This window comes from Chanodichthys erythropterus, chromosome 7 (genome assembly GCF_024489055.1).
Source record: "Chanodichthys erythropterus isolate Z2021 chromosome 7, ASM2448905v1, whole genome shotgun sequence".
Lineage (NCBI taxonomy): Eukaryota > Metazoa > Chordata > Actinopteri > Cypriniformes > Xenocyprididae > Chanodichthys > Chanodichthys erythropterus.
In genome coordinates, this window is record NC_090227.1 from 20,465,907 (window position 1) to 20,526,854 (window position 60,948).

The 60,948-nt window shown below is 37.6% G+C and overlaps 7 protein-coding genes across 7 annotated transcripts in view; 6 read left to right on the forward strand and 1 right to left on the reverse strand.

Annotated features, from left to right (window-relative positions):
• Positions 1-3,307, forward strand: part of LOC137022659 (extracellular calcium-sensing receptor-like) — a 3,362-nt gene extending 55 nt beyond the window's left edge. Inside the window, exons 1-6 of the mRNA XM_067389091.1 lie at positions 1-166; positions 320-611; positions 899-1,687; positions 1,772-1,999; positions 2,171-2,294; positions 2,394-3,307. The exon at positions 1-166 is cut by the window's left edge and continues 55 nt beyond it. Coding sequence (XP_067245192.1) covers positions 1-166; positions 320-611; positions 899-1,687; positions 1,772-1,999; positions 2,171-2,294; positions 2,394-3,307 — 2,513 coding nt within the window. The remainder of the gene's footprint in view (positions 167-319; positions 612-898; positions 1,688-1,771; positions 2,000-2,170; positions 2,295-2,393) is intronic.
• Positions 3,308-4,392: 1,085 nt separating this feature from the next.
• LOC137022660 (extracellular calcium-sensing receptor) lies at positions 4,393-8,323 on the forward strand. Its single transcript, XM_067389092.1, has 6 exons — positions 4,393-4,607; positions 4,797-5,088; positions 5,801-6,592; positions 6,776-7,003; positions 7,127-7,250; positions 7,416-8,323. The coding sequence occupies exons 1-6, from the start codon at positions 4,393-4,395 to the stop codon at positions 8,321-8,323; spliced, it is 2,559 nt and encodes an 852-aa protein (XP_067245193.1).
• Positions 8,324-15,026: 6,703 nt separating this feature from the next.
• Positions 15,027-18,443, forward strand: LOC137022661 (extracellular calcium-sensing receptor-like). The gene is made up of 6 exons (XM_067389093.1): positions 15,027-15,226; positions 15,383-15,665; positions 15,853-16,659; positions 16,756-16,983; positions 17,151-17,274; positions 17,530-18,443. The coding sequence occupies exons 1-6, from the start codon at positions 15,027-15,029 to the stop codon at positions 18,441-18,443; spliced, it is 2,556 nt and encodes an 851-aa protein (XP_067245194.1).
• An 8,835-nt stretch (positions 18,444-27,278) lies between these two features.
• Positions 27,279-30,423, forward strand: LOC137022662 (extracellular calcium-sensing receptor-like). The gene is made up of 6 exons (XM_067389094.1): positions 27,279-27,478; positions 27,622-27,907; positions 28,099-28,899; positions 28,993-29,220; positions 29,319-29,442; positions 29,525-30,423. Exons 1-6 carry the CDS (start codon positions 27,279-27,281, stop codon positions 30,421-30,423), a joined length of 2,538 nt encoding a protein of 845 aa, XP_067245195.1.
• Positions 30,424-31,251: 828 nt separating this feature from the next.
• LOC137023527 (extracellular calcium-sensing receptor-like) lies at positions 31,252-35,920 on the forward strand. The gene is made up of 6 exons (XM_067390727.1): positions 31,252-31,454; positions 31,611-31,899; positions 32,085-32,891; positions 34,262-34,489; positions 34,654-34,777; positions 35,010-35,920. The coding sequence occupies exons 1-6, from the start codon at positions 31,252-31,254 to the stop codon at positions 35,918-35,920; spliced, it is 2,562 nt and encodes an 853-aa protein (XP_067246828.1).
• Positions 35,921-48,427: 12,507 nt separating this feature from the next.
• Positions 48,428-52,409, forward strand: olfcn1 (olfactory receptor C family, n1). Its single transcript, XM_067389096.1, has 6 exons — positions 48,428-48,570; positions 48,651-48,936; positions 49,044-49,874; positions 49,973-50,194; positions 51,282-51,405; positions 51,496-52,409. The coding sequence occupies exons 1-6, from the start codon at positions 48,452-48,454 to the stop codon at positions 52,407-52,409; spliced, it is 2,496 nt and encodes an 831-aa protein (XP_067245197.1). The 5' UTR covers positions 48,428-48,451.
• Positions 52,410-57,132: 4,723 nt separating this feature from the next.
• Positions 57,133-60,588, reverse strand: LOC137022664 (extracellular calcium-sensing receptor-like). The gene is made up of 6 exons (XM_067389097.1): positions 60,362-60,588; positions 59,909-60,206; positions 58,945-59,778; positions 58,559-58,780; positions 58,120-58,243; positions 57,133-58,025 (listed from the first exon to the last, which is right to left on the reverse strand). The coding sequence occupies exons 1-6, from the start codon at positions 60,586-60,588 to the stop codon at positions 57,133-57,135; spliced, it is 2,598 nt and encodes an 865-aa protein (XP_067245198.1).
• Positions 60,589-60,948: the final 360 nt, after the last annotated feature.

Genomic DNA, 60,948 nt, shown 5'->3' on the forward strand with positions numbered 1-60,948 from the left:
GTTTGCCAGCTTCAGCACAAGTCTGCACACTGTTTAGTCAGCCTGCCATTCCTCTGCTTTCTGCAGAAAGAGACATCAACATTGGGGCAATATTCTCAATCCACATTAGTGCTCTGCTAAAGATGCATCCTTTTACTACCAAACCAGAGCCAACAACATGTGTCAGGTCTGTATGATGATATGAAACAATAGTTGAACATGACTCTTTGATGATTCTTTGCATAATGTAATGCTGACACTTTTTCTCTTTCTTTCTTTCTTTCTTTCTTTCTTTCTTTCTTTCTTTCTTTCTTTCTTTCTTTCTTTCTTTCTTTTACAGCTTGAGCTTGCGTGAGTTTAAATTTGTCCAGACGCTGATTTTTGCCATTGAGGAGATTAATAACAGCACACAGCTGTTGCCTGGCGTTTCTTTGGGCTATAAGATATATGATTCCTGTGGCTCAATAGCTCAGACTATCTTCTCAGGCATGGCTTTGATGAATGGCTATGAAGAGACTTTGAGTGATACATCCTGCTCTAGACCACCAGCTGTTCATGCCATTATTGGAGAGTCAAACTCATCTCCCACTATAGCCTTGGCATCTATAGCTGGTCCATTCAGTTTACCTGTTGTAAGAGCTCTTACTTATCTGCTGCTTGTTATCATGTTGAATCATGACCCACTGGAACAGGCACCAAAATATGTTTCAAGTCACACTTATCCCATTAAAACAACATATAGAAAACAATGTGTTCAATTATTTAGATATTTGCAGTCTCTTTCATAACAATTATGCTTTTTGTATAGTACAAAGTTATAGATTTGGATTAAAAATAGAAAAAAAATAGATCTGAACATTTTAAAAATCTGAAACACTGTAGTTAAAATACTCTGCCTTTTTTTTTTTTCTCCTTACAGATCAGTCATTTTGCCACATGTGCATGCCTGAGTAACAGAAAAAGGTATCGATCCTTCTTCAGAACAATACCCAGTGATTATTACCAAAGCAGAGCACTGGCTCAACTTGTCAAGCACTTTGGTTGGACCTGGGTTGGGACAGTCAGGAGTCGCAGTGATTATGGTAATAATGGCATTGCAGCATTTGAGGAGGCTGCAAAAAAAGAAGGGATTTGTATTGAATACTCAGAGACCATATTAAGAACTGATCCTCAGGAGCAGTTTCTAAAGACGCTGGAAGTGATAAAGAAAGGCACCGCCAGAGTGGTGCTGGCTTTCGTTGCATTAAGAGATTTTTTTCCCCTTGTGAATGTAATTGCGCAACACAACATCACAGGGCTGCAGTGGGTTGGCAGTGAATCCTGGATCACTTCCCGAACTGTTGCAGAAACAAAGGAATACAGTTTCCTATCTGGAGCTGTGGGTTTTGCCATAGCAAATGCCAAACTTTTGGGTCTGCGAGAGTTCCTAGTAAATGTGCACCCTGATCAAGAACCAAAAAATGAACTTTTAAAAGAATTTTGGGAAGCAGCTTTTCAGTGCTCTTTCAGGACAGTTGGCAGTGGAGGTTGTACAGGCACAGAGAGACTGGCTGAGCTGCAAAACGAATATACTGATGTGTCAGAGCTACGGATAGCAAATAAAGTTTACACTGCTGTGTATGCTGTCGCACATACCCTACATAATGTATTAAAAGATTTAAGATCTTCCACCAACAGCAGCAAAGGAGAACGGCCCACACCGCAAAAGGTAGGCCCATGTAAGAGCACAAAATAAATAAATGAATAAATAAATAACAATAGTAGCAATAATGTTCCTGATGTCTCATCTTAGGTGTTGGAGTATATGAGAAATGTGAGATTCACTGTCAAAACAGGTGAAGAAATCTTCTTTGATGCAAGTGGTGATCCAGTGGCAAGATATGACCTGGTGAACTGGCAACCTGCTGGGAATGGAGTCCTACAGTTTAAGCATGTGGGTGTCTATGACAGTTCACTGCATTCAGAGCAACGCCTTCAAGTCAGTCAGGAACATGTGTTATGGGCAGGAAACAGTGGACAGGTATATCAATAATATATAACAAATTATTGAGTTTATGTGGAATATTTGAATTGTGAAAAGGGCAGCCAGTCCAGAACAATCATATTAGTAAATCTATCTGAAAATATATCAAATCTAACAATTCAGATCATAATAATTTGGTGTTTTATATGGCTACCTATTTTCTCATAGTTGCCTGTGTCCGTGTGCAGTGAGAGCTGCCCCCCTGGCACTAGGAAGGCTATGAAAAAAGGACGACCTGTCTGCTGTTATGACTGTATTCCATGTGCAGAGGGAGAAATCAGTAATGACACAGGTAAAATAAAAATAGTACATAATGGATAACTCTTATTAAAGTATGTTAAAGTAAAATGAGCCATTCACTAAAATATATATATATTTTTTTTCTTTACAGATTCTAGTAACTGCTTTCCTTGTCATTTAGAGTACTGGTCGAATGAAAGCAAAGACAGATGTGTTTTAAAAGTGGTCGAATACCTTTCCTATACGGAAATCATGGGGATGTTGCTTTGTATTTTCTCCTTCATTGGGGTGTTATTAACAGCACTGGTATCTTTTCTGTTTTATCTCCATAAAGAAACACCTATTGTCAGAGCCAACAACTCAGAGTTGAGCTTCCTGCTGCTCTTCTCACTCTCACTGTGTTTCCTCTGTTCACTTACTTTCATTGGTCGGCCCACTGAGTGGTCCTGTATGTTGCGTCACACAGCATTTGGGGTCACTTTTGTCCTCTGTATCTCCTGTGTTCTGGGCAAAACAATAGTGGTGTTAATGGCCTTCAGGGCTACACTTCCAGGAAGTAATGTTATGAAATGGTTTGGGCCTACACAACAACGACTTAGTGTTGTTTCCTTAACATTAATACAGGTGATTATATGTGTGATTTGGTTAACAATATCCCCTCCTTTCCCATATATGAATTTGAGCTACTACAGAGAAAAGATAATCCTCGAATGTAACTTAGGTTCAGCTCTTGGTTTCTGGGCTGTTCTTGGTTATACTGGTCTTCTATCAATCTTGTGTTTTGTTTTAGCTTTTCTGGCTCGGAAGCTCCCTGATAACTTCAATGAAGCCAAATTCATCACATTCAGTATGCTCATATTCTGTGCTGTCTGGCTCACATTTATCCCAGCTTATATCAGTTCTCCTGGGAAATTCACAGTAGCTGTGGAGATATTTGCTATTTTAGCTTCAAGTTTTGGTTTACTATTTTGCATATTTGCTCCAAAATGTTACATAATTTTGCTAAAACCAGAGAAAAACACCAAGAAACAAATGATGGGGAAATCTTCAGCTAAAGCACTTTAAAACCCATGAATTACTGAACAAAATAGTATAAAGCAACAGATATGTAAATGAATAAATTCATAAATAGTCAGTAAAAAGTAAACCTTCAATTAAAAGCATAGTAGGTTGGTTTTCATAATTATTGTGAAAAGTTCATTATTACTGCCTGAACTGACAGACTGACAAAAATACACTTCTGTCTAAAAAACTGGTGGATTCACATGTCATATCATGAGTAATGGTAGCTACACAATAGCAGAGCATTTTCAGGGCTGTCTGACAAATTAGTGCTCCTCACAGGCTGCACTATGCACAGCAGATGCTCAGTTACAAATCTCCAATGATGTCCAATTAAATTAGATTTTTTGATTAACAAGAAACAGAAAAGAAATGTATTTTTCCAGCTTTCTGCATTCCTCAGTAAACTATGCAGCCATTTCTTTGGTTTAGAATTATAATTCATGGGATGGGCATAAGTGCATGCTATGTATTAAGCATCATACACATTCTATATTAAATGTGAAAAATACTTTTTTTTTTTTTGGTGAACTTTATCAGTTGAAAAATAAAACACTTCTGTCTGGGTAGAGGTTTTTCACCTCTCTTTTCATACAAGAAACTGACTTAACTAAAATGTTTATAATAAAGTGAAAATCCACACGTTTACATGCAAATTATATGCATGAAGTTTAGACGAGCCATAAAAAATGATTGAAAAAAGTATTAACAAAAGGCAGTTATTTCGTCATCTTCGTCATCAGTTATTTCAATTCTTTCATTTAATTTAATTTACCTTTTGTTTGTTTGTTTGTTTTGTTTTGTCTGTTTTCTAGCAAATATATGTGTATAGTACAATCATGAAAGGATTTCAACAAAGATAATTATGCTTTCTTGGTTATGTTCACCAAACTAAGAATAGGATAAATAAATAAATAAATAAAGTTTCTTTGTCAGGATAGAGCACCTCCTTCATGCCATCGGTCCAACCATTTTCCCAATGAGGGTTAGTATCTTTCATCGCTATAAATATCAAAAAATCCTTCTTGTTCAACCTATTGCAATATCATACTTGCCACGTCTCTGAGTTGCATATATTCAGTGGGTGGATGGAGCCATTCTTTGCACTCATGCAAGTAGTAATGACCATCATTACTTTCACCAGAGCTAATGAAACTACCTGTACTCTGCAAGGACAGCCTGTATACCCTCAGTTATGGAAAGATGGAGACATCATAATTGGAGGTGTTTTCTCTTTTCATAGCAGCTGGGAGATCAAACAACTAACATATTCTGTTACACCACCTCCGCTGAGGTGTGTCAGGTAGGCAACACCTAAACCAGTGTATCTCAAAATCTTTGATTAATTTTGAACATAAATGTTCACACCTAAGCAACAAAATTTAGACATGACTAAAAGGTTCACTATTGCTGTAGAATATTGAAATATAATATTAAGATTCAGTCAAATGTAATGAGTGTCTTTTTTTTTCTTCTTTTTTTTTCAACCAAGTCTTAATTATAGAGACTTCCAGTATGTGCAATCCATGCTTTTCGCTGTGGAGGAAATCAATAACAGTTCCACTTTGCTACCTGGGGTCTCATTAGGCTACAAGATCTATGACACATGCGGTTCGATGGCAATGGCTGTTAGAGTAACTATGGCTCTTGCGAATGGACATGAGAACACAACCTCAGATGGACCCTGCACAAAGCAAGCATATGTACAAACCATACTAGGAGACACAACCTCATCAGCATGCATGGCGATGGCAAAAAGTATTGGACCATTCAATCTTCCAATGGTATTAATTCCTCTTTTATATAGTAGTTCCTATATGGCAGTCAAGTTATTTTATTAAGGAAAAGCAAGGCAAGTTTATTTATATAGCACATTTAATCCACAATGGTAATTCAAAGTGCTTTACATGAAAAGGAAACAAATACATAAGAATAAAAATGGAATGCATAGGAAATAAATGTAACAAAAAAGCAGTCAGAATATTTGTTCTATGTAATTTTTAATTTGTCTCTACCCCATATTGGCTGTCTTTTTCTGTGGTTTTCTCTTGGTGCCTAAATAATATGTTGGACGTCTCCAATAGATCTGATTTTTTTCCACCTAAAATCAGCCACGAAGAGCTCAGTCCACACTCAGTTAATTTGGTCATCGACCTCGGGTTCACTCAGATCCACTGCTCTCACCACGCGGTTTCAATTTTGTTTTTATCAAAGAAATCTCTTAACCACACTGGTTTACCACAAAGCTGTCTCAAAGCTGTCTCCCACTATGGATTATCCATTTTTCCAAAATCATTACTGAAGTATTAAAGTATTGTTGATTTATATAACAACAGCCACCACCAATAATAATAATAATAATAATAATAATAATAATAATAATAATAATAATAATAATAGCAGGTACAATAATAAAAAAAGAAATATTTTCATTCAGAATATGTAAGCCACTCATGATTGCCTTAAATAATGTCACACTATTTAATTGTTTCTTAGATCAGTCACTACGCCACCTGTGAGTGTCTCAGTGACAAAACCAAATATCCTTCATTTCTTCGAACTATTACAAGCGATTACTACCAGAGCAGAGCACTAGCAGAACTGGTTAAACACTTTGGCTGGACCTGGGTGGGAGCCATAAGAACGGATGATGATTATGGTAATACTGGTATGGCCACTTTCACAAAGGTGGCCGAAAAGATGGGTATCTGTTTGGAATATTCTCTCCCATTTTTTAGAACCTACCCTGAAGATAAAGTAATAAGGATTATTGAGCAGATTAAAAGCTCTACTTCACGAGTTATTTTGGGATTTCTTGTGCACTGGGACTTAGAAGTCCTGCTGCATAAATTTGTTGAATACAATATTACTGGATACCAGTGGGTAGGTACAGAGGGCTGGATCTCTGATTCTGTCATTGCCAGTATGGATAAGCATCATGTTCTACAAGGGGCCGTTGGTCTGGCAATACCCAAAACACAGGTGACAGGTCTAAAAGAATTCATTCTAGACATTAAGCCACTGCAGTCTTCAGGAAGTGCCATTTTTACTGAGCTCTGGGAATCCCTGTTTCAGTGTAAATACTCCACTAAGAATGATTCAGTGTTCACAACTGCATGTACAGGCAAGGAGGAACTGTCACAGATGCAAAACTCTTTCACAGACATGTCACTCATGCCCATCTTTAGCAATGTGTACAAAGGAGTATATGCTGTTGCTCATACACTTCATGACCTTCTGGGCTGCAAGGAAAAATGTGCCTCAAAGAAACAGCTTGATCCTTTAACAGTGGGTTAACACTAAGTTAATATATAAAATATTTTGTGAAGAACTTTATAAAATCTGATGGATTGTTATATAATTTTAATGAATATACTAAGAAGGAGCTCAAATGATTTCTTGAATTAAACATTTCAGCCAACAACTGTTTAAAATTTGTTGAATGCTTTCTTTTTTTTTTTTTTTTTTTAGTTTCTCAAGCACCTACGGAAGGTGCGTTTCAAAACCAAAGATGGTGAAGAAATTTACTTTGATGAGAATGGTGAGGCAGTGGCAAAATATGAGGTAATAAATTGGCAACCAAGTAAAAAAAAACATGATGAATTTGTCACTGTTGGCCTTTATGATGCCTCTCTTCCCATGAAAGATCGTTTGGCAGTAAATATGGCTTCAATAGTATGGGCAAATAATGTAACAAAGGTGAGGTTAAAATGTGAAATTTAAAATTAAAATTAAGTCTTTGTGGTGGTGATGATGAATCTTATATTTCTCTGCATACAGTAATATGTGCAAAAGTGTGTAAAGTTGAAATCCCTGTTACAGGTCCCTGAGTCTGTGTGCAGTCAGAGTTGTCCCCCTGGCACTAGGAAAGCTGTGAAGAAAGGAAAACCTATATGTTGTTATGATTGCATACCATGCACAGAGGGAGAAATCAGTAACACTACAGGTAAAATATAAATGAATAAAAAAAGTCTCAAAGTAAATATAAATTCAATTAAGCATAGCTATCTATATGTTTAATGTAATCATTTCAGAAGTTTGCTTAATCTATCTAATATTTATTTACAGTACATTTATTTTAAATATTATTTATTTATCACACCTAAAATAGATTCTATAACATGTTTGCGGTGCCATCAAGACTCCTGGTCAAATCTGCAAAAGGATGGATGTATTGAAAAGGAGACAGAATTTCTGTCTTTTGAGGAGATCATGGGAATCTTGCTTACAATAATTTCTATTGCTGGTGCATTTATAACAATGATAATTGCGTTCATATTCTTCAGATATAAAAATACCCCAATTGTGAAAGCCAACAACTCAGAATTGAGCTTCCTGCTCCTTTTTGCACTGATGCTGTGTTTTCTCTGTTCACTTACTTTCATCGGTCGGCCCACTGAGTGGTCCTGTATGTTGCGTCACACAGCATTTGGGATCACTTTTGTCCTCTGTATCTCTTGTGTTCTGGGGAAAACAATAGTGGTGCTAATGGCTTTCAGGGCTACACTTCCAGGAAGTAATGTCATGAAATGGTTTGGGCCTCCTCAACAGAGGCTCAGTGTTCTTGGTTTCACACTCATACAAGTACTTGTTTGTGTGCTTTGGTTAACAATATCTCCACCCTTTCCCTTTAAAAATCTAAATTATTTTAAGGAAAAGATCATTTTAGAATGTGATGTAGGTTCATCTATAGGTTTCTGGGCTGTTCTAGGTTATATAGGATTTCTTGCTCTTTTGTGTTTCATTTTGGCTTTTTTGGCCCGTAAATTGCCTGATAAGTTCAATGAAGCCAAATTCATCACATTCAGTATGCTCATATTCTGTGCTGTATGGATTGCTTTTATTCCAGCTTATGTAAGCTCCCCTGGAAAATTTACGGTAGCAGTAGAGATATTTGCTATTTTAGCTTCAAGTTTTGCTTTACTGTTCTGCATTTTTCTACCAAAATGCTATCTGATTTTATTCAAACCAGAGAAGAATTCCAAAAAGCATATGATGGGCAAAATGGCATCAAACTGACTGACTGACATGATCTGAACTGATTTAATAAAAGCACCCTTTAATGCAACTTTGTATTTTGTAGCATATAAGTAAACAAAATGCAACATGAAATGTCTAATATATAACAAAAAGAAATGTTAATATTAGTAATGTTAATATTATAATAATATTGATAATATCAGTAACTATGGAAACAAACTAGCAAAGGAAACCAAGGGAACAAAGGAAACATAAACTAAACATGGAATACAGAGTCAAAAGGCTGGATACCAAGGTGGAGACAGAGGGATGGAGAACCAGGGTGACACCGCAGGCTTGGAGGACCAAGGTGGAGCTGGAAGAATGGAGGACTGACATTGTAAATATTGTAAGATATAAGTAAAAAAAAAAAAAATAATAAAAAGGAAAAAAAAAAAAAGCTGGGATGAAGAAGATGGGCTCCTCCTTCCTTGAGCTTTTTATTTTGCATATATTTATTATAAATAAATGAATGAATGGATGGATGAAATAGGCGTAAATATTCTATGATTATTTAATGTTGAGCAAATTGGATAAAAAATTACTTACACATTGTCACGGTGGGGTCAGGCATGGAAAGGAGTTGTGGATCTATATGCAGGTTATGGAGCCAGGGGCTCAGAAGACCGAGACAGAGCAAGTGGTAGTGATGACCAAAGTGGAGCTGGAGGGATAGTAGTGGTAGAAAGCCACGGTGCAGCTAAAGATCCCAAAGCCAGGGGGTTAATAGACCAAGGCATAGCCAGAAAGATGATGGACCACAGTGGAGCTATGGACACAGAAGACAACAGTGGAGCCTTTTGGTCATGAGGTCTGAGCTGTGGTTCTCCAAGAAAAAAAAAAAAAAAAAAAAAAAAAAATATATATATATATATATATATATACACACACAAAAATGAATTTGAAATACATTTATTTTGGGCTCAGTACACTACAAATACATTTCCATATGTATGTGCAAATACCTGTATGTGCAACTGTACTTTACTAAACTGGAATACTTAATAATGATTGCATGATCTTTGTATAATATCTATTTAAATGCCTTTAAATGCAAGATATTTAAAGTGTACTGAAAGTATACATGCAATATATCCATTTTAGCACAATCAAATATACTTAAGTATATCATTAGTTACACTACTTCCACACAATTAAAGTGCATTAAAACCCCTTCAGCTCCACAGCATTTTTTTTTTTTTTTTTTTTTTTTTTAGAGGATTAGGCATATCTGAATTTATAAGAGCACCCTAGCCACATACATTGCAGTAAATTGATTAAAATGGTCTCATTTTACAGAAAACCCTCTATGTTTTAACACAGTAGTGGAATATTGTATATATTATATTGTATTTATTCATAATTTTATGATAAACCCAGATAAAAAGTCAAATTTTTATATATTTTTTTATTATTATTATTATTAAAAATGTGTAATTTAGGATAGGTTTAGTCTACGAACCTGCAGAAAGTTTCTTTTTATTCCACTAGGTGGCAGTAAACAGGGGAAAAAAGAATCTTCTTGATATCTCTTTCTAAACAAAAGTTGAGATTTTACTGAAAGGCAGTATTGGTACCTCGAAGTGTTCCTTTACTGTCTCTATTTTTGAATTCTGAAAGAATTGGACATACCCGAATTAAAAAGAGTGCCTTACCCACATAAATTGGAGTACAAGGATAAAAATGGTCTCATTTTACACCCTCTATATTTTAAAACAGTAGTGGAATATTACTTAAATCGTTTAGTATCTATTCACAATTTTATGATAAATACAAATAAAAAAATCTGATTTTTATTTATTTTTCAATAAAGTTTTTATTTGAGAGTCTGTGACTCAGGATCGTCTATAAACCTGCAGAAAGTTTATTTTGATTCCACTAGGTGGCAGAAAATAGGGGAAAAAATAATCTTCTTGATATCTCCTTCTGAACATTATTGAGATTAAACTGAAAGGAGGTGTTGGCGGCTCTATGTGAACTTATACGGTCTCCAATTTCTGAAATAATTGGGCATACCTGAATTAAAAAGAGTGCCCTGCTCATATACATTGGACTAAGAGGATAAAAATTGTCTCATTTTAAAGAAATCTCTCATAGTTTTAACACAGTGGTAGAATATTGCATTTATTTTGTTGAATTTATTCACAATTTTATGATACACAAATGAAAAAAAATATATTTTTAATTTATTTTTCAAATCAAGATTTGATTTAAGAGTCTGTAATTTATGATCTGTTTGGTCTATGTCCCTTCAGAATATTCATTTTTATTCCACTGGGTAGCAGTAAACAGGGGAAAAAAGAATCTACTCGATATCTCCTTCTGAACAAAAATGATTGAGATTTAACTGAAAGATGGCACTGGCGCCTCCATGTGTACTTGTACTGAAAAAAAATGGGCATCCCTGAATTAAAAAGAGTGCCCTACTCATATATGTTAGAGTAAATGGATAAAAATGATCTCATTTGACAGAAAACCACCTACATGTTAACACATCAGTGGAATACTTTGTGTTTTTTATTGTATTTGTTCACAATTTTATGATAGAGATGGAGGTGGGAGGTGTGCTGGTGGCCAAACCACTTCCTTGTATTTGCCTGGCTGACTTGTTAGCTACTATCCATCCTTCAACACTCAGTCTAGTCTGAAAAACAAAACAAATTTGCAAATTCACATTGAAATCCTGAAACTCATGCTAAAATAATGATACATACGCACAAATGCATGCTAAAATAATTAAACATATGCACAAAGGTAATTCATATATACACATAACATATACACAAATGCAATTCACATATGCACATAACATACACAAAGGCAATTAGCATAACCACAAAACGGATACACAAATACATGTGCATGCAAAAACTAAATAAATAAATGAGCACAACCAATGCATAAATGCAAGCAATTATTAAAACATGCACGAAACAGAAACAGATATGTAAACTGCAATTAGCGTGCACATGAAACGTATAGCCTACATGAAATGTATAAAATGCACAAGGCAATGCACTTCTAAATGCAACTGATGCACAAATGTGTGAAACAATACAAATATGCATGCAAAAAAATACAAACATACATGCAACAATACAAATATACATGCAACACACGATATGGAATGCACAAAGACGATGCTTATGTGTAACGTTACTTACTGAAGATGAGGTCTTCTCCCACGCAGCTTTTCTGACCGCATCAAAGCTAGTGTTGCTGAAAGATTCAGTCACTCAGACGATCAAGCTCCTCCAAAACCGAATTCACACCAAAAAACACCTTTTGTGAAGCCATTGTGCAAAGACAAAGTGCTCTAACCAGTTTTTAATGCCGTAATAGAGGGGAAAACACTGTCAGTACTCTCCAACTAGCTTTCTAGCTGAACTGGACGTCCTCAGGAAGACACGCTCAGTGGTCCCGCCTCCTCAACTTTACAAGCGCATATCTCAGCCTATGAATGAGCTAGAAAAGTGATTGACATGTCTATGGAGAGCTACGAGAGCTAGCTTTAAGCAATACGCGATGACGTCATCAACAATCGCCGCTAACAAAGATCATTGATACTAAGGGTAATAAACGTTTTTGGCTGCATCGCATGTTTAGATCTACACATATGAGACATATTGCAGTGTCGTTTGGCCATATATGCTCAAAGACAAGTGAAAATAGTATCATTTGGAAGAAAACAACCTAAAGAACAAGCTGATATAGCGTTTGAGGCAAGTAGCTACACGAGGAAGTGTGATATAAATATAAATTTGAATATTATGAATATGATTTTTTCAAGGGGGGGTCGTTGCGGGATTGAATTTAGACCTTATTATGTTCTTTTGTGTAATACAAATGCAAAAGTGACGGGATTGGCAAATAAGCTGAGGTTCTAAGCTTTTAAAATATACCCTATATGTCTAGTTTTGTACTCCACAATTTATAGATTTTTGTAAATAATTATGATGATGCAATATTGGACCCACATGTGGGTCCAAGGTAGGCGGCAGAGTTGAAGTGGTTTTAAGTACAAAATTAGTTGTTCCAGTTCACCAAACTTTAATAGTGATAGTAAAACACTTTTTAAGTATAATATTAAAGACCCCCTGTGGTGAAAATCAAGTTTTTAATGTTTTTTATACTGTATGTCTATGCTGTGTTTTAATATGTTTTAAGACAAACCATGTGCAAATTCATATGTCAACACCATTACTGAGTATTTTCTCCTCAAATCTGCAGTGAAAAAAAAAGAAAAAAAAAAAAGCATCAATGTTTGTGAGGTCACAAACTAACTTGTAACCAATCACGTCAACATGCCAGCGGGCATATCATTAACAGCGAACTAGGGGGAGTCTCGAGAGAAGCCAAGTTATTCTGGTATATTTTTCTGTTGATATGAAAAATCATGTAGATTTAGCAATAGGGCGGGTGTATGATATTACGATGTTATGATGAACAATATGGCTTTTTCCACCGATGTTCTGAGTTGTTCAATGCGTTTGATTGTTAGAAGGCAGCTGTCTGACTCTGATATGGTGAACAGGAAAATGTTTTTTGTAACATTAGCAGAACATTATTAGCTGTTTGATAACATAGTCAAGCAAAAGGCTAATCATATTAATTACCGTTATGTGTCCGACAGAACTGTCGCAAGGGCTGTGCCAAAGTAAAGTGACAGCTGACTTGAAGTAAAGCCAATAGTTAAAGTTCATGTTTTTGTCCTTCAAAAAACTTCAAATACTATAAAACATAGCTAAAAAAGAGAGTACATGTGTATCGTGATGCTGTATTATTCTGCTTGTTAAAAATGTATTATGCAGTAACTTACAATATTGCTCTGATTGTGTGCGTTAAAAGTTAAATAAGCAAATATTGCCCATGTATTATGCACCTTTCAGACCATCAGTGAGAGCAACGATACTGCAGAATGAGTGTAGACTACTCTATCTTTAGATGTTTTAAACATTTTTTTAAATCTGAAAACTCCAAAAAACAACGAAATTATCAGACACCCATTTAGCGCATATTCACAGAGGAAAACAACTAAAAACAGTGCTGGTTGTTCTCTCGATACACTGTATGTGTTTAATTGACTGAGAAATCACTTCAGGTGATTCAATGAGAGGGCAGTCCAAATTAATTCGAGTGGATTCAGACCGTTTTGCGAATGCGTTTTACCAATTCATAATTTAGAACACAATTTAAACGTCAACAAAATATGTGAGCAGTTCAGTTACACAGCAGTTAAACTGAATATACAAAGCAAAGCAAACTTTTTTCTTAAATATCCACAAAACAAACAACAAATTGTTCATCACTACAGCAACAGTAGACCCCCATTACTAGTACCGAACCCCCGACATGACATGCAGGAAAAGAAAAAATAGTAGGCTAAATCGTATGCACAATTTATTAATTCATTCCCTCGATTTACTAAAACGTGCGCACAATTTACTATTTCATTCCCTCAATTTACTAAAATGTGCGCACAATTTACTATTACAAAATAGTAATGGTTGAAGCCTGGTCATGTGAGCAGCACAACGCATGCGTGTGATGCTGACGCAGGAGCTGGCCAATAATGAGTCGGAGTTTGGACGTAGAACCTGGAAGCACTGGACGTAAACAATGTATGAGAATGACACAGAATAGAGGATATTGTTGAATAAAGTGGTTATTTTTGTTTTGTTTTTGCACACAAAAAGTATTCACATCACTTCATAACATTAAGGTTGAGCCACTGTAGTCACGTCAACTGTTTTAACGATGATTTTGGTACCTTTCTGGTCCTTGAAAGTGGTATTTATATTGCTGTCATGGACGAGTCAGATATCTCTCGGATTTCATCAGAAATATCTTAATTTTTATTCTGAAGATGAACAAAGGTCTTACGAGTTTGGAACAACATGAGGGTGTGCAATTAATGACAGAATTTTCATTTTTTTTTGTGAACTAACCCTTTAAGGACTGTTCCATAGGTGCATGAATTGTTTATGATTTATTGAAAAAGCATTAAAACATTGTTTAAACCCTTTCCAATAAAGATCTGTAAAGCTTATTTGGATTTTACAAAATTATATTTAAAACAGTATCCTGAAAAAGGGACTTTTTGTAAGTTTATCAATGGAAACCAAGGGAACAAAGGAAATAGGAACTAAATAAATAAAACTTAAATCAAATGTGACACACATCAGCAACCCAGGAACATTTCCTCAAGGATCTTATCTTAGATTACATTGCGGTACTCATTCTGATATTTGATTGCAGTTTAATTCCTAATATTAGGAACTCAGTTAATCAACAACTTCTCACGGTTTTATATGCGTTACAAACATCACACAGGTAGATCTTTCCTGCTAAGGCCTGACGCACCTGCCTACAAATTACCTGCCTACAACTTAGCTACAACCCCAATCCCAGAAAACTTGAGACATGTAAACTTTGGGGTTGTAGTTCTATCACTGCAATGCAAATTTGGTGATCATAAAGTGAGCAATTGCAAATAATCAGATAATAGAAAACAACTTATTATTTAAATTTTTATAAGGAAATACAAGTGTCTGCAAAAGCAAAATGCAATCTTGCTTAGAGGGGGATAAACTATGATTGGCACTATCAGTCCTCTGAGAGAAATTATGCTATGATGGTGTTGTTTGGGCTTCACACACTGTATAAATGCTGAGGTAGACAGCAGGCAGGAATCAGAACTGCCATGCTGATACTTAAACTGCTTTTGATGGTCCTGTTAACCCAGGCAGAAAAGCCTGACTGCACACGACAGGGTCACAGGGTGCTGCCGGAACTGGAGAAAGCTGGAGACCTGATAATTGGGGGTATATTCTCCTTCCGCACTGGACAAGATGGCTACACAGATTATTTTACAAAAATACCGGAAATACGTCCATGCAAAGAGTATGTTTGTGTTTGTACCATGGTTTAATTTTTTATAAGATTTATTGTGATAAATTTGTGTATGCCTAAACCCTCTAAACAAAACATGTTATTTGTTATTATGCAAAAACCTTCTTCAGTAAAAATACAGCATTACTGACTGAAAATGCCCTTAAGTTTCAGTTTCAGGGAATTCAAGTTTGCTCACACAATGATGTTTGCAATAGATGAGATAAACAGAGACATGGAAATTCTCCCTGGAATTAAACTGGGATACAAAATCTACAATGACTGTGGATCCACAGACATACTAAGAGCTGCGATGACATTAGTAAATGGTCTAGAGCAGTCAAAAACAGGATCAAACTGCAATAAAACAGTCCAGGCAATTATTGGACATTCTGGATCAACACCAACTATGAGCTTTGCAAAGATTGTTGGAAGATTTCATATACCAGTGGTAAGCTATATTTTCTCTTTATTAGTTTTAATGTATAGTCAATTATAAGTTTCCATGTTACAATTTTAAATACAGGCACTATTGTAACACATTTTTATGTATTTTCATCTGTCTTTCAACAAATATTTGAGCAGATGTATATCAAAAGTTAAATAAATTGCTTTTTTCACTCTCTTTGTCTTTACAGATCAGTCATTTTGCTACATGTGCTTGCTTGAGCAACAGAAAGGAGTATCCCTCCTTTTTCAGAACTATCCCCAGCGATTACTATCAAAGCAGAGCACTGGCCCAGCTGGTCAGACATTTTGGCTGGATGTGGGTGGGGGTGTTAAGCAATAAAAATGATTATGGAATAAACGGGATAACCACCTTTATTAGCGCTGCTAGTGAGGAAGGAGTGTGCATTGAATACTCAGAAGCCTTTGAAAGTACCAGCCCATACCACGAAATATTAAGAATCGTGAATATTATCAGAATCTCCACATCTAAGGTAATTATGGCCTTCATGTCACACAGAGAGATAAAGATTCTGGTGGATGAGCTATACAGACAGAACATCACAGGACTGCAGTGGATCGGAAGTGATGCCTGGATCACAGATGACTCTCTAGCAGATATCCTTGGTCATACTTTGCTGATTGGATCTATAGGATTCGCTGTCCGCAATGCTCAGATACCTGGACTAGGTCCTTTTCTACAGGATGTCAACCCCTCTCAATTTCCTAACAGCATATTTTTTAAAGACTTTTGGGAACATGTTTTTGACTGTTCTTTGTCTCCAAGTGAAATAAAAAAGAGGTGTAATGGCTCTGAGAACTTGAGAGATGTGCAAAACTCTTTCACTGACTTGACTGATTTGAGGTTCTCAAACAATATATATAAAGCTGTTTATGCAGTAGCCCATGCAGTTAATAACATTCTCTCATGTGAGCAAAACAAAAGCTTCATTCTTAATTCCACTTGTCTAAAACTTACTGAAATAAAGCCTTGGCAGGTAAGACCAGATAATTCTTTCAGATTTTATATATATATATATGTGTGTGTGTGTGTGCGTGTACACAGTCAGTAATGTTTTCCTTTTCATTTCAAGGTCTTAAACTCTTTGCAATCCATAAATTTCACCACACCTGGGGGTGAAAATGTCTTTTTTGATAAAAACGGAGATTCACCAGCGAGATATGAGCTAATCAATCTACAAAGTGTTAATAAAGGCAAAATAGAGGTGGAAACTATTGGTTACTATGATGCCTCTTTGCCTAAAAGTCAACAGTTCTCCATGAATAATGTTCAGGTTGTCTGGAGAGAAGGAAAAAATCAGGTAGAGCTTTTAACATAAATTTCTAAACACACACACACACACACACACACACACACACACACACACACACACACACACACACACACACACACACACACACACACAAAAGATTGCAGCTGAGAAAGTAAATATTATAATGTTTGTGTCCTTGTATTGGTGTTTTGCAGGTGCCTGTGTCTGTGTGTAGTGAGAGCTGTCCCCCAGGCACTAGAAAAGCAGTGCAGAAAGGAAGACCTGTCTGCTGTTATGACTGCATACTATGCCCACCAGGAGAGATTAGCAACACAACAGGTACATAAGAATGTAATTAAAGTATACATTCTAGTACTGAGTAATATTAATGAACTAAATGTTCTTATTATAAGGTTAGGGTTATGTTTAGGATTGGGTTTAGGGTTAGTTGCATGTACTTATGCATAATTTATAGTTACCAAAAAATCTTTCAAGATGTGTTTTTTTTTTTTTTTTTTCACAAAATTGGAGCCAATGTTTGATTAATGTTTAACATAGAATTATTGCATTTGATTTTTTTTTTTTTTTTTCTAGATTCAGTTGATTGCCTCAAATGCCCTATTGCACAGTGGTCAAATACAAGAGGAGATTCCTGCATCCCAAAAGAAATTGAATTCTTATCATATGCTGAAATAATGGGGATTTTTTTGGCATTTTTTTCTTTAGTTGGGGTCTTTTTCACTACAGCAATCATGCTTATTTTCTATATTTACAGAAGCACACCTATAGTAAGAGCCAACAACTCAGAGCTGAGCTTCCTGCTGCTCTTCTCATTGACTCTCTGTTTCCTCTGTTCACTTACTTTCATTGGTCGGCCCACTGAGTGGTCCTGTATGTTGCGTCACACAGCATTTGGCATCACTTTTGTACTCTGTATCTCCTGTGTTCTGGGGAAAACAATAGTGGTGTTAATGGCCTTCAAGGCTACACTTCCAGGAAGTAATTTTATGAAATGGTTTGGGCCCGTGCAGCAGAAACTCTGTGTAATTTTCTTTGCACTTATACAGGTGCTTATTTGTGCATTCTGGTTAATATTAGCTCCACCATTTCCATATATGAACATGAATCATTACCAAGAAAAGATCATTTTAGAATGTCATTTAGGTTCAGCTATTGGTTTCTGGACTGTATTGGGTTATATTGGTCTCCTGGCTGTCTTTTGCTTCATTTTAGCTTTTCTAGCACGGAAACTGCCTGACAACTTCAATGAAGCTAAATTCATCACATTCAGCATGCTCATATTTTGTGCTGTGTGGATCACATTTATCCCAGCTTATGTCAGTTCTCCTGGAAAATTCATTGTAGCTGTGGAAATATTTGCCATTTTGGTCTCTAGCTTTGGTTTACTGTTCTGTATTTTCTTGCCAAAGTGCTATATAATTTTACTAAAACCTGAAATGAACACTAAAAAGCATGTAATGGCAAAGATGTCCAATGATATCCATTAATAGTTATTGGAGTGCATAAAATTAACAGAGCATGAGAAAAAATCCCTGAAATATTCAGAATTAAGACTTTGTTGAAATGAAATAAATCTAAGCAAGGATCTTTAACTGGGGGTTGATCGTTTTTGTTAACAAATGAAATCATGGGTAAAAACATCACAAAGTCAAATTTAAATATAAGCACCCTCAGTTGATACTGTAATTATATCATACTGGAAAACTCTCCAGTGTGTTTTTGTGTTTACACTGTGGAGAACGTCAAATGTTTCTATTTACAGCATGTTTTCGCAGCGATGAGAAATGTAGCACAGTCATGTTTGTTGACAATAGTCAATAAGAGTTGTTTAATTTAGTCAGAATCAACTCACCACTCAAAACACCTAATATTTTGTTTAGTGCTGAGCAAATCCTCTCATTACAAACAAAGACACAATGCAAGTAAGAGATTCATTATGCAGTGTAGACAACTTTATTGACTTGTATTGATTTGTAAGATAACAAACTGAGTGAATGACAGCTTTTTAATGATTGTAAAGGATTTCTACGTACTTTCGAGGCTATAAATATAATCCATTGAACAAAAGTTTTTCATGCTATTAAGGGGACCAACAGCTAGTTGCACAGTGAAAATTTCTGAAGTGACATCTACATATAAATGTGGGATTCACTATCAAAATTGCAGTTGACAGTGATAACTATAGCACAGAAAAAAAAAAAAAAAAAAAAATTGACACGTGCAACGTAAATGCAGACTAATAGATTAAAGGCACAGTATGTAAGTTTCCCCACATGGAAAAAACCTATATAAACAAATATGTTTCAATGTAGGTTTTGATATAGGATTTTAATATATGTGACATATATAAAATTGGCCGTTTTCCTATATTATATGTACATATATGCACACACATATATGTATATATGTACACATATATGCACACATATATATGTGCATACATATACCTATATAGGTACATATATGCACGTATATGCACCTATATTTTCATCTATAAGAATTGACCTTGTAAATGTTTCTGGAAAACGTGTAGATATCATAGTTAATATATCATGTTAATATATTGCCATAGTTAAATTCCATAACATGCCAATTACATATGATACTAATTTCACGTGTTCGCACATACATAAGTTTTTGCATAATTTTTTTTCGTTAATTTACTTTTGTTTTTGCCTTGATAATAGAAAATATGAGCTAGGCATCATGTATGGCAGTCAAGAATGAGATATGAGCTACAAAATGACCAGATCCTGCCATTAGCTATACAGAAGACATATATTGTATGTATAGGGCTTATATGTGGATATGAAGAAGCAATACAGGAGACCTATATTTCCTGTATATGCACATATATGCACCTCAATTTTCCCTATATGTGGCATATATACGCATATATGCAGCATATATATTATCATATATGTGCATATATGCAGCATATATGTGCATATACACTGCATATAGGTTTCATATATGCGCATATATCCGCATATAGGTTCTTTCCATGTGGGTCACCACTAAAGGATGCTTATTCAAAACAATAACAAAGGGGTAGCTTGTTAATGCAAGGAATGAGCGTGGAATCATCGGAGTTGTCATCTTCACCTCCACAGCTGATGGAAAGCAATCCGACAGGACTCAGGCAGAAGTCATGTTCATGGATAAGCTAATGTTTTAAAGTTTTATTAATGTTACTGTTGTATGAAGCAGGGTGGGGACGAGAGCCATGCGAGATGAATGAGGCCAGTGAAGCAAATGCTAATGGGAGATACCTGTACAATACACCAGTCTCGAGTCCCATGGAATGATGACAGTGAAGGGTGAGAGATGATCAGGCCTTGAACTTTTTACTTTGCTGTTTGAATTAAGCTTATATGTTGCAGTTGTCCATTACGATTAAAGTTACATTTAACGTTTGCTGATTCCTGTCTCCTTCCTCCCTGAACTTTAACTTTGTTACAGTTATGTTTGATCACTGAAATTCACAATATTCAATTTCATTCTAATAAAACAGCTGTGAGTGCTGAATTGCTACTCATACAAGTCACTTTACCTGATGAATTAAGATTGTGGGGTAAATAAAATAAGATATTCCACAGATTAAAATGGTGTATAACTCTTAATTGTATGTGCAACATTGACGGAGTATTTTTTGTCTCTTTCACACTGGTAAGAAAAAAACCGAGGTGGTATCACCGGATTTACCTCAGATTCCAGAGTGTTAACAACCACCTCTGCTACTTAACTGATCTGGGCAGCGTTTCCCAAAAGAACCAATGGAGCTACGATTAACGTAGGCTTACGATGCTTTTGGGAAACGCTACCCTGGTCAGTTAAGTAGCAAAGGGGGTTGTTAACACTCTGGAATCTGAGGTAAATCCGGTGATACCACCTCGGTTTTTTTCTTACCAGTGTGAAAGAGACTAAAAATACTCTGTCAATGTTTCACAAACAATTAAGAGTTATACACCATTTTGATCTGTGGAATAAATCTTATTTTATTTACACTCAGAGTAAAAACAAAATGTTGTGCTTTTTGTAAAATAAAGAAAACATAATGTGTGATCTGTCATCTCCCTCTGAACGAAGTCCAATCTGATAGTTCTCAGAAAATGAACTGTAACTTAGTGAATACTAATCACAAAAAAATTAGACTGTTAGTGTGTTAGTTCGTTAGTTCCTGAATTTTCACATGGCCTGTTCTTCTTTAGGAGGCATTTGTGGACTAAAGGTGTACAGAGCGCACTCCGGCTGCAAGTATGAATTGAAAACACAGTATCCAGCGCTCAGGGATGGGCAGTATTTATGATACATGTATTTCAAATACATATTTCAAATACAAAATATTATTTTGTAATTTGCATTTGATAGTGTTGATAAAAATGGCTTTGTATTTTATATCAAAATACTTTAGTGTTTTGTATTTTTGTATTATTAAAATACTGTAAAATACTTTGTAAGAAGTCTACATGATGACATCATAAAATTGCGGCCTCTGATTGGTGCTTACTTTATAGTTTGCAGAGACTTGCGATCAGAACAGAAAATTGGTTCATATGGAAGAAGGTGGTTAAAAACGTGCAGGCTGCCAGCTTTCTATCAATTTTTAGCATGAATTGCTATAATTTTTAACAGTTCATGTTAAGTTTGGTGTTCGTTTTGGTAGCCTAGGCTAAATAGCATACCAATTTACATAATGTTCTTGTAAACATTACCGAGCAGCAGCACCCTATATTTATGATTAACAATCAAATTATTAATTGGTTAAAAACTAGTTGCTATGAACACAGGTGCCATCAGTTGTCTTCTTATGAATGACTTGTTTGAGTCAGTGTTGCTGATGCAAAGTAGGCCCTTCATTACCAAACACCAAGTAACTAAATTAGGATACAATTGAGTCATTTGCAAACATTATACTGTTGGTTACTTTAAAACTAACCTTCATCTGGGAGATCACAGGGATATGTGAATATTTGTTCTATTAAAGCCACAATATGTAATTTTTTGTCTCTAAAGATCGCTAATTCAAAACAAAGGCGAAGCTCGATGACACCTTGATTTCACGGAATCATGGGATGTGTTGTCTTCATGTCTACAGCCGGTGGAAAAGAATCATGTTTATGGAGATATTATTAACGTTACTGTAGTATGAAGCAGAGCAGGACCAAATGCTGTGAAGCAGTAACGAGCCTACTGGAGCCATTACTAATGAGTGACTGAGTGACGAGAGCGACACACAGCTCGACAGCAGCAGATCTTTTATTATGCCACAGTCGCTGCTCCCGCTTCTTCCGGTCATGTGCACGTAGGGTAAAGCAGCGCTGCTTATCATATTAGATACATTTGAGTGCTGAAAGTTGGTATAATGCTACTCTGTGCGTTCACTCAGCGGCTACTATAAGACACTTGATGCACACTGCAGTAAGCTAGATCGATATTAGTCATGGTAAAACATGGTACTCGTAAATCAAGAAAACGAGATTCAAACAAAAAGACTTAGGGCCAGATTTACTAACAGCTTGTGCCAGCGCAAACCCTCTTTTGGCGTTAAAAAACTACTGTCGGGATTTACTAAAGACACGCAGTATAAAATTAGCGCTGAAAACGCGTGGACTGAGTTGTGTTTGCAGCTGACCTTATTGCATATGCATTTTTAGGAGTTTCCCTTTCAGATGCAAAACTTTTGGGAGGAGAGTATTTAAATAAATCACAAATTGCGATTTACTAATGTTTGCGCTCGTCAATTTACTGGTATTTACACCATTATTTAACGCCCTAAAAAAGCATGTCTGAACCCATTTTGTGACATGGCTGCAATTGTTGCTGTTAGGAGGAGACACTGCAGAGAACAGAGATCATGTGGTAGAAGGATTATTAATTTCTCCAAAATGCCAGAGTAAAGGCCTGGACGGGACGAATATCATGTGCGATTTTCACCAACGTTTAACGCCTTGTGACTAAACAACGTGCGCCAATGTGAGTGTGCACACCGACGCGAAAAACGTGAGGCGTAAAAGCGTAATTTTTTAAAAAACGCCACGGGTTCTTTTTTTTGGTTTGATGTGCCGCGTTAAAAACTGGGCGACCAATGAGATTGGCGCATTTGTTCACGTGTCTGGAGCTGCTGAAGTTACAGTAAAACACGACTTGGTGGCGTTCAAGCACAAAACAGTCTTGCCGAGCACACATTGATACCAAGACGACGAAGAGGAAGTAAGTAGACAACGAAGACCCCTACAAACTATCCCTGCGTCTCAAACAGCTCCCCCGTCCCCTGCTCCTCCCCTTCATGGCAGACGGCAGCAGGCTCCGGCCCATGGCGGGCGGCGGTGACTCCTCCGCTCCCTCCTGGACGGCAGCCACCCCACCTCGTCCCAGGAGCATAGCATCCGGGTCTCCATCCCACCTTTCACTAGGCTCCAGCACCACAGCCTCGGGCAGCCTCTTGCGGTCTTCCCACTCCCGCGCTGCCCGAACTCCGCAGCACCGCGATCCCACTCAGCAGCGAGGGCTCTCCGACAGCATGTACCTCCTTCCTCCCGGGTTTCGGCACCAATGTAACACAGTTCATAAATGTGGGAAGAAGGAGGCGGGAACCGGCGAACGTTCAACAAAAGTTTAATTCAAAATAAACAAATAACAAAACGAAAGTAATGCCGGCAGACCCTCGCGGACGTCTGCCGGCCACACAAACATAATAAAACATAACATAAAGTCCAGGCCTGGTCCTCTCTTGCCCTTCACTGACATCGCTCCTCCGGAGCTCCTCCGTGAGAGACTCGAGGCCGTTCTCTCATGGCTCTCGCCCGCCCTGCTCGTCACAATATCGTTTGCCAAGCTATGTTGGCCTATATTTGCATGTCAGCAGATCACGTGCAAAACTTGCCACTCCCATCAACACATTTATGGAATTGCGCTCACACTGTAATTTGCCCCGTGTAGTAAATCTGAGTTTTCTTTCAAATGAATGTATCCAAACAGTTGCTTCCCTGTCTAATAAAACTCATAATATACAAACCCGATTCCAAAAAAAATTGGGACACTGTACAAATTGTGAATAAAAAAGGAATGCAATAATTTACAAATCTCATAAACTTATATTTTATTCACAATAGAATATAGATAACATATCAAATGTTGAAAGTGAGACATTTTGAAATGTCATGCCAGATATTGGCTCATTTTGGATTTCATGAGAGCTACACATTCCAAAAAAGTTGGGACAGGTAGCAATAAGAGGCCGGAAAAGTTAAATGTACATATAAGGAACAGCTGGAGGACCAATTTGCAACTTATTAGGTCAATTGGCAACATGATTGGGTATAATAAGAGCCTCTCAGAGTGCCAGTGTCTCTCAGAAGTCAAGATGGGCAGAGGATCACCAATTCCCCCAATGCTGCGGTGAAAAATAGTGGAGCAATATCAGAAAGGAGTTTCTCAGACAAAAATTGCAAAGAGTTTGAAGTTATCATCATCTACATTGCATAATATCATCCAAAGATACAGAGAATCTGGAACAATCTCTGTGCGTAAGGGTCAAGGCCGGAAAACCATACTGGATGCCTCTGATCTTCGGGCCCTTAGATGGCACTGCATCACATACATCACATACATGCTACTGTAATGGAAATCACAGCATGGGCTCAGCAATACTTCCATAAAACATTGTTGGTGAACACAACCCACCGTGCCATTCGCCGTTGCCGGCTAAAACTCTGTAGGTCAAAAAAGAAGCCATATCTAAACATGATCCAGAAGCACAGGCAATTTTTAAAAATTGCAATCTTATCTAGATCATGATGACAGTCTGACATATTGGGGAAGGGGAAAGTGACAAATGACAAGTGAAGTCCAAGTATGGTAACCTATAGTTGGAATTTGTCCTCTGTATTTAACCCATATAAGTTCAAGGGCACCTCAGTTATTTCCTGCCAGAAATCAAACCAGCAACCTTTGGGTTACCCATCAAACTCGTTAACCATTAGGCCATGACTGCCCCCATAGAAAACTGGTGAAAAGACTCCTTCTTGCTTTCAAGCAAGTATACTTCATCCTGGTTACACAAAGTGGCCATCTGATATCAGAAACAATCAAAAGTTTATCAGTGAACGAAACCTTCGCTAATATCACCAATCAGATATCAAGTATTTGTTGATAAAAAGCTGCATTCTTTGAGCATACCCTAAATTACAAATTATCTGCATGGAATTTTGCATACATTACTTACTTCTAGTGAAGAAACAAATGAGGAGGTGAGAGATGTTTTCTGTCGATGAAGGTATCCAAAGTTGCTCACCTGTCTAATAAAACTCAATATATTAAAGGATCTGTGGTGTCCATGGTTTCTATGTTAGTAAAACTGGAAATCATTGGTAATTCATATATCATGTCATTGACATGCAATGTTATGATGTTGCATAGGTTAAAATAGCTGATATCTCTGTATTTAAACATTGTTGGAAACATTTGGGATAATGTAAGTACACAGGTCAACAAAATATATAACACTGTGCTTTTTGGATATTTTGGAAAAATCTTACATTGTGTCTTTAATAGAAAAATATTTATATCAATGTTTCATATTTCATTCTAATTATTTGTAAAAGTAATGACTTGTAAATATTCTTATAAATCTCACTGGCCATTTTTGTTATGGTGGAGCTGTTGCTTATACATTACATCTGCACTTTACTAGAGAACCCTCACAAATTTCAGTTATTTGATACTTAATTGTCCATCACAAGAAAACGTTTTAGAAAACTTGAAGCTAAAGTTAAAGTAAATGTTTAATTTTCATCTGACTAGCAAAATTAAAATGTATGACTCTGAAAAGCCATTAAAACAAATTACAACAGCTGCGAACAACTACAATGAATTGCGATTTTTATTATATGCTTATTATGATGCATATATCTCAATTTTAACAATGAAAAAAAAAAAAAAAAAAAAAAAAAAAAAACAGAATGATGCATGTGCAACAACAATAACATGAATACTTCTAATCTACTTTATTAATGTAACATCATACTATGGTTGGTTTCTATTAATATTGAAATCTATAATGCTTCATTTGTAACTCTGTTTGACACATTTTGTATCAGGGGTCCCTGCTCCATGTCTTTATTACCTAAGTGACCCTTGCCATGAAGATCCCTGCATTTGAGAAACAAGCTTTTAATTTTACATAGAGCAGGTCGCCCCCTGATGGAGGCTGCCAATGTTGCACTCACATGGCCAGCCTTGTTGTGCAATTTGCCCAAATTACTGTTACTATTACTACTACTATTATACTTTAATGCAAAGTTTATTTTATATGGCAACCCAACAACATATAAATACTTTTTATAGACACATTATAATCACAAAGGACATTGTGCCATTAGGCATGTGCCCATTTGCTAAAATAGTTGATCCAACCCTGGATACAGTGTGAAGCAGGCTGGATTATTATTATTATTATTATTATTATTATTATTATATTGTAAATATTAGGCTATGGAAACAGAACACATTATGTGCCAATAAGCATTTTAAACTGTATTATTCTACCTTGGTGTCACGTGAGTTTACCATGTTGTGTGTTAAATTCATGTTGAATCCACCTTGTCAATAGTTGTGGCATTCCAATCAAATGATGTATCAGGAAAGAAATGTTAAACATAGCAGCCAGTACCATTTCCAATCCAATTCTGATCATTGTGTCATGATAAAAAGCAGACAGTACAGCACACTGTGCTAAGTTGTATAGGCAGATTACAGTTGTATAGGCCTACTGAGTTTTTTTTATTATTATTATTATTATTATTATTGCAGTATTGAATTTGCAAAAATCGTATACCACAAACTGGTTATTATTTTTCTTTATTATTATTATTTTACAACAGATCAAAAACTTAAAAATTAAGAACTACTACTAAGAAATTTGATTGGTTTACACATTTTTGTATAGCACTTATGCCCATATAAATCTGATGTTTGCTGCTTGTTAAGTGTGATTTTATTATTATGACTTTGTTTATGATAAGGATAAGGCTACATTTTATGATGACTACAAAACTGTAAACCACTTTCCACAATTCTTACAATAGATTTAAGGCCATTACTGTAGAGAAGATGAGCTCCATTTTATTTATTTATATGAAAATATACTGTAATCTTTTAACATGTTTAAGCTATTGTTTTATCACTAGCTAAAGTAAGTTGAAGCCAGAAAATATGCAATTCAGTAAGCAACACCCACAACATGGTATACAGTGGATGGAGACCCAACAGCTGTTATATAAGACAAAGCCAGAGGTTTAGCTGCCTGTTAAGGCTTTAGAATGGGGTTCTTACACACATGGCTTCTGTTCACACTAGTGAGAGCAGCTGACCCTCCATGCAAGTTATGGGGGACTCCTGACATTCCACAGCTTAGAAAAGATGGGGATGTGACAATTGGGGGCATCTTTTCCTTCCATAACAGCTGGGAGGAAATGATGCCCACATTCACATCAAAACCAGAGCAGCCAAAATGCAAGAGGTGAGTGGATTTGACAGATGTTATAAAAAGAACAATGAATGAATGATCTGTCTTATGTGCTTGTATTGGTATTTATACCTGTCTTAACCTCATGCATTTTCATTGTTATTTATTTAATTATTTGATTTATTATCTTTCTGTAGTTTGAGCCTCAGAGAATTTCAAAATGCACAGACAATGGTATTTGCCATTGAGGAAATCAACAACAGAGCTGATATTCTTCCTGGTGTCAGTTTGGGTTACAAAATCTATGATTCATGTGGTTCTATAGAAATGGCTCTCAGAGCCTCTCTGTCATTAGTAAATGGTGAAAATGCCTCTCAGTTGTCCTGTCAAAGACCCAACACAGTCCAAGCTATCATTGCAGAAACCTCCTCTACTCCAACTATTGCCATCTCTTCCACAGTTGGACCTTTGCATTTACCTGTGGTAAGTTGTTTACATCTTTAACAAAACATTTATGACAACATTTCTGTAATAATGTTAAAAATAAATAAATAAATAAATAAATACATACATACATACATACTATTAATAAATCACAAATTCTATTTTATTTAAAAAAAAAAAAAAAAAAAAAAAAAAAAGCCTAGCTAATTCATTTGTCACTAATCCTGCAGATTAGTCATTTTGCAACATGCGCTTGCCTTAGTGACAGAAAGAAACACCCCTCCTTCTTCAGGACTATTCCCAGTGATTATTACCAAAGCCGAGCACTGGCCAAACTGGTCAAGTATTTTGGCTGGACCTGGGTGGGGGCTCTTTGCAGTGATAATGATTATGGAAACAATGGCATGAACACTTTTATCAAAGCAGCCACAGAATTTGGAGTCTGTGTGGAATTTTCAGAAGCATTCTTCAGGACTGATCCCAGGGAGGCAATTTTGAGAATTGTGGACATTGTAAAGAAATCAAGCTCTAAAGTGATTGTTGCCTTTGTATCCTACTCAGACATGGAAGTTCTTCTAGGGGAAATAGCTCAACAGAATATCACTGGTCTACAGTGGATTGGTAGTGAATCATGGATCTCTGATACGAACATTGCTTCTGGTAAATGGCAACACATTCTTAGAGGGTCCATGGGCTTTGCCATCCCAAAAGCTGAAATAAGAGGCCTAAAGGAATTTTTGACTAAACTTAACCTGTCTTCTGGCATAGATCTGTATAAAGAGTTGTGGGAAACAGTATTCGATTGTAAACTTCCCTCACAACAAACTGTGGGAAGTAGAAGCAGGTGCACAGGCAATGAAAGTTTGGACAGTGTGCAGAACCAGTACACAGATGTTACAGAATTACAAATTGCTAATAATGTTTACAAAGCTGTGTATGCAGTTGCTCATGCTATGAATAGCATAATCAGTTGTTCAAAATTAGACACAAACCAAAGTAAATGCTTGGAGAAAGTCAACAATACATGGCAGGTAGCATGAGTTGCATGGAAACAGTCATTTCAGTTGCACTCATTTATTTAATCAAGTAATTTCTTTTTTTTTTTTTTTTTGTTGCTTTTACAGGTACTTAATGCCTTGAGAGAAGCGAGCTTCTATACAGAAACTGGCGAAAAGGTGTTTTTTGATAAAAATGGAGATCCGGCAGCAAGGTATGATCTCTTGAACTGGCAGCAGGGGGAGGATGGGAGAACAGAGTTTGTTAAAGTGGGTTTCTATGATGCCTCTTTACAACCAGGATTTCAGCTTTCATTTAACAACATGAGCATAGTGTGGGCCAAAAATCAACACCAGGTAATTTTTGTGAGCAGGCCTATATATTTGAAGTACATCTTGCATTGCTGTATACAAGAAGCACGTTTTGTTGAGGTACACATTGTCGTGTTTTACAGGTACCTGTGTCTGTGTGCAGTGAAAGCTGTCCCATGGGCACTAGGAAGGCTGTGAAAAAAGGAAAACCTCTCTGCTGTTATGACTGCATTCAGTGTGCAGAAGGAGAAATAAGTAATGAGACAGGTATGGTACAAAATTACAAATGCACAACAACAAGCAGAAGTGTACAAACTAAATCATTTTTATATTCAAACTTGTTCCTCAGATTCAGTGATGTGTCTCAAGTGCCCTGCTGAATTTTGGTCGAACAAATGGAGAGATGCATGTGTCCCAAAACTTGTGGAATTCTTATCATTTGAAGATGTGATGGGAATTATTCTAGTAGTGTTTTCTTTACTGGGCGTTTCTTTTACATTAGGTATTGCTGTAGTTTTCTTTGTACATAAGGATACCCCCATAGTAAAAGCCAATAACTCAGAGCTGAGTTTCCTGCTGCTCTTTTCATTGACTCTCTGTTTCCTCTGTTCACTTACTTTTATTGGTCGGCCCACTGAGTGGTCCTGTATGTTGCGTCACACAGCATTTGGGATCACTTTTGTTCTCTGTATCTCCTGTGTTCTAGGCAAAACAATAGTGGTGTTAATGGCCTTCAGGGCTTCAATTCCAGGAAGCAATGTCATGAGATGGTTTGGACCCTTGCAGCAAAGACTCAGTGTCATTACATTCACTCTATTACAGATTATAATTTGTGTGCTTTGGTTAACAATATCCCCTCCTTTCCCATATATGAACATGAATTATTACCAAGAGAGAATAATTCTAGAATGCAATTTAGGTTCAGATTTTGGTTTCTGGGCTGTTCTGGGTTATATTGGCCTACTGGCTGTCTTGTGCTTCATTCTGGCTTTTCTGGCACGAAAATTGCCAGATAACTTCAATGAAGCCAAATTCATCACATTCAGTATGCTCATATTCTGTGCTGTTTGGCTTACATTTATCCCAGCTTATATCAGTTCTCCTGGAAAATTTACTGTAGCTGTGGAGATATTTGCTATTTTAGCTTCAAGTTTTGGTTTGCTGTTTTGCATATTTGTTCCAAAATGTTACATTATTTTACTCAAGCCAGAACAAAACACAAAGAAACACATGATGGGTAAATCATAAAGAAAAAAAAAAAAAAAAAAAAAAAAAATCCACAAACATGGGAATGATAATGCAAATTTGAATGAAGCAAAATGATCTCAAAAAGGTTTGCTTATGAATTATGATTGTAGCCTCTACTTAAAAATAAATAAATAAATAAATAAATAATAAAATCTGTAAAAATCTGTATTATTCATCCAGAATATTATGTATTTTACTGAATAAATAAACAGTGAAATAAATATTGGAAACGCTAAACTAAAATAATTATAAATGTTAGCTTACCTTCACTACAAATGTCACCTCATCAAAACAATCATCTAAAAGTGTTTATTTTAGAATTTATTCCTGATGTGACACAAACTTTCAAATTGCCAATATTATGAAGTCATGTACTAATTATTAAATATAGTTCCAATCTGTACCATGCAACAAATAATGTTGAGAATTTAAGAGAATCATTTACTCCAATATACTGTATATTCAACATACTGCAAATAATGTTTGATTTTATATAGAATAAAGATTTAGTAATATATAAAATATGCTTTATGAGTGCTTTAAAATGAATAAAGATGTTTCTTATTATCTCTGAAAAAGTTTTATTGTACTCTATGAAATTTCTTTGCATACCATGAAAAAAATATTGCATTAATTTCATTATAAACAAAATTATTATATAATGCCCAATGAATTTTCAAAGAAAATTATTTATTTGATGTAAACATCCAAATAATATGATGCATGGCAGTTATAGTACATCATCTGTTAAGGGTGTAAACAAAACTTTGGTCTATAAAAAGAGTGAATGTGTTTGGTCACCGAATGTTTGAAAGGATCCGACACACAATGTTGATTCTAGAGCTACTACTGCTCAAGTCAGTGTTGATCAGGACAGAACAGACAGTTTGTAAGCGACAGGGTAAAGCACAGCTGCCTGAGTTCGTCAAAGATGGAGCACTAAAGATTGGTGGAATCTTCACATTTTACACAGGCTATACTGGGGTGATTCCAAAATTTAATCGATTACCTCCTCAACCAAAGTGCAAGGAGTAAGTATGTTTTAAATACAAATTGTTGTCTTAAGTGTATTGTAATTTGTGGAATTACATAATGTATTGTTTTATGTTTTTGCTTTGCAGAAATTGTACTTACTTGTCTGTCCTACTTTTTTTTTTCTCTTTAACTAAAAATATGTGTATCTTTAGCATCAGTTACAGGGAATTTAAATTTGCATGCACTATGATCTTCACAATAGAAGAAATAAATAAAAACCCAAACATACTCCCAAACCACACTCTGGGGTATGAAATCTTTAATGCCTGTGGATTCTCTAATATTCTTCAGTCTGCACTTTCACTGTCCAATGGACAAGATGATATCACTGATGAAATAAACTGCACCAAGGCCAATACTGTGCAGGCTATAATAGGTCATTCAGGATCCACTCCAACCATTGGGTTTGCCAGATTAACTGGCCGATTCTACATACCCGTGGTAAGATGTCATTCCATTATATACAGTGTATGTATATATATATATATATATATATATATCTATATATATATATATATATATATATATATATATATATATCTATATATATATATATAAAACAGAGGCACTGAAGAATGAAATTCACCCAGTTTCATCCATGCTGTTTCACATTTGTGTTCATGCAGATCAGTCATTTTGCTACCTGTGCTTGCCTGAGCAACAGAAAAGAGTTCCCTTCTTTCTTCAGAACCATTCCAAGTGATTACTACCAGAGCAGAGCACTGGCCCAGCTTGTGAAACATTTTGGCTGGACATGGGTGGGAGCCTTAAGCAATGACAATGATTATGGTAGAACTGGAATTGCCACATTTATTAAGGCTGCTCAAGAAGAAGGAGTCTGTATTGAATACTCAGAGGCTTTTGAGAGCACAGGATCAAAAACGTCTTTAACAAATTTAGTAGACATTATCAGAACCTCCTCATCCAAGGTAATAATGGCTTTCATGTCGCACAGAGAGATCAAGATACTGGTAGATGAGCTATACAGGCAAAATATTACAGGACTGCAGTGGATCGGAAGTGATGCCTGGATCACAGATGACTCTCTTGCAGATAGCCAAGGCCACAATTTGCTGATTGGATCTATAGGATTCAGTGTACGCAATGCTCAAATACCTGGACTAGGCCCTTTTCTACAGGACATCAACCCCTCCCAATTTCCTAAAAGCATGTTTCTCAAAGAATTCTGGGAAAATGTTTTTCAGTGTTCATTGAGCCCAAGTTCAAAGCTGAAGGCATGCAATGGCTCAGAGCACTTAAAATATGTCAAACATCCTTTTACTGATGTGTCAGATCTGAGATTCATCAATAATGTCTACACTGCTGTGTATGCAATTGCTCAGGCACTGCACAATCTACTGTCATGTAAGCAACAAAAACTCCAATTTACTAATGGCGCCTGTGCACAATCAACAACAATACAACCCTGGCAGGTGAAAAAAATTCTAAAATGTTGAAATCTTAAAATGTAACTATAATGTAAAGATCCAAGTAAATTGGTTGATTTAAACAAAGGACAAATTAACATAATTTACTATTAAACAAGATTTTTTTGGTAACACAAGGATTCAGAATAACCTTTTAGCAATATGGAAACCTGAAATTGTAAAGTTTATCATTTTAAAACTATATTTTAGTAACATCATATGGTGACTTTGTTGATTTAAAATGAATAAATAATCGGTAACACTTTAGAATAATGGTCCGTCATTAATAAGTAACAGGAAGTAATGCAGGACTATAGTACTAAATTAATACTTCAGCTATTTCTATTAACTAATATAGAAACAAGTTTAACTAATCAGTAAGTAATATCAAATTTAGGACTAAGATCCTTATTAGGTAATCAATAATTACTGAATGAGACTGGTATCAAGAACTAATATGTAACTATGACATAAGTATAAAGGATTACTAATTAATTACTAATCACAACATTAACATGTCTGAGATGTGAGCAACTGTCTTTCCCCCCCCCCTTTTTTTTTTTTTTTTTACTCTCAGTGTGGTCATAAAAGGCATCACTAATTACTCTATGAACTACTAGTGATCTGGACCATTATTTTCAAGTGAAAAACATCTTTTTTCACTTTAAAATAATGGTTCAGAACACTAGTAGTCCTTAAAGAGTTTCTAGGTACTTGAGTAATTAGTGATGCATTTTATGACCATGTTCTGAGGGAAAAAAGACAATCTTCAAGAACTACTAGTGATGGGACCATTATTTTAAAGTTAAAAATATGTTTTTCACTTTAAAATAATGGTCCAGATCACTAGTAGTTACTGCATAGTGACTAGGTAACACTTGAGTAAGTAGTGATGCATTTTATGACTATATTCAGAGTAAAAATTAGGACTGATTATGTCTCAGACACAGATAATGTTCTTTATAATTTGTCAGTTATTAATGAGGCTAATCTCATTAAGTAATTATTGATTACCTAATAAGAAACTCCTAAATTTGATATTACTTACTGATAAGTAACTGATACTTACTAACAAGTTAAGCTTGTTTCTATATTAGTTAATAGTAGTAGCTGAAGCGGTAATGTAGTACTACTCATTAGTCCTACATTACTTCCTACATAGTTACTTATTAATATTTATTTATTCTAAAGCGTTACTGATTATTTATTTATTTTTAAATCAACAATGATGTTACTAAAATATAGTTTTAAACCGATACACTTTACAGTTTCAGGTTTCCATATTGCTAAAAGGTTATTCTGAATACAAAATGAGAATTCTGCCAAAAAATAAATAAATAAATAAATAAATAAATAAATAAATTCTGCCATTACAGGTTGTACATTATCTGCAAACCGTAAACTTCAGCATGAATGGGGGAGAAAAACTGTTTTTTGATAGTGAAGGAAACTCCCCTGCAAGATATGAACTGGTAAACTTACAAAAGGTCACAAAAGGTACCATGGAGGTAGCCACAATTGGCTACTATGATGCAACTCAGCCTCGTGGGCAACAGTTTACTATGAACAATGTCAACATCATCTGGAGAGGAGGTCTGAAGACTGTAAGTGTCTCTTTTCAAATTAATTTTCCAATCTTAACTAAATACCCAAGTGCACATGATGCATTGTAACGGCTCAGATCAAACATGTGTAAACATGTGCAAACATGTCACATGGCATTATTTTTCTATTGTTGTTCAAGTAGCTTTTCCCTGATGTGTGGCAGGTGCCTGTATCTGTGTGTACTGAGAGTTGTCCCCTAGGAACTAGGAAAGCGGTGCAGCAAGGAAGACCCATCTGTTGTTTTGACTGTATTCCATGCCCTTCAGGAGAGATTAGCAACACAACAGGTAATGCTTGTTTAACTGCTCTTTTAACACTTGCAGTTCATCAAAAGAGGATCAAATGGAAAAGTTTGACAGTTATTTTAATCTAAATGATTATGATCTAAATGATATACACTGCCATCAAAACGTTATATAAAAACACTAACAAGTCTATTTCTAAAGGAGTAGTATATATGATCAGATATACGCTAGGAGAGGCTCATTACTATTGCACTTCCGTTTTCATCCACACCAGATGCATCTGACTGTGTGAAGTGCCCTTTTGGATACTGGTCCAATAGCAGAGGTGATGAGTGTATCATAAAGACAGTGGAATTCCTGTCATTCACCGAAATCATGGGTATCATTTTAATGATGTTTGGGTTACTTGGGGCATTTCTAACTGTGTTCATATTTGTAGTTTTCTTTCACCATAGAGACACACCAATAGTAAAAGCCAACAACTCAGAGTTGAGCTTCCTGCTGCTCTTCTCATTGACTCTGTGTTTCCTCTGTTCACTTACTTTCATTGGTCGGCCCACTGACTGGTCCTGTATGTTGCGTCACACAGCGTTTGGCATCACTTTTGTTCTCTGTATCTCCTGTGTTCTGGGGAAAACAATAGTGGTATTAATGGCTTTCAGGGCTACACTTCCAGGAAGTAATGTCATGAAATGGTTTGGGCCTCTTCATCAAAGAATCAGTGTTGTTAGCTTTACTCTTGTACAGGTCCTTATCTGCGTACTTTGGTTAACATTATCACCACCTTTCCCATATATGAACATGAATTACTACAGAGAAAAAATCATCCTAGAATGCAGATTAGGCTCAGCTGTCGGTTTCTGGGCAGTTCTGGCATATATTGGCCTACTGGCTGTCTTGTGCTTCATTTTGGCTTTTCTAGCTCGAAAGCTCCCTGATAACTTCAATGAAGCCAAGTTCATCACATTCAGTATGCTCATTTTCTGTTCTGTCTGGATTGCCTTTATCCCATCTTACCTGAGCACACCTGGAAAGTTAACTGTAGCTGTTGAGATATTTGCCATTTTAGCTTCCAGTTATAGTTTACTGATCTGTATTTTCATTCCAAAATGTTATGTCATCCTGTTAAGACCAGATGCAAACACAAAAAAAGCATTTATTAAGAAAAATGTCACATTAACCTGATCATAAAGACAGAGCACATTTAGCTTAATTACAAGAATTGATGAATATATGAAAAATACAAAAACTGCCAATGTCACTCACATCAGACTTCAAATGGATCAGTGAAGACATGAACGCTTTCAGTCATCCAAGTAAATGTCACATATGGTCTCCCTCTAGTGGAAAAAAGGGTGTAGGACTACTATAATGTAAGGCTTGATGAACTTCATTTTCTCTTATTTCTCATACTTTAAGTCTATGTCTTTATCGGATGTTTGTGGGTGAATATGAGAACAGTATGAGTAGTGGTATTATTATTACTAATAAAAACTTGCATTCAATGATTACCACATTGACACTGTAAATGTTTTAACTGGTAACAACGTCATGTCAGCTTCTTGATTAATATATACTGTAATTCAGTAATGCTTATATTTCTTACTACTCTTTACCAAATGTAAAATGTATACCAACTATGCACCTCCTGTATGCCTCCATTCCACTTGAAGACCGAAAGTACATAAAAGACCATAAAATAATTAGTAATCAGATTCCAAGCATATTTGTTGTTGTTGTTGTTGTTGTTGTTGTTTTGTTTTTAAGGCCTGTACACACCAGGAAGAATATCGCACGCGTTTATCGCCAGCGTTTTTCGAGTCGTTTTTTGTGTTCATACCCAAGCGATTTTCACTAGCGATGCGCAGAGTGAACGTGCAAATTCCCTCCCTGACAGTATGTGGCACTTGTGCTTAACGGTCATGCAAATAAACATATTTATGATATTAATAAAAAGTTAAAGAAGATAAAAATGCAAATATAAAATGGCATATATACAGTACAGTCCAAAAGTTTGGAACCACTAAGATTTTTAATGTTTTTAAAAGAAGTTTCGTCTGCTCACCAAGGCTACATTTATTTAATTAAAAATACAGTAAAAACAGTAATATTGTGAAATATTATTACAATTTAAAATAACTGTTTTCTATTTGAATATATTTCACAAAGTAATTTATTCCTGTGATGCAAAGCTGAATTTTCAGCATCATTACTCCAGTCTTCAGTGTCACATGATCCTTCAGAAATCATTCTAATATGCTGATCTGCTGCTCAAGAAAGATTTAATGTGTACAATTGTACAAAATATTAGTGTGCAATATTTTTTTTTTCAGGATTATTTGATGAATAGAAAGTTCAAAAGAACAGTGTTTATCTGAAATCTAATCTTTTGTAACATTATAAATGTCTTTACTGCCACTTTTGATTGATTTAATGCATCCTTGCTGAATAAAAGTATTCATTTCTTTCATTTCTTTTAAAAAAAATAAAAATAAAAATTCTTACTGACCCCAAACTTTTGAACGGTAGTGTATAATGCTACAGAAGCTTTGTATTTCAGATAAATGCTGTTCTTTTGAACTTTCTATTCATCAAGGAATCCTGAAAAAAAAGTACACAACTGTTTTCAACATTGAAAATAATCATAAATGTTTATTGAGCAGCAAATCAGCATATTAGAATGATTTCTGAAGGATCATGTGACACTGAAGACTGGAGTAACGATGCTGAAAATTCAGCTTTGCATCACAGGAATAAATTACTTTGTCAAATATATTTAAATAGTACACAGTTATTTTAAATTGTAATAATATTTCACAATATTACTGTTTTTACTGTATTTTTTAATTAAATAAATGTAGCCTTGGTGAGCAGACGAAACTTCTTTTAAAAACATTAAAAATCTTAGTGGTTCCAAACTTTTGGACTGTACTGTATATATATATATATATACATGAGAGATGGTAGTCAGAAACGGTAGTGCAAATAAGTCACAATGACAGATGACAGTAGTGCAAATAAACATATTTATGAAACAGACATTATCAACTATATTTCTTGAATGTAAAAGAAAAAAAAAAACAAACAGTAAAAATACAGAAATAATACACATCTATTGGTGTGGCCAAGAACTGGCAGAGCACCATAGTCAGTCAGCTCCCTAGTTCACTAATCTGGGCACTGATCAGGGAGTCGGCCACATTCATCAACACGGTATACTGATACATGACATAAAAAGCTAGGGAGCTGAATGAGACGCAGGGATAGTTTGTTGGGGTCTTCCTCGTCTACTTACTTTCTCTTCGTCGTCTTGGTATCAATGTGTGCTCGGCAAGACCGTTTTGTGCTTGAGCGCCACCAAGTCCTGTTTTACTGTAACTTCAGCAGCTCCAGGCATGGGAACAAAAGCGCCACTCTCATTGGTCTGCCAGTTTTAACGCGGCATGTCAAACCAAAAAAAACAAACCCAAGACGTTTTTTAAAAAATGACGCTTTTACGCCTCGCATTTTTCGCGTCGGTGTGCACACTCACATTGGCGCCCTTTGTTTAGTCACGAGGCCTTGAACGTCGGCGATAATCGCGCGCGATATTCGTCCCGGTGTGAACAGGCCTTTAGGCTAATTAGGCTATATAAGAGTGTACAGTCTTATTTTCACATTTCTTAATCAAGTTTAGGTTTGGGGAGGTGGGACAAAATATTGGAAGGGGTTCAGCAAACAAAATGAATGCACATCATCTGAAAAAGAAGGAAAAAAAAAAGGTAGGTGCTCAACCAGATTAATTTAAATAATATTTTGAGCCATGCAGCTCTTCAGACCATGCGAAAAATATTTTAATTTCTAATCACTTTTTTAATTAAAATAAGACACGACAGATATAAGTTATTGCATTTTGCCCCTTTTGGATGAGTAGGCTTGTCCAGTTAACATCCAATACATTTGCCCCTATCTCACCATATCTATTAACATGTCGATCTCATTCTGCTCTGCAGTATCTCTCTCTCCATTTCTCTTTTCTTATTACAGCAAATACTTAATGACCAGTGGTAAATCACAGAATGAGTTAAACAAAATTTCACCTTGAGTTACCTGGGCATAAGCACCACTGTGCAATGTCAGAGCAAGTGTGCTACCTGCCAGCTCAAAGACATTGTTTCAAATGTTTTTTTGTTTGAAACATAGGTAACACTTTATTTCAGTGGTCCACTTTAAACATTCTACTCATAATTAACTTTGCAACTACATGTCACCTAACTATCATTAGAGTATTAGTCCCACAAAAGACATTCTACTGATTGTAAGTTACTTTGCAACTACATACTAACCCTAACCCTAACCTAACAGTCCACTATAGTCTACTAATACTCTAAAGAGAGTTAGTTGCAAAGTTACTTCAGATAGTAGAATGTCTAAAGTGGGCCGTCAAACATCAACATCATTGTATAAAATGTCCCTTACCACATACATCAGTGGTGTGAAATTAAATGCACCAGTTAAGGTTTTTAAACTCCATAATTCAAATGCAAAAATTCTACATTTCCTATATTTTGTAATTTTATTTCGAATAATATTAGTGAATCAATTATTAAATGTATTAAATTGCAACATGTAGTGCTATCTGAATATGCAACAAAAATAAATGTAAGGTTTCACATATTTTTCAGTAGTTATTGTTGCTTAAATAAAAACAAATATTTTCTGAAAAAGTGTTTGTGCACTGCAACGTTTACCTCTGAGTATTGGCCCTTGTGGTACCAAGGGTACCTTCCTCTTTTGTCACTTATGAGTGTATAAAGCTAGGACACTACCCTGAACAGGAACTCTACACCAGCCCAGCCTCTGAGATGAGAGGAGCCACTGTGGTTCTACTTGCTCTTCTGACTAGAGCACTGAACCCTTGCTGTACATCACTTAGCCTAGGAGACGTTGAGAGACAAAATGATAAAAGTGAACATTCAGAGGACAGAGCGGTCAAAGTTAGCAGAGCCTTGACATTTAATACAAGACATGTATCAATAACATGTGAAGGGTGGGTATGATTTATTTCAAGTTCATTTATTAATGCATGTTTTTATTTAAAAACTCTTTTTTTTTTTTTTTTTTTTTTTTGCTATGTCACTGTTGAAAATGTATTAGGTTTGTACATTCATTATTAGAAAGACACATTTTGGTACTGCTGTATAAATGTGTATGATGACAACGTTAAGAAGTGATTTATAATAGAATAGAATACAATAGAATAGAATAGATTAGGACAGAATAGATGACACAAAATGTGATTATGTTATTCCATTGTGCCTTGCTTAAATAAAATGTGTGTTTGCTTTTGGAGACAGTAAGTCTAAGATCTCCCATTTTTCTTATTTCAGCTGCCTTGTAGAAAAATATCAGTCTGCACACTTGTTGAACCTTTCTGTGGAAAAACCTGAGGCGTTCACAGTGCAGATTATTATTTCAAGACGCCCGATACTCTGCCTTTGTGAAATCCTGAATAAGCAGGTGCTGGGTGAGCAGAGCAGACTTGAGCCCAAACAGATCAACCTGGGCTTACATAAGGTGAGCATTGTAAACACAGATTACTAGAGTAAATACAAATGAAGCAAAAAGCAAAAAATACATGCAATTTTATTTATTTATTTCTATTTATTTATTTTTCTTTTTTTTTTCTTTTTTTTTTGGTCTAGGCTTTCAATCCATCTTCAAGCACGTATTTAAACTACAGCCATGTGTATATCCTGGTTTTACATTCTATGAAAATTTTTTATCTGAAAAATGGAAAATTTTCAGGCAGTGCCTGGACAATTGCTCTTCAAATAATGTGTGAACTGAATGTCAAAATTCACACAGGAGAAATTAACTGTGTGTGCTTCAAAGTTCACATTTTTATGGCTGTGGAGGACCAGGTGGATATAACAGATAAACTGTGCATTATAACTGGGGCCTGGTTTATGTCAGCTAACTTCAATGAATCGAATGAATCCCATTTGCCGAGGCTCAGTATGTTCTTTCCTGATGTGAAACTCTCAGAGCCGGCAGTGAAAGCTCTCATTGGTGCCTTTCTGAGGAAGACAAATCACTGGACCATGCCTGCCCTAATCTGTGTGCGTATTATAATGCGTTGCAAGCTTGTAGTGTCGCTCCACAGATCTTTGAACATGATCTCCATCATGAGAGGAAATTGTGAAAGCTGCACTTACAATCATTGTGCTGAGCTATACCAGGTACAGATTTCTGTTCCATGAATGTTGTCCCTACATTTAATCTAAAATAATAACAATAATAAGTAGAAGAATATAGATTAAAGCTTAGGAAACAATTGCACTCCTAAATCTTTATTGTTTTATCTTCATTGGCAGTTCATTTGGAGATGTATAATGGAGAAACAGAGGGAGTTTAACCAGGTGGTTAAAAGCTGTTTCAGATCAAATTTGCTCACCTGCACAGACATGTGGAAGCATAAAGGTGAACTCTAATTGTGTCTTTTTGCTTTGTGTATGAGCTGTTACTTTGTTTAGAGAGCACATATTTAATCTGGTATAGCATTTTAACCAACTTTTTTTTATTTTTTTATTGCATTTGTACTTGTAGAAATCAGCACACTACAATGGCAGATCTGCACTCAACTGCTCAGCAGAGGCTTGTTTCAGCAGTGGATTGTGAGAGTTCTGCTAATCACAGTTTCTCTGTTTTTAATTGGTCAAACTGCAGTTGTGACATATATGAACTGTACACAAAGATATGTTTTTACCCACAGAGTCAGGAACTCAAATCTAAATTTTGTGCTGCTTTTCACAATCTTATGGTGCTCTTTGAGTCCACTTAATGGGCAATTAACTCTTTGTTCCTGCAAACTTCACCACAAAGCGTTTGGGGTCACGTTTGTCCTCTGTATCTCCTGTGCTCTGGGGAAAACAATAGTGGTGTTAATGGCCTTCAAGGCTACAATTCCAGGCAGTAATGTTATGAAATTGTTTAAGCGATTGCCACAAAGACTCAGTGTTCCTGCATTTACTATGACACAGATCCTTGTCTTTGTGTTTTGGTTTTCAATACAGTTATATTTATTTAACCTGAGTATGAACTGTTACCAAGAAAAGATTATCCTAGAATGTGATGTACCTTCTGCAGTTGGTTTCTGTCTTAGTTTTTATCACTTGGTGCTCAGCTTTATTCTGACTTTTCTTGTATGCAACCTGCCATTTACTATTGCCTGTTACTCAGTGTTGAACATCCATGCTATTATGGGTTTGACAACAAGAATATCACTCAGAGCATTATTAAGGTAAAGCTGGCCTGGTTGAAGCTTGAATGCAAATACAAATGTATATGAAGACAAAAGTTTATACTTACATGAAAATAAAAATGAACAATTGCTCATTTCTGAGATTTCTGAGTCAAGTGCAATTGTTCAAAGAAGCCATTCTAAACTGATGTCATGCTTTTCATTGGAGTGTTTTTAAAAATGAAGGAATTCTTGTACATTGCCGTGCATTTTGGAACTACACAGGTGAAAAAAAAAAAAAAAAAAGGTTTTGCATTTTACAAACTTGTATATGACATATTATTTACTGTAAGTTAATATTAACAACTGTAATATGTTTCTTGTACTATTCAATACACAGTTTTATAAGGGAATAACATAAGTCAGACAATAAAGACAGTCCAATTCATCAACTGAATAAAAAAATAATATAGAACAGTGGTCTCCAACCCTGCTACTTGAGACCCACTGACCTGGTCCAACCATTTCCAACCTGCTTCAATACACCTGCCTGTGTATTTTCAAGTGATCCTGAAGAGCTTGATAGACCCTTTTCACATTTCCGGGGTTCTCAGAAACAACTCATTAAAGTTGGGTAAACTTCTATAGCGATGTAAGGGAGACAAAAGCAAATATAATTTTTGTATTTCCATTTGCTCCAAGAGCAAAATAATTTTTAGATTTTCAGATTTTCTGTCAATCCCTCAGCTGTTGTATTAAAAACACGTTCCCTTTTGTGGGAACTATCGACGCTACGTCGAATGACGTGATGGGAACCCTCTGTATTTTGTGTTCGTGAAGCACCTCTGTATCCAACCAATGAGAAAGACGTGACGTCAGAGGCGGGTGACGTCACGGATCAGGAAGCTATAAAGCATACCCAGAACAAAGCACGCTAGCTTCTGTTGTCTTCAGCAAGCGCTATCTGTATCTGTCTGTCTTATTTATCGTTGTATTGTCTATCATACACACTGTGGTCTCTTTGTCCGAGGACAAGAGTTCCCAAGCACAAATAAGACACATATATATATATAAGAATGGCGGAAAAGCAGCAGTTTAGGAAATGTGCTCCTCCTTGCCCGCGTTTCATTGTGGAAGGAGACACACACGACATGTGCGTTAAATGCCTGGGGGTTGAGCATGCACAGGCGGCTCTCGAGGGAGCTGTCTGTGTACACTGCGAACGGCTCACCCTCAGAGTGCTGCGATCGCGCCAGGCGCTCTTTGAGGAGGGCGCTGGGGCGAGTGTTCCTCGCGGGTCTGGTCCCGCTGCTGCTGAAGCACAGCGAAGGCTGCACTCGTGGGGTTCACAGATGGATCTAGCAGAGGGGGAAGAGACGGGCACTGCCCTATCGCTTCCCTTACCTGCTAGACCCAGTGTCTCTCCTTTGGTGGCGGAAGCACGCGTAGCGGTTTCTTCCCCCCGAAGGGAGACACCGATGCTCAACGTATCTTGAGGAGGTTGATGTGGAGAGCGTCGATGAGGAACCGCCAGCCTCATCCCCTGCATATGAGGAGCTTTTGGAGGTGGTGACCAGGGCAGTAGAGAAATTAAATATTGACTGGCCCGCGGAGAGAAACCAAAAAGCAAGTTAGACGAAAGGTTTCTCTCCGCACGGTCACTACCCCAGCGTCGGGGTCTGCCGTTTTTTCCTGACCTCCACACCGAGGTGTCGAGGTCGTGGAAGAGACCGGTTCAGTATCAACTATACAGTCCACAGACATCTCTGTATAGTAATATTGTTGGCCTAAAACAGCGGCTTTCTCAAAAATTATTCCCCGCCGCTCTCATCCCCCCGAGGCTGCTGGGCGGGAGCAGCCTTGGCCGACAGCCAGCTCCTCAGCGCACAGGGCGCAACAGAAGGCCAGTGTCGCCTCCCGGGCTCCCCCACAAAAATCTTGGGGACCAGGTCGGGCGGCACAGGAGAAGCCTTCCGGAGGTAGGACGGATCTGAGGACCATCATTATCTCTCGGAAGGCTTCAAAGAAGAGGTCCTGACATCTATGATGCGGGATCTCTCGAGGTGCCCTCAGGGGACCGTCCTGTCAACCCTGCCACCCAGTGTGCGTCAGGGCACAGCGGTCTCCGCCGATCCTCCGAGGAGGGTCGGTCAGCATGTAATTCGTTTGTCTGCCGGTGCGCCGCGTCAGATAGACGAGCCAAGTGCTCAAAAAACACCAGAGACCAGTCTCGAGAGACTGGTTCCCTTAGTAGAATATTTGGAAGAATGGAAAAGTCTCCCGAACATTTCGAAGTGGGTGCTGCTCATGATAGAACAGGGATACAGAATTCAATTTGGTTCTCGACCACTCAAGTTCAAAGGGGTGCTTCCCACAGTGGTAACCCCAGAGCAGTCTCTGGTGATGGAACAGGAGGTTACGACGCTTTTGCAAAAAGGGGCTATAGAAAGGGTTTCCCCTCCCAGCAAAATGTCGGGCTTTTACAGCCGTTACTTCATTGTTCCGAAGAAGGATGGAGGGTTGCGTCCGATCATAGATTTACGTGTGCTAAATCGATCCGTAAAGAAGCTGAAGTTCAAAATGCTTACACTCAGACAGATCATCCCTCAGATCAGGTCCGAGGACTGGTTTGTAGCGATAGATCTGAAAGACGCATACTTCCAAGTTGGCCAGTCGCATCCTCCTCTGGTCTCAGGGAAAGCTCCTCTCGCTGAGAGCAGCTTACATCCCCGGGCGGTTGAATGTGGGAGCGGACGCCCTGTCGAGGCAGGGCGCGAGTCCGGGGGAATGAAAACTCCACCTGGAGTTGATATGGAAAACTTTCGGTCAAGCTCAAGTCGATCTATTTGCCACAGAGGAATCAGCTCAGTGCCCTCTGTGGTATTCCCTACAGCACCCAGTACCTCTAGGGCTGGACGCTATGCTACAGACATGGCCGAGGCTGCGTCTGTATGCATTTCCCCCAGTCTCACTGCTCCCGGGGGTTCTGGAGAAGGTCCGCCAGGAAAGGGTCGACCTAATATTGGTGGCCCCTTACTGGCCGACCAGGATATGGTTTTCAGACATAATGTCACTACTAAGCGGCTCTCCCCTAGAGCTTCCTCTCAGACAGGACCTCCTGTCTCAAGCGGGCGGTACGATTCTCCATCCCCATCCGGAAATGTGGAAACTATGCGCCTGGCCTCTGAGGGGGCAAGGCTCATAGAATCTGGTCTCCCAACCGAGGTTGTGGTGACCATACTTCACTCCAGAGCTCCCTCCACGAGGAAGTTGTATTCATATAAATGGAAATTGTTCGCTACATGGTGCGAACAACGTAATTTGGACCCTGTCCAGTCTCCTATCAGCTATGTGCTACAGTTCCTTCAAGAAAAGTTTTCAGAAGGCTTAACCCCTTCAACACTGAAGGTTTATATTGCAGCCATTTCGGCTTATCATAATCCTGTAGGGGGTTCTTCGGTGGGCCGAGACCCCCTAGTTATACGCTTCCTCCGTGGCGCACTCAGGTTGAGACCTGTGGTGCGCACAAAAACCCCGACCTGGGATCTGACTATTGTGCTTCAAGGGTTAGCCGAGGCTCCCTTTGAGCCAATAGAAGAAGTGTCAGATAAATTCCTGACATTAAAAACCATCTTCCTACTGGCCGTTTCTTCACTGAAAAGGATCGGCGATCTACAAGCGCTGTCAGTCGCTCCATCATGTCTAGAATTTGCACCGGGCATGGTTAAGGCCTTTCTACACACTAGACCAGGCTATGTTCCCAAGGTGCCATCGAGAGTCCCAGGTCCCATCACACTTGAGGCGTTCTGCTTGCCTCCATTCACAAATCCAGATCAATGGATTCAAGAAAAATCTGCTTTGCCCTGTGAGGGCACTGGATGCTTACGTCCACAGAGCTGCCCTGTGGAGAAAAACAGATCAGTTATTTGTGTGTTATGGGTCCCCTAAGAAAGGGGGCCCAGCATCCAAGCAGAGGATGAGTAAGTGGGTGGTTGAGGCCATCTCACTGGCGTATGAAACAGTGGAACTCCCATGTCCCTTAGTCGTGCGTGCTCATTCCACGAGAGGTATGGCGGCATCTAAAGCTCTCTTGTCCGGAGTCTCTCTGGACGACATATGTGGTGCGGCTGGATGGTCATCCCAGCACACATTCATTAGATTTTATAATCTCAACCTAAATGTTACTCCGGGTGCCAGAGTTCTACAAGACAACAGCCAGGCATTCGGAGATACGGCGTAGTTGGGATAGCGTTCCCATCACATCATTCAACGTAGCGTCGATAGTTCCCACAAAAGGGAACGTCTCGGGTTACGAGTGTAACCCCTGTTCCCTGAGTAAGGGAACGAGACGCTACGTCACGTTGCCGTACCTCCTACATACCTGGAGCGCTTGCTTCAGACATATTACAGAAGCTAGCGTGCTTTGTTCTGGGTATGCTTTATAGCTTCCTGATCCGTGACGTCACCTGCCTCTGACGTCACGTCTTTCTCATTGGTTGGATACAGAGGTGCTTCACGAACACAAAATACAGAGGGTTCCCATCACGTCATTCGACGTAGCGTCTCGTTCCCTTACTGTGGTTACACTCGTAACCCGAGACGTTTTGTTGTTGTTGTTTTATATATATTATTAATTAATTTTATAATGGAGAATGTGGCGATGGCAATTCTTACTTTTCATGATGTTAATAATAATAATAATAATATTAGAGTAATGAACTGTGAACTTAAAATAATAATAATAATAATAATAATAATAATAATAATTAAAAATAATAATAATAATTATCTATCCATTCCCAAAATGAGGATACTGATGATTGTCTTTAAATGCCCTTATCAAATGTAGTAAATAAATTAGTGAAGTTCCTAAATGTAATTTAGGGAGGAGCGAGCCCATCTAATCTTCCAATCAACAGCCAGAGTATATAAGCAGCTGCTTACCTCTCTTCAGTCTCAGCTGTTCCAGCATCCCTCCACCTCCCCAAACTCCACCTTCGTCTCAGGTACCTTGCCCTATGTAATCATATCCTATATTTATTCACTGGGGGGGTATATCAGAGCTTGAATTGAAGCTGCTTCATCGAGCCCCTCCTCAGTGGACAGCAAGCCAAATTAGCTAACCTAATACCCTAAAGATTATATGGGCAAACAAACTTGTTAATTATATATATATATATATATATATATATATATATATATATATATATATATATATATATATAAATATATATATATTAATTTAAAGTTGCAGTCTGCAATTTTTGGCCCTTTAGTGGTTAATAAACAGAACTGCACACATCTTATGGAAGAACATTGTAACCGGAGCTACTTTTCTCCATGTATATCTATGGCGAGTCACGCAGTTACTGTGATGCTCTGCAGTGGGTCCTACCAGTCCAGTCTGAAATAGTCAGAATATAAACACTTATTATAAGTGTACCATAACGTTGTACATTCTCATTATATAATTTTTGTAAATTTTTAACACAAAATAAGTTGCGGACAGCAGCTTTAAGGCCAAAATAATGAGCTCACTGAAGTAATGAATACATGTTAACAATGATTAGGATGTATAGAAAGATTTGCATTGGTATTGCATTGGTAAACCAAAGAAACAAAGATTTTGGGACCGATTCATAGCTCACAGAAAATGTACAGAAGCTTTATCTGAGGCCTAGATTGCATCCTTCAATTTGGTGAAAGAAGGAGAATGGAATGGAGCAGATTTCTCATTAATTTTCATTTGTGAAAAAAAGTAGTGGGATATCCCAACATAAACATAACCTAAAGTTAATTTAAAAAAAAAAAAAAAGAAAAAAAAGAGATAATAAATATGGAAGTGTATGGGTAGCAATATTCAATTTGAAATGTAATATGCAAAATGGCAATGCATTTCTGTAATTAAATTTACATTTAAATTTACATTCAATATTTGCAACATTTGGAGCAAAATTATTCAATAATATAATTTACATTTGCTATTTCCTATTTTTAACATATAATTTAAACATACATTTTAACACTTTAAAAGTTGCAAAATTAAAATGTATTACAGACATGATTATATATATATATTGAACATGTTCAAGCTAAATATGTTGACTATGTCATAACATAAAGCTTCCACCTGTACATAAACATGGCATAAAATACAAATTTAAAGGATTTACAATTATTACAATTACTAAGATTACAATTCTTTATTCATACTAAGTATAAACCACTATAAAAATAAAAAGTACTTTATGGGCACATTTACAAAATGAGAACTGTGCACACTTGTGCTCTACCATCTCACCAGGGAACACCTTCAAGTAATAATGGGCCAATATTCACTATGGGTAGAAGAGCTACTGTATATAACAGAGAAATAACTCAGTCTTACGCTCTCTGAACCACGATCAGCAATGGAAAGCTTTAATATTTTGCTATTTTTCCCTTTGCTATACGTGTACACTGGCTCAGCATGTCAGCTGCTTGGTAAATTTGAAATGCCTAGTATTTTTAAAGCAGGGGACATAATGATTGGAGGAATTTTTCCCATTTTTAATAAACAAGAAAATGTAATTGCCTCTTTTGAGAGAAAAATGCAAAGGGTTAATTGTACAGGGTAAGTTCAAAAGCATGTTTGTGATTAAACTATGATATTATTGGCAATGCATTGTTTTTCTTGTCATATTTATTGAACAGATTTGACCTACGTGCCTTTCGCTGGACTCAAGTCATGATGTTTGCAATAGATGAAATAAACCAAGATGAGGGTTTGCTTCCTAACATTTCTTTGGGCTATAAAATAATGGATTCTTGTGCTTCTCCCACTAATGTTTTGCGTGCGTCTTTCACACTGGTGAGTGAGCAGAAGGAAGAGGAATCTACAACTCAGTGTCACCTTCCTCTTACAGCTCTTGTAGCTGAATCAGGATCATCACAGTCCTTAGCTGTTGCTGGAACACTTGGACCATTCAAAGTGCCAATGGTAATGTTAAAATTAATTAATCCTGCAATTTAATTGCATTTAAGTGTTCCTATTCATGTAATAGTCAATTAACTGTATAATTTATACTATGTTTTAATTTAATCTAGGTAAGTTACTTTTCAACATGTGCATGTCTGAGTGACAGAAGAAAATATCCATCATTTTTTCGTACAATTCCAAGTGACTACTACCAAGCAAAAGCCTTAGCCTCCCTTGTAAAACGATATGGATGGACTTGGATTGGAGCTTTGCAGTCTGACAATGATTATGGAAGAAATGGGATTTCAGCTTTCATAAAGGAGGTGGATAAAATGGGAGTTTGCATTGCATTTGTAGGCACAGTTTTAAGAACATATCCCCAAAGTAAAATCATTGAAGTTGTTGAAATGATAAAACAATCTACGGTAAAAGTGATCCTGGCTTTTGTACCAGAGGGAGATCTCTATCCCCTAATGAAAGAAATTGTGAAGCAAAACATCACAGGAATCCAGTGGATTGCAAGTGAAGCCTGGGTAACTGCAGCAAGGCCTTCTACCCCTGAAATATTCAAGTCTTTTGGAGGTACAGTTGGATTTGTGGTACGGAAGATGGCTATGCCCAAACTAGGACCTTACCTGAAAAACATCAGTCCTTATTCTCCCTCACAATCTTCTTTTGTCAGTGACTTTTGGGAAACAATGGTTGGCTGTAAGCCATGTCTTAATTGTGAGCCACTGCCATCTGCAAATGTTACACACAACAGCCAAGTGTGCACAGGAGAAGAAAAACTAAATTACACAGACAAATTCTTTGATGTAACACAAGTAAGAGTAACATATAAGGTGTATCAAGCTGTGTATGCAATTGCACATGCTATTCATAAACTGCTGTTTTGTCAAAAGGTTGAAAATAATCTTTTGAGACAGTGCCTAAATGTATCCCAGATAACTCCTAAACTGGTGAGAAAATTGTTTCATTTATTTTAACATTTAAAAGTCATAATTCAACAGTTTAACTACAGAGTATTATACTTAACTATATAATACTTCATTCCAAGGTCAGCGATCAATTACAGAGGGTATCTTTTGCAGATGGATATGGAGAAAATGTTTTCTTTGATGAGAACGGAGATCCACCTGCATCCTACGAGGTCATAAACTGGCAGCTAAGAGAGGGGGAGGTACAACATGTAACCGTGGGCTATTTCAGTACATCTACAGATGGAACATATAAACTTACAGTTAAAGAGGACAACATCCGCTGGAACACAGGAAATTCGGTACATAAAACATATATATATATATATATATATATATATATATATATATATATATATATATATATATATATATATATATATATATATAGATAGATAGGAATTGATGAAACCTGGTTTTAGACTACAATAATTTATTAGAATAGTGTGCCTCCTATTTTTATCAATTCATCTTGGGAATGACAGATACAAGTCTTGCACTGTGGCCAGAGGGATTTTGAGCCATTCCTCTTGCAGAACAGTGGCTAGGTCATTATGTGATGCTGGTGGAGGAAAACATTTCATAACTTGCTCATCCAAAACACCCCAAAGTAGCTCAATAATATTCATATGTAGTCACTGTGCAGACCATGGTAGATGTTCAACTTCAATGTCATGTTCATCAAACCCCTCTGCCACTAGTCTTGCTGTGTGTATTTGTGCATTATCATCTTAATACACACCACCACTTTCAGGATGCACATGGTCCTCAAGAATGGTTTGGTAGTCCTTGGCAGTGCCGTGATTATTTTTTATAAGTAGTTGGTGATATTGCAGCCCAAGCCATCACTGATCCACCCCTGTGCCTTACCCTGGGCACACAACAGACTGGGTAGTACATTTCTTTGGGGCTTCTCCACACCGTAACTCTGCCACATTTAGGAAAGACAGTGAAGGTGGACTCATCAGAGAACAATATATGTTTCACATTGTCCTCAGCCCAAGATTTCCAATGCTGGCACCATTGAAACCGACGTTTGGCTTTGGCACGAGTGACCATGAATGTTGAACCTGTGGAGCTCCTGAGGAACAATTTTGGTTGAAACAGGAGAGTCAACTTGCATATTTAATTCTACAGTGGGTTGGGCAGCTAAATACCAAAAAGCCTTGCTGTCCTGGTCACTGATGCGCTAGCAAGACACACACCAACAGTTTGTCCTATTTTGAGCTCTGATCTGTCTCCCAAAATGTTGTGTGGGTATTTTATGTACAGCTGTGCTATTGCTCTGTTAATTCAACATTCTCTCTCTGTTCTTATGCTCTTATTGATGGAATCTGAAATCAGTGAAGATATATACATACATTTGGTTAATATATATTCATTTGGCAGATTCCCAAAGCAGTGTGCTCAGACACGTGCCCAAATGGCACAAGAAAAGCACAAATAAAAGGACGGCCTGTTTGCTGCTTTGACTGCATCCCATGTGCTGATGGTTCAATATCAAATACAACAGGTACGGTTACCCATCTGTCATCTGCACTACATTTACATATTTTAAATACTGTTAAATGCTTCAATATAATATTTGTTATGTATTTTATAGGAGCAGCAGACTGCACTCTTTGTCCTGAAGAATACTGGTCAAATGAGAGACGAGACAAGTGTGTCATGAAAATTATAGAGTTTCTATCATATACAGAGACAATGGGGATTATTCTGACTGCTCTGTCACTCTTTGGAGCCAGTCTTACTGTAGCGATTATGACTGTCTTCATACACTTTAGAGAAACACCTATAGTGAAAGCTAACAATTCAGAGCTGAGCTCACTATTACTTGTTTCATTGTTCTTTTGCTTTCTTTGTCCTCTTACATTCATTGGTGAGCCAACAATGTGGTCATGTATGCTACGTCATACAGCATTTGGAGTTATTTTTGCTCTCTGCATTTCTTGTATTTTAGGGAAAACCATAGTAGTTGTTACTGCTTTTAGAGCCACTTTACCAGGAAATAAATTGGCTGGAAAGTTTGGGCCAGTACAACAAAGAGTTATTGTGTTCTCATGCACTGCAATTCAAATAGTCATCTGCGTACTATGGCTTATAACAAACCCACCATTTCCAGAAAAGGCTCTTAAGTATTACAATAAAAAGATAATTTTAGAATGCAACACAGGTTCAGATGTTGCATTTTATGCAGTTTTAGGATATATTGGTCTTCTTTCAGCAATCTGTTTGATTTTGGCATTTTTAGCTAGAAAACTACCAGACAATTTTAATGAGGCCAAATTCATTTCATTCAGTATGCTTATATTTTGTGTTGTCTGGGTAACATTTATACCTGCTTATATTAGTTCACCTGGCAAGTACACAGTTGCAGTAGAGATTTTTGCAATTTTGTCATCTGCTTTTGGCTTATTGCTGTGTATATTTGTGCCAAAATCTTACATTATTCTCATAAAACCAGAGAAAAATACTAAAAAACACCTGATGGGGAAATTTCAAAAGGCTAGTCTTTGAGGTAGCTACATAATGTAAAAACCAAAACAGTTGGATATTAATGTTGTGTCATTATTTGCCAATACCTGCCCCTGTATTTGTGCATTGACAAGAAGAGAGGGAAAAAGGGCAGTTATTAATGCAATCTAAATAAAATGCCTCAGTATATCAGAGGTTGTAAAAAAAAAAAAAAAAAAAAAAAAAAGTCTGTAATTCAATAAACATTGTTTCTCAACTTTTGAAAATACATGCTAAGATCACAATGATGCATGTGATTTAATCATAAATGCTATTTAGTGCCCAGACCTCAACAAGTATTAGCAAACTAACCAATATTATTTTATTTTGTTGTCTGTGGGTGATGGAGGTGTTGTTACGAATGCGCAGGCATGAAACAGAGTGAGAATCCAAATGCAAGCACCAATGTTTAATAACAAAAGGTAATCCATTCACAGACAGCTGACGAGAGCAACGACAAGAACATACTCACAAACGCAGCGACCAACCAACAACAAATGAAGCATAAAGGTTTAAATAGACACGTTAACAATGGGCTGATAAGGGACAGGTGTTGGTGATATGATGTCATGGTAATTAATGAGGGTAACTATAGCGACACACAAGGTACAGGCAAAACAGAAACCAAAACACAGGAAATAAAGATTGAAACAAAGAAAACCGATTACACTTCAACAGAAGAGTCCTACAAAACACAAAACACCGGGATCCTGACATAGCCCCCCCTCAAAGGTGCGGCTTCCAGACGCACCTACAAACAAAAGATCCAGGAGAGCTGTGGAGCGGAGGCAAACTCCGAGGCGAGACGGAGGGCCTGGACCATGGAGTTGAGGAAGGACCAGAAACACAAGTGTCAAAGGGAGCCGAAGCAAAACAGGCAGTAAAGGTGGCCGGAGCGGCGCCAGCTGAGTAGGCGGCCAAGATGGCACAGACCGGACCAAGTGCGTAGCGACCGGCGGGCCTGGACTTGAGTGCGTAGCGACCGGCGGGCCTGGACTTGAGTGCGTAGCGACCGGCGGGCCTGGACTTGAGTGCGTAGCGACCGGCGGGCCTGGACTTGAGTGCGTAGCGACCGGCTGGCCTGGACTTGAGTGCGTAGCGACCGGCGGGCCTGGACTTGAGTGCGTAGCGACCGGCGGGCCTGGACTTGAGTGCAAAACAGCCAGTGTGGGTTTCGGAATGCCAGCTGCTCGTGCCGAAGTCAACGGTGGGTCGTTCACACTAGACAGCAACCCTCTCCACTCCCGGACAGCTTCACAAACGTGCCGTGTCTCTGGGCGATCAGCGATGACAGGACGTGGCTCTGGGCGATCAGCGGAGACAGGACGTGGCTCTGGGCGATCAGCGGAGACAGGACGTGGCTCTGGGCGATCAGCGGAGACAGGACGTGGCTCTGGGCGATCAGCGGAGACAGGACGTGGCTCTGGGCGATCAGCGGAGACAGGACGTGGCTCTGGGCGATCAGCGGAGACAGGACGTGGCTCTGGGCGATCAGCGGAGACAGGACGTGGCTCTGGGCGATCAGCGGAGACAGGACGTGGCTCTGGGCGATCAGCGGAGACAGGACGTGGCTCTGGGCGATCAGCGGAGACAGGACGTGGCTCTGGGCGATCAGCGGAGACAGGACGTGGCTCTGGGCGATCAGCGGAGACAGGACGTGGCTCTGGGCGATCAGCGGAGACAGGACGTGGCTCTGGGCGATCAGCGGAGACAGGACGTGGCTCTGGGCGATCAGCGGAGACAGGACGTGGCTCTGGGCGATCAGCGGAGACAGGACGTGGCTCTGGGCGATCAGCGGAGACAGGACGTGGCTCTGGGCGATCAGCGGAGACAGGACGTGGCTCTGGGCGATCAGCGGAGACAGGACGTGGCTCTGGGCGATCAGCGGAGACAGGACGTGGCTCTGGGCGATCAGCGGAGACAGGACGTGGCTCTGGGCGATCAGCGGAGACAGGACGTGGCTCTGGGCGATCAGCGGAGACAGGACGTGGCTCTGGGCGATCAGCGGAGACAGGACGTGGCTCTGGGCGATCAGCGGAGACAGGACGTGGCTCTGGGCGATCAGCGGAGACAGGACGTGGCTCTGGGCGATCAGCGAAGGCGTGACGTTGCTCTGGGCGATCAGCGAAGGCGTGACGTTGCTCTGGGCGATCAGCGGCGACGTGACATTGCTCTGGGTGATCAGCGAAGGTGTGACGTTGCTCTGGGTGATCAGCGGCGACGTGACATTGCTCTTCCACGACCCCGACAGTAAATGCCGAGCCGCTCAACCGTAATGCCAAGTCAATATAATATTCAAGAGTCCAGCTAGGGTGATGCAATGGCACAAAAGATTTGAGTGACTCAGATAACCCTCCTCGAAAGAATATCATTAAGCATAAATTGTCCATACGAGTCAAGTGAGCCACCTCTACAAAGTCCCTCACGTAATCCTCAATAGACAAATCTCCTTGACGGAGACGCAAAATTTGTGCTGCTGGATTCATAGTTTGGTTGGTCGCTCTGTTACGAATGCGCAGGCATGAAACAGAGTGAGAATCCAAATGCAAGCACCAACGTTTAATAACAAAAGGTAATCCATTCACAGACAGCTGACGAGAGCAATGACAAGAACATACTCACAAAAGCAGCGACCAACCCACAACAAATGAAGCATAAAGGTTTAAATAGACACGTTAACAATGGGCTGATAAGGGACAGGTGTTGGTGATATGATGTCATGGTAACTAATGAGGGTAACTATAGCGACACAAAAGGTACAGGCAAAACAGAAACCAAAACACAGGAAATAAAGATTGAAACAAAGAAAACCGATTACACTTCAACAGAAGAGTCCTACAAAACACAAAACACCGGGATCCTGACAGGTGTAGTGTACTGCCCTATGTTGTCGTTTAACAGCATACCTGTGAAATAAACAAACATTATAAAAAGTGTGTTTTTATTAATTACAAACCCAATTTCCAGAAAAGTTGAAAAAAAAAAAAAAATGTTTTTCAATGTTTTCACTGACCAACATAATTGCATTTTGTGAACATAAACAAATTTTGGCTGCAACACACACCAAAAAAAGTTTGGACTGAAGCAAAATAAATATTATATAATATCCAAGTTAAACTGTTTTTATACAGTCCACAATTAGCAGGTGAATTGGTAATATGTGAGGGTATCGTGTTTGGGTGTAAAAGAGCTTCTCAGAAAAGATGGGTTATGGCTCATCACTTTGTGCCAAATGTCACGAGAGAATTGTCAAACAATTCCAAAATCACATTTCTCAATGCAAGATTGCAAAGAATTTATGTCTTTCTCCATCTACAATATAAAACATTGTAAAAAGATTCAGGGAATCTGGAGAAATCTCAGTCTATATAGGGCAAGGTAAAAAACCTCAGTTGTGCATGACCTTTGAGCCCTCAGATGGCATTGTATTAATCATACTACTGTGTTAACCCTTGAATGCATACAGATCTTTATCGACCTTGGACGTCATTCACTTCCCCCCTCCTCATTAATTTTTTAAAGTTAGACATCAGTCTTCTTAGGATTTCTCAATCAATTCATTATAAAGAATATAACAAGAAAAAAAAATATATAAAAGAATGCGTATTTTCCTATTAATTTTTTGTAAAAATTATATAGGGTTTCTAACGACCCGAGGTGTGTATTATTGTACGTATATTAATATATGGGAATAAGCGCAATTCACCTTTATTCCACAAGGTGGCAATGTCTAAAACACAATGATGAAGTGACGTTTGATTTTGACGGAAAATGAAAGAACAGGCAAAACATGAAATGGCTCAGCGATTTACTGCGGAGCATGTACTGAACACAATCAAATATGACTGTCACTGTCACTTAATGGATGATCTGTTGAAGCTATCGGTGATCAAAATATTGATTTTGAAGACGTTGGAAATTATAGTTTTGAGAATATGTTTGAGATCGCAAATGGGCTCATATTCACGATCTCAAACATATTATCAAAACTATAATTTGCTGAATGTACTGGGAAATGAACGAGGACAGTGATGATGGCATAAAATATCTGCTCAAAATGAACCCTTCCAAACTCCAAAAGGTAATAAAATATGCTTTTTTTTTATTCTTCTGTAATGGTTAGAGATCCATCTGTGTTAGATATAGATATGGGTTTCTAAAGACCCGAATATGTAACAATGATTGGTGAAACATTCATGCATTTAAGGGTTAAATATAGCCACATGGACTCTGGAGTACTTTGGAAAACAGTTGTCACTTAACAGTCTGATGCTGCATCAAGAAATGCAACTTCAATCTCTGTTACTCAAGGAGAAAGCTATACAGTGATTCTATGCAGAGATGCTGCTAAGTTCTCTGGGCCCGAGCTTACCTCAGATGGTCTAAAATACAGTGGAAATGTATGCTGTGGTCAGATGAGTCCATGTTTCAGCTTGTTTTTGGAAATAATGGACATTCATCAGCGACAGATGCAAAAGAAAACATCTGTCATGGTATGGGAGTGCATCAGTGAATAAAAAAACATAATATTGTGTAAATTTCCCAGATTTACATTTTTCTGGAACAGTAGTGTGAAATTTGTGGTTTGTAATAACAACAATAGCAACAACAAAATACATTTAAAAAGGTTTAATAACCAGCCAACCTTATCCAAGTCATGAAAGTCATGATTTTATTGTATCTTTTTTTTTTATAATGTGTTGGCCTAACTGATTTTATTTGAGTACTATTTCATCATACGCTTTTTGTCATTTCTCTCTGGTTTTAGAAGTACAATATAACATTTTGGAGCAAATATACACAGCAAGAGACCAAAGGCAGAAGCTAGAATAGCAAAGACATGAACAGCAACCATATACTTTCCACGAGAGCTCACATAAACTGGAATGAAGGTTATCCACACAGCAAAAAATATAAGCATGCTGAATGTGATGAATTTAGCCTCATTAAAGTTATCTGGTAGTTTTCTGGCCAAAAATGCCAATAAGAAACACAAAGAAGATAGGAAACCGATATATCCTAACACACACCAAAATCCAATTTCAGATCCTACAGCACATTCAACAATTATAGTTGCACTCATGAACTTGGTATTATATGCAGCAACAGGAGGCTTAGTTGTTAACCAAATGATGCAAATAAGTGCTTGCACACTAGTGCACAAGATTACACTCGATCTTTGTTTAGCAGGGCCAAACCACTTCATGACATTACTGCCAGGGAGGGTGGCCCTAAAAGCCATTAAAACTACTACAGTTTTTGCCAAAATACATGAAATACAGAGAGTAAAGCTGATTCCAAAGGCTGGATACCGAGTCCGGCATAACCAGTCCGTAGGCTTCCCTATAAATGTTAGGCCAATCAGAAAGCATGTGCAGAGGAACAGGAGGAGAAGGAAACTTAACTCCATATTGTTTCCTCGTATGACTGGTGTTTTCCTGTACATTATAAACACAACAAGCACTGCTAATGCTGCACAGGCCCCGAATGCTGAAAATGCCCATAGGATTATTCCCAAGGGCTCCTGAAAGGACAAAAACTCTAATGTTTTGGGAAGGCACTGGTCTTGGGCTTGGTTTGGCCATGTTTCCTTTGAACATGTCAGACAATCAATCGAGTCTGTGGAAAAATTGTGGGAATAAGGTAGCATAAAACACCAGCATTCTTTCTTCTTGAAATATCATTAATTGTGGAGCTGTGAGGAAATTCACACCTGTTTGATTACTGATCTCTCCTTCGGCACATGGTATGCAGTCAAAGCAGCAGACTGGCTTTCCTTTTTGCCTGGCCTTCCTGGAGCCTGGCAGACAGCTTTGACTGCACAACGATTCTGGTGCCTAATGACCGCAACAGAACAAGCAGTAGAAAAACACTACATAGTCTGAACTCTGTAAGAGTGCATATCATTAAGTACTTTCCTTGCACAGAGAAATAGACAGACAGATAATCACTCATCTAATTAACTGACCAATGTAAAAACCTAAAATGTCGCTGGATCATCTATATATTTAAAAAATAAATAAATAAATAAAATCAACAGTGCATTTCCATTTTAAATTACAAAACTGGATTCTTCTTAGTTCAGCCATAAACATTAAGTAAAGTTGGAGAAAAAGTAAACAATATCTGGTGATGAGAGGGATAGCACACACCTTCTCTCCTCTGTGCCACATAATTGCTGGCTCATCTATTAATAGGTCCTTGTTATCTTCAAGGGAGGCATCATAGAATCCCACCCTCACTAGCTGAAGGGAGCCATCAGACCCTTTTTGCCAGTTCATCAGGTCGTAGGATGCAATAGGATCACCATTGTCATCGAATCTGACCTCTTCCCCCAGTGTCGTAAAATTTGTTTGTTTCATGTAGTGCAGGAGCTTAGATGAAGATTGGAAGACAGGATCATGCAAAGTAAAGCACACACATTAGATATATATATATATATATATATATATATATATATATATATATATATATATATATATATATATAATTATATATATAATTATATATAGGAAGAGAATGTAAAGTAGACATACACCTGCCATGGCAGAATTTGATACAGACTCCCACATGTCCCATTCTGAAAGGGGCCCTTTCCTGGGACACAAGTGCTCATGTCATGTAATGCATGTGCAATTAGATACACAGCCTTATAAACGTTGTAGGACACTCTTAGTTGTGACACATCAGAATAAAGAGTGTACACATCATCCAAACTCTCACTGCCATTGCAGGGTGGCCAGTTCTGTACACCTTCTCCATGCACATGGGTGTTTAAGGACCCATTCAGCCAACAATGAAAAGTCTCTTCCCAAAACTCAGAGAGAAAATTAGACATTTGCACAACAGAAACATTTACTCTTCTGAGGTAACTGCCAAGATGTGGGATATCAGCTCTCCGTATGGCAAACCCCAATGTTCCCTTTAACAGATCATCAAAGTCCTCCCAGAGGACTTTTGATGTGGCCCAGGCCTCACTGGCAATCCACTGAAGATGTGTGAGATTTTGTCGTCTGCACTCTTTCAGGATACCATGCAGATATGAGTCCACAGAGAAGTTAATTATGACTGTTGCAGAAGAAGTTTTTAAAATGTTCACAATTTCCTCCGCTGCATCTTGCGTCAATGCAACAGGATAAATGCGAATATAAGCAGGACAAATATTAAATCTTTCTGACTCTTTCAGGAAGAGCTGGATGGCAAATCGAGCATAGTCTGTATCCACACCAATCACCCCGACCCATGTCCAATGGAAATAATGAACAAGTTTTACCAAAGCTTTAATTTGAAATAGATCACTTGGCATTGTCCGCATGAATGCTGGAAACTCTCTCTTGTTACTGAGACAGGAACAGGATGCAAAGTAGCTCACCTAAAATATGGAAAAACACAACATTTTAGTAAAATTAACAATTAATATTAACTCTAATAAAACTGTCATTTAAAACATTACCAAGACAAAGTGATAAAATGTAAAATAATGTTAAATTATTTTGTTTTACTAAAGGTATTTTGAATGAGCCTAGAGTTCTCAGAACAGCCATGGAGACTCCTGATGATGCCTCTCCCACAATTACAGGGCTCGGCTGTTTATGTGTCTCTTCACAGCTTTGTCCACTGCCCCTCTCTGGCTGTCCATTGACCAGGAGAAGAGACCTCTTTACAGATACAGGTATGTCATCACCGCTGTCCCTGATGTGGTAGCCCAGAGAAAGATTTGGCAAAAGGTCTTGCCGCTGGTTTATTTCTCTCACAGCAAAGATCATTGTCTGCATCCACCTCAGTGCTCGAGGGGTAAAGCTGCAACAGATTTCACACATAACTGTATTAAATGCTTTAGATAACTGCAATAAAACAAAGAAAACCAATTTAAAATGAGGCCAAATAGTTTAGTTAATATGGTTTCTAAACAGTTCTATTATTCTCATCTTTCAGAAGAAGAAACCATGACGCACAATTTATATTTGATTAGCTTAGGTTTGGTCATGAAAGAAGAAACCAATGGTATTGTGCTGGAATGTAAAGGAAAAATCCCTCCCAAAACCACATCTCCTCCCTGGTAAAAGCTATAAGTATCCTCATCTCCCTGATAGATGCACTTATCTTTCCCATTAGACTGACTCTGCACACAAATACACAGTAGAGGCCAAAATGTGAGAAGAGCTGCATACAGTCGTGCCATAACTGACACAGACAAATGGACCTGGTGGGTACAGCAAGCAGCATGCAAAGATATATATATACAATCTGTGATCAAGGGATGGCCTTAACTTTTCACAAGGAAGCACACAAACCAATAGCGTTTACAACTCCTGCTGTCAATCTTTTATGTACCAAACTCCTTTGACCCAATGGTAATGCACACCTGATTCAGTCATGAGGCCACCTTTAAACATTTGGTAACACTTTATAATAACGTTCAGTTATAAGTAATTTATGAATTATTAGTTAATGATTAACAAATCATTTACAAAACATGAATATACATTTATAAATGTTTGATGTTTTATTAGTTCAGTTAAAAGTTATTAGTTAATGATGA

Excerpts from the sequence above, each read along its gene's own strand:
- LOC137023527 (XM_067390727.1), top strand. The coding sequence starts at position 31,252 with ATGTTGATTCTAGAGCTACTACTGCTCAAGTCAGTGTTGATCAGGACA. Across the intron at positions 31,900-32,084 it reads GCCGATTCTACATACCCGTG|ATCAGTCATTTTGCTACCTG; the intron begins GTAAGATGTCAT and ends GTGTTCATGCAG. Across the intron at positions 34,778-35,009 it reads AGAGATTAGCAACACAACAG|ATGCATCTGACTGTGTGAAG; the intron begins GTAATGCTTGTT and ends CATCCACACCAG.
- olfcn1 (XM_067389096.1), top strand. The coding sequence starts at position 48,452 with ATGCCTAGTATTTTTAAAGCAGGGGACATAATGATTGGAGGAATTTTT. Across the intron at positions 49,875-49,972 it reads CCCAGATAACTCCTAAACTG|GTCAGCGATCAATTACAGAG; the intron begins GTGAGAAAATTG and ends CTTCATTCCAAG. Across the intron at positions 50,195-51,281 it reads GCTGGAACACAGGAAATTCG|ATTCCCAAAGCAGTGTGCTC; the intron begins GTACATAAAACA and ends TTCATTTGGCAG.
- LOC137022664 (XM_067389097.1), bottom strand. The coding sequence starts at position 60,588 with ATGGCACGACTGTATGCAGCTCTTCTCACATTTTGGCCTCTACTGTGT. Across the intron at positions 59,779-59,908 it reads GCTCATTCAAAATACCTTTA|GTGAGCTACTTTGCATCCTG; the intron begins GTAAAACAAAAT and ends TCCATATTTTAG. Across the intron at positions 58,244-58,558 it reads TGTGGCACAGAGGAGAGAAG|GCACCAGAATCGTTGTGCAG; the intron begins GTGTGTGCTATC and ends TGCGGTCATTAG.
- LOC137022662 (XM_067389094.1), top strand. The coding sequence starts at position 27,279 with ATGGGGTTCTTACACACATGGCTTCTGTTCACACTAGTGAGAGCAGCT. Across the intron at positions 27,479-27,621 it reads GAGCAGCCAAAATGCAAGAG|TTTGAGCCTCAGAGAATTTC; the intron begins GTGAGTGGATTT and ends ATCTTTCTGTAG. Across the intron at positions 29,443-29,524 it reads AGAAATAAGTAATGAGACAG|ATTCAGTGATGTGTCTCAAG; the intron begins GTATGGTACAAA and ends CTTGTTCCTCAG.
- LOC137022661 (XM_067389093.1), top strand. The coding sequence starts at position 15,027 with ATGCTGATACTTAAACTGCTTTTGATGGTCCTGTTAACCCAGGCAGAA. Across the intron at positions 16,984-17,150 it reads GGAGAGAAGGAAAAAATCAG|GTGCCTGTGTCTGTGTGTAG; the intron begins GTAGAGCTTTTA and ends GGTGTTTTGCAG. Across the intron at positions 17,275-17,529 it reads AGAGATTAGCAACACAACAG|ATTCAGTTGATTGCCTCAAA; the intron begins GTACATAAGAAT and ends TTTTTTTTCTAG.
- LOC137022660 (XM_067389092.1), top strand. The coding sequence starts at position 4,393 with ATGGAGCCATTCTTTGCACTCATGCAAGTAGTAATGACCATCATTACT. Across the intron at positions 4,608-4,796 it reads CCTCCGCTGAGGTGTGTCAG|TCTTAATTATAGAGACTTCC; the intron begins GTAGGCAACACC and ends TTTTCAACCAAG. Across the intron at positions 6,593-6,775 it reads AACAGCTTGATCCTTTAACA|TTTCTCAAGCACCTACGGAA; the intron begins GTGGGTTAACAC and ends TTTTTTTTTTAG.